The sequence below is a fragment of the Chiloscyllium punctatum genome, chromosome 24, assembly GCF_047496795.1.
Source record: "Chiloscyllium punctatum isolate Juve2018m chromosome 24, sChiPun1.3, whole genome shotgun sequence".
Classification (NCBI taxonomy): domain Eukaryota; kingdom Metazoa; phylum Chordata; class Chondrichthyes; order Orectolobiformes; family Hemiscylliidae; genus Chiloscyllium; species Chiloscyllium punctatum.
The window spans coordinates 64,035,074-64,107,162 of NC_092762.1; the positions used below are offsets into that span (position 1 = coordinate 64,035,074).

The window sequence follows — 72,089 nt, forward strand, 5'->3', positions numbered from 1 at the left end:
GGACTAGATTAGGTTGGGATATCTGGTCGGCATGGACGGGTTGGACCGAAGGGTCTGCTTCCATGCTGTACATCTCTATGACTCTATGACCAGATATCCAATATTATAGAAAGAAGCATCATTACTTTCTGGAAGAAAATCACAGCTGTTTGCAGGCCAGTTGAATTAATTTTAGGGTATTTCATATAAAATGATTCTTACTAGGACAGTCATTTTGATAACCATACTTTTATATTCAGGGGATCTTTTAATTGGGTTTATGATCATTAACTGAAGTTGATATGCCTGCTTTGTGTTGAAGCATCAGGTATTTCCTTGATCTCTATAATTGTAGACTTTGTAGTTTGCATTACTTCTTGATCACTTAAAATGAGGAAAATAAAATGTAATGCATACGTAGTTTGGCTCATTGATTCATGATCGTATTGTTTATTTCTAATGAGTGCATAGACACAGAAAAGAATTAATGCCTGAAAAAACAACCCATACAGGGACTGCTTTGGAGAATTGCAGAACCATGGAAATTAAACAGTGTCAGTGATTCAGCCCATCACCCCATTGTTAAGATTTGTTCTTTGGCCATTTTGTTTGAATCCATTCCTTTGCTTTTCCATTTTCCTTTTTGGATACTTATCTCATTCAATTTTAATCAATATTAAAGAGCCTGAGAACACACAGTGGATTCCAGTGATATGTTCAGTCACTGTAATGTCAGCTAGGACATTGATGTGCCAGGTCCTGGTCTTTAAGCAAAGGGAGTCATTTTCATCTTTATTGTTTTGGTTCGGACGTGACAGGCTGTGAGGTCTAACAATCCCATATTCTGTGAAAAACCGCTTAAGCATATCACATGTATCGAAGTACTGGAGAAGCTAAGCAAGTCTGACAGCTCCTGTGGAGAGAAAAACAGAGTTAATATTTCAAGTACAATATGACTCTTCTTTGGAAATGAAAGGGGCTGGTAAATAATATCTTCTGTGACATTGACAAAGTGGGAGGAGGAGCGAGTGGAACAGATGGTCAGTGTACCCAGAGCAAAAGACACAGGCAGTGATAATGGTGGTACAGGAGTGAAGGTACAGGTATGTGAAGTCGGTGTAATTGTTAAAAGGAGAAAATGAGTCTGGGGAAAGGAGACACTTAGTCCGCTCTGCTGACAGCAAAGCTATCAACAGACAAATGAGACATGGAAATTTTGGGGAATGTAAGAAAAATAGAGGACAGAGGTCATTCTTTCAAGTTGAGGAACTAACATTGAATATAAGGTGCCTAAACGGATTACGTGGCCATTATAATACCTGCCTCATCTCCATTATGCCCAGAGCTTCCTAATGGTCATATACTGACCCCTACAAGGTTTAATTTGGTCAAATTAGTTTCAATTATTTAGCCTAATTAGTTCTAATTTGATTGCTGAAATCACAATAGTTTCATGTAATGACTCTAGTTTCTTTCTTGGTTCATTAATGACAACACTGACCTCATAGAACAGAAGGCGAAATCGATTTATTTAATCCAAGAGTTGTAAAAATGATATTCGTGATCCAATTAAATAGGGCTCCATTTTTGGACTGAAAATTGAATTTATGAATCCAAGGTATAAAATGAAAGAGGTAGTCACATGGGCAGAGGATGTGGACCAGGAAGAAACTGAGACACACCCTTTCACTTACACGAGTATCTAATGACACATTACTCTCAAAGAACGCATGAAATGTGGGAGGATCATACCCGGTACCTCCTAATAATGCAACTAACTTTACATTTACATTGTAAGTTTAGGACTGGCCTGGAAATAGCATTGACATTGCATGGATGCTAAACTTAAGCATTGTAAATCAAAGGAGAACGCCCAAACTGTCCGCAGGTGTCAGCTGGTCTTTGCATTTATGGCCTCAAGACAATGCATTCCACATTCCAACAATCTCGCATGTGATGCTTTTTTTAGTTATCTTTTTAAACAGGTTAGCTTCAATGTGGTGCATACATATTAGCGCTAGAAACCTGGACATGGAATACCTGCTTTATCTGATGCTAGCATTGTAACCCGCCCATCTTCAACCCTGTTTTAGCACATAAGGCTGCCTCCTACTCCCTGCAGCTCACTGGAATGAAATGTAAGGCTCCTAAACCCATCATTCCAATGCAGGCACTGAATCCAGTATTTCCAACTGCATAGCTACAATTGAACTTCTAGGCCATTCCTTCACATGAGGTGAAGTTGCTATATCAGGTAGTTTCCATCAGGGATAAGCTTTGGGAATGTATTGTCATTAAAACTAATATTGCCATAAGATGAATGCTTTGAAATAAGCAATGTTATGAAACCCAGAAGAAAAATGCTAATGCAGGGTGTGCCATTTGCTCCAGTGAGAGAAACAAAGAGGCCTGCTGCAGCTGTAGTAGGAAGGGAGGGCCTCTTGGCATGCCTGAAGCACCAGTCGCCACCATACAATCTAGCAACAAATTCTTGTCCCCCCCTGTGGGAACCTGAATTTTTCATTTGGCCTCTCTTAATTGGTCTCAGTTCGTATTTAAAAGGCTGTGTCAGCTACCTGTTGTTTGAGAGCTGGTCCATCCATCCCACTTCTGCAAACATGGCCTCGGGACAGAGTGGACCCAGGAAATCTCTCTGCCAGTAAGTGGATCTGTTTTTCTAAGTGAGTCTGAGAATCAAAACTGTAGAGGCAGAAAGTTTGAACACTAGGACAAAGAAACAAATATTAGGTAAACAAATCAGAAAATCTTCCCATACAACATTAGGATCCAAATATTGCTAGGATAGGGGATGAGTCATTTGAAAATTGGAGGAGCCCTGAAGTGGCCATGGTTGAAAGGCAAGTCACAGACAAATAACACACCAGTGTGATTCAGCTTCTAGTTCAACCTCAGACAGGGACTAGGGACAGCAATAGAATCAATGTCTTGGGAACATAGTTTGTGGAGGGATTCAAAGATGTTGGGAAGAATTTTCCTGTTGGTTAATGCCTTTCTATTGTGCTCAGGTGAATGTCGCAAGCAGTTTGGCACAGGGAGTGAGGAAGTATTGGATGTTTTGACAGGATTAGTGAACAAATCCCCGGGTGTGGATGTGATACATGGAAACAGAGAAAAAAAGGAGCAGGAGTAGGTCATTTGGCCCTTTGAGCCTACTCCGTAAGTCGTTATGATCATGTCTGTTCATCCAACTCAGTCTCTTGTCCCTGCAGTTTTCCTCTGATTCCTCTAACCTCAAACTCCTTCCTGAAATCATACAATGTTTTGGCCTCAAATATTTTCTGTTGTAGTGAATTCCACAGGCTCACCACTCTCTCTGGGTGCACAAATTTATCCCAATCTCAGTCCTAAATGATTTCACCCTGTATCCATACACTGTGACCTCTGGTTGTGGACGTACCCACCAGCTGGAACATTCTTCCTGCATCTTGCTTGTCTGGTCCTGTTGGAATTTTATAGTTTTCTTCTGAACCACAATGAATATAATCTGAACCAAAACCTCATCTCCTCTTACACAGACCCACCATCCCTGGATTCAGTCTGGTAAACTTTTGCTGCACTCCCTTTTTAACAAGAACATCCTTCCTCAGGTAAGAAAACCAAAAATGCATACAATGTTCCAAATGTGGTGTCACCAAGGTGCTGTCCAATTGCAGCAAGAATCCCTGCTCTTGTACTTGAATCTTCATGCTGTGAAGGTCAACTTACAGTTTGCCTTCTTAACTGCCTGCTCCATGTGCGCACCTATCTTCAGCAAATGGTGTACGAGAACAACCAGATCTTGATGTACATTCTGCTCTCTCAATTTCTAGCCATTCAGATAATAATCTGCCTTCCTGTTTTTGCTACCAAGGTGGATAACCTCACATTTATCCACATTATAGTTCATCTGCCATGCATTTACCTATTCTCTCAGCTTAACCAAATCACACTGCCTTCTCCCCACAGTTAACCGTCCTACCCAGCTTTGTGTCAACTTCACATCTGGATATGTTACATTTTAGGTTCTCGTATCCAATTCATTCATATATCTTCTGAATGGCTGAGGTCCTAGCACTGATCCCTGCAGTACACCACTAGACCCTACTTGCTCCTTGTGAAGAGACCCACTTATTCCTACTCTTTGTTTTCTTTCTGCCAATCACATTTCTAGCCATCTCATACACTATGCCCAATCCTATGTGCTTTAATTTTACACACTAATCTCTTACGGGAAACTTTGTTGAAAGCCTTCTGTAAGTCCAAATAAACATATCGACTGGGTCCCCTTCATCAACTGTACCAGTTACATCCTCCAGGATTCTAACAGATTTGTCAAGCATAATTACCCTTTCATGAACCCAGGCTGACTCTGTTCAATTGAACCACTCTTTTCCAAATGGTGGCTATTAATTCTTTTATATGTTGCATTCCAGGCTGCTGTGGGAGAAAAGGGATGAACCAAACTTTTAATTCCTCTGGGGCCAAAGGGCCAGGAAGACAGTTCATGTGATTTTGAAAAAGAATGGTAAAGATAAAGCAAGGAATAACTGATCAGTCAGTCTCATATCAGTGGGAGAGAAACAATTTGAGAAAATTCTGAAGGAAGGAATGAATCTCCAGTTGGAGAAGCAAGGTTTGATCAGAGATAGTTTACATGGCTTTGTCAGAGGGAGGTCATGCCTAACAAATCTGACTGAATGTTTTGAGGAGGTGACCAGGTGAGTAGATGAGGGTAGTGCAATTGATATAGTTTATATGGATTTTACCAAAATGTTTGACAAGATTTCATAAGGGAGACTGTTAAATAAGTTAAAAGCACATGACATTCCAAGACAATTTGGTAAGCTGAATCCAAAATTGGCGTAGTGGTAGAGACAGAGCGGTAGTAAAAGGCTGTTGGCGTGACTGGAAGCTGGTGTCCAGTGGTGTACCACAGGGTTTAGTGCTGGGCCCCTTATTGATAAACAATATAAAAGAGATTATTTGGGTGATGATAAGTAAATTTACCGATGACACAAAGATTGACCAGACAATGAGGAAAAACATCTTGGGTTACACGATAGTATTGATGGATTGATCAAATGGGCAGATTAGTGGCAGATGGAATTCTAACACTCAAGTTTGAAGAAGAAGGAATAAGACAAGGGAGTAATGAACAGCAGGACACTGGCAAATTCAGAAGAAAATTGGGACCTCAGTGTGCTTGTCTACAAACCCCTGAAGGTGATATGATAGGTGAATAGGCTGGTTACAAAGGCATAAGGGTCATTGACCTTTCTCAGTCGTGGGAGAAAGTGAGGACTGCAGATGCTGGAGATCAGAGTTGAGAGTGTGGTTCTGGAAAAGCGCAGCAGGTCAGGCAGCATCTGAGGAGCAGGAGAATCAACGTTTTGGGCATAAGCCCTTCATCAGGAATGAGGCTTGTGGGTCGGGGCTGAGAGATAAATGGGAGGGGGTTGGTGTTGGGGAAGGTAGCTGGGAAAGTGCTAGGTGGATGAAGGTAAGGGAGAAGATGATAGGTCAGACGGGGCAGTGATGGACAGGTCCAGAGACATTGCCGAGTTGGAGGCTTGGGACTGGGATAATGTTGGTGGAGGGGAAATGAGGAAGCTGTTGAAGTCCACATTTATCTCGTGTGGTTGCAGGGTCCCAAGGCAGAATATGAGGCGTTCCTCCTCCAGGCATCGGGTGGTAATGGTTTAGTGGTGGAGGAGGCCCAGGACCTGCATGTCCTTGATGGGGCGGTGGGGTTTGTGGGTGCAGGTGTCCCAGAGATGTCTTCTGAAATGATCCACAAGAAGGCATCCTGTCCCCCGATGTAAATCACACCGGGTGCAATGGATGCAGTAGATGACATTGGTAGAGGTACAGGTAAATTTCTGATGGATGTGAAAGGATCCCTTGGAGCCTTGGACAAGGTGAGGGGAGTGGTGTGGGCACAGGCTTTACATATCTTGAGGTGGCAGGGGAAGTTGCCAGGAGTCGGGTGTGGGCTGGTAGGGGGTGTGGACCTGATGAGGGAGTCACAGAGGGAATGGCCTTTTCAGAATACTGATAGGGGTAGGGAGGGAAATATATCCCAGGTGGTGGGGTCCATTTGGTGAACTCCAGCCCCACTCCAGGTCCTAGCTCCCATCCCTGCCATGTCTTCATCATTCCCCCAGACCTCCCCTTCACTAAGAACAGATATTTAGTCCTCAGTAAAGGTCTCACCTTTATCCCTCTACAATCCCAGATTAATGAGTCCAACACACGCTGCAACCTTGAATGTTTCTTCCACCACCTCCGCCTCCCTGCCTACTTTTTTAACCAAGACTCCCGCCCACCCACTGAGGACCCCTCCTCCCACCTCCAACACACCCTGTCCACCTGGACACCCCGTGCTGGCCTGCTATCCACCCTTGATCTCTTCATTCCAAACTGCCGCTGTGAGATCGACCGCCTCAACCTGTCCAACTGCCTCACCCATTCCAATCTCCACCTTCACAATGCGCAGCCCTCCACTCCCACTGCTCCAACACCAACCTCACCATCAAACCCGCAGACAAAGGCGGGCACAGTAGTAGTGTGGCACACTGACCTCTACACCGCTGAAGCCAGGTGCTAACTCGCAGATACCTCCTCCTACTGCCCCCTTGATCACAACCTCACCTCCCAAAACCAAACCATCATCTCCCAGACCATTCACAATCTCATCACCTCTGGGGATCTCCCATCCACAGTGTTCAACCTCATTGTCCATGTACCCTGCACTGCTCGATTCTACCTCCTTCCTAAGATTCACAAACCTGACTGCACCCTGTGCCTGTCCCATCGAACTCTTCTCTTCCTACCTCAACACCGTCCTTCCTCATTTCCCCTTCCCCCACATTATCCCAGTCCCAAGCCTCCAACTCGGCACTGCCCTCCGGACACAGCCATCACTCCCCCCTCTGACCTATCACCTTCTCCCTCACCTTCATCCACCTATCACTTTCCCAGCTACCTTCCCCCAACCTCAACCCCTTCCATTCATCTCTCAGCCCTCAGCCCACAAGCAGCATTCCTGATGAAGTGTTTAAACCAAAAACGTTGATTCTCCTGTTCCTCAGATGCTGCCTGACCTGCTGTGCTTTTCCAGTGCCACACTCTTTCTCCCCACCCTCACCCTCCTCTAGCTTATCTCTCCATGCCCATGCTCACTGCCTTTATTCCTGATGAAGGGCTTTTGCCCGAAACGTCGATTTCGAAGCTACTTGGATGCTGCCTGAACTGCTGTGCTCTTCCAGCACCACTAATCCAGAATCTGGTTTCCAGCATCTGCAGTCATTGTTTTTACCTCATTAGAAATGGACACAAGCTGAGAATTTCAGATGTTTTCAACACAGAAGGAACTCTTTCAACTTATTATGCACTGAATGTGTATTCCATTTAGTTCTATTCCAATGCAATTTCTGAGAGGTTTTAAAATTTGTTCAATTTTAAAATATTAATTGCTAGTGTTTTCCTTTTCTCATCATCTTTCTGTTTTCTTATTATATTCCTAATGTTGGATAATAAGACTAAAGAAGAATGGATAGAAGATTGGGTGATTCTGAAAGGAGGCTGACAGCTTACCAAAATGTATCTGAATCTATTTTATTATTTTATGATTATTTCACATTCTGGAGTCACACTTTGGAATACACTTGGTCTTTAAAACAAAGAATTACAAAGGATTTAGAATCAACATAAGTTTGGAAAACAAATGGGATTGACTAATTAAATACATCTACATCCTATAATGGCCACACTCAATGAGCCAAGGATCGACCTTGGATACAGTGTACATATCGTATCACACTGAAAATGTTGAACCAATCACTAAGTTGCAATCTTAAATCTCTCACACATTGATCATTTGGAATCAATTGAATTTTGAGCCCAAGCAATGGCAATACTAGACACGTCAGATGCCAGAGTGAAATGTGATAATGAAGTTTGGTAATGTTACTTTTTGGAATCAGTTACTGTGGTGGTTAGTCACTGAAACATATTCATGTATTAATTTCTCACTTAGCCAACTCTGTCCAATTTTCCTTCCATGAGCGCTAAGAATGTTTTATGACTCCTTTTCAGTTCTGCTCGACTGAACTACATTTTAAGTCTGCTAGACAAAACCTCTTCCCAGTTCTGACCACTTGAACAGTTTTGTACTAACTCTCACAGCCTGGAGACTTTAGAAACTAAAACTGTTCTGTTAGGATATATGTTGCCCTGAATTGAATTCCTGATTCTTTTGCTAAGAGAATTGTGAACTTAACCCTTGATTCTTCTCAACTAAAAACTAAACTAATGGCTTCTGGTCTGTTTTCATAAAACTCAGCAATTTAAACAGTCCATCAATTGATATCATAGGTATGCTATTAGTCAGTGAACTGAATCATATATTTTCTTGGAAATTATAACTTTGGATCACTGAAGCAAATTACTTTCTGAACTTTTCAAAGTAAAGGTACCATCATAGAACTGTAATAAAAATCCACCTGCCTCTACCTGAAAAATCAAATTCCAAAAATCACACCGATATTCTTATTGAGACAACAGATTGAATCAAATAGAGCAACACAGTGGCTCAGTAGGTTGCACTGTTGTCTCACAGTGCCAGGGACCCAAGCCACTCCCCCTTGGCTGAGCTGGCCTGCAATCACAATTTTAGAAACAATTTCTCACAATTAGAATAGTATGAACACTTACCAGCGTTCACCAATCAGTTTCTTCCTCTTCTGAAGTAAGGACTAACTGCAGGAGGCAGTTCCCAATGCAGATTCCCACCCCGTGCTGTTTCCCGTCCCTCAAACCAGTCTGACCTCATGTTGTTTTCCAGCCTTGACTGCTACCCTCTCTACGTGATTCTGACTGCCTGTCAGAGGGTCCTCACCTTGCTCAGTCCTTAAAAACTAATTTCTAGAAAGAGTCATCTATTTGCCCCTTGAGCTGCTTTTCCATTTCATACAATCTCATCTCGGCCACAACTCCCCAACCCTGCCGACTGTCCAGAATCATTTACCTCATTACTAATTAAAAATCTGTCTCCTCCTTAAATCAATATCTCAGTGCACTCAGGGGAACTGAATTTCACAGATTCATGACCCTTTGAAAGAAGTAATCGCTCCTCATCCCTGTTTTAAATGTGCTACCCTTTATCCTCAAGTTATGACCTCTTGTTCTAGATTACCCCACATGTGGAAACACCCTTTCTACATCTGCTTTGTCAATCTTCTTTTGTATCTTACATAGCTCAATTAAATCTCCTCCCAGGCTTCTAAGCTCCAGTCAGTGTAGGCCTAAACTGCTCAATCTCCTCTCATAAGACAAATCCCTCACTTTTGCAATCACTCCGGAAACAAGAGGGAGGGAAAAGCGCTCCTGTGGATAGGAGCTAAGAAAGAAGACAGGAGAAGGTATAATAGTTATGTAGGTAGTTCAAAAAGGATGAGATAAGAGATTATATATTTCTCCTCCCCTCCTCTCCCCTTACTCTGCTTTCTGGCATGTCTAAGTGTAGATTCTGTGAGGATCAAGAATATAGGAAATCCTTTTTACAGCGTCATTGCCAAACCATTAGCTTTCATACAGCAGCAGTTCAAGAGGGTGGCTCACCACGATCTTCTCAGGAACATTTAAGGATGGGCAAGTAATGCTTGTGTTACACCCAAATCCTGTGAAAGAATAGAAAAATAAACTTGCTTCAGGTGTGTAATTGACTAGAGCCGAGAATGGGTGTAAGCTGGGAGCTAAAAATGGGTTGGGAGCAGTCAACCCCAAAAAAGGGCAGTGCTGGATCAGATTTTAGACTTTCGTGCATTTTTCCATTTAGTCTTATGAAACCAGCAATGGAAACAAGGGAGTGGTATAAATTCAAAACTCCTGCGCACATAATTAATTAATCAAATTATTTTACAGATGTTGCGGCTGTAGGCTGTAACCACAACATTGGTTAGGCCACTTTTGGAATATTGTGTGCAATTCTGATCTCCTTCCTATCGGAAAGATGTTGTGAAACTTGAAAGGGTTCAGAAAAGATTTACAAGGATATTGCCAGGGTTTGAGTATTTGAGCTGAAAGGCGTGGTTGAATAGGCTGGGGCTGTTTTCCCTGGAGCATCGGAGGCTGAGGGGTGACCTTATAGGGGTTTATAAAACCATAAGGGGCATGGATAGGATAAATAGGCAAAGTCTTGTCCCTGGGATGGGGGAGTCCAGAACTAGAGGGTATAGGTTTAGGGTGGGAGGGGAAAGATATAAAAGAGACAACTAAAAATATAAATATATATAAAGAAAAATATAAAAGGGGCAACTTTTTCACGCAGAGGGTGGTACGAGGATGGAATGAGCTGCGAGAGGAAGTGGTGGAAGCTGGTACAATTGCAACATTTAAAAGGCATCTGGATGGGTATATGAATATGAAGGGTTTGGAAGGATATGGGTCAGTCCTGGCAGGTGGGACTAGATTGGGTTCGGATATCTGTCGGCATGGACGGGTTGGACCGAAGGGTCTGTTTCCATGCTGTACATCTCTATGACTCAATGACTCTATGCTCTGCAGTGGTCTGTAACAATATAGACAACAAAAGCACTTATTACTTCGAGTTACTAACTTAACTTTTCTTACTTCCCATATTGTTTCCTTAATGTTATATCTCACAATGTACACCACCATGCTTTTAAGTACAGACCATCCAATTTCAGGACAGCTCCAAAACCTTTGTGTACGTAACTAGACTTTTAGCACCATCTAGAGGCACAAGACTGGTGGAACATTTTAACACATTCGACCTTTATGTAAAAGAATGTAAATACATTTTGCAGTATATGGTAGGCCTGTTGTATAAAGTTAATGTGGTTAAAAACCAAAAGAACTGCAGATGCTGTAAATCAGACAAAAATAGAAATTGCTGGAAAAGCTCACAGAGAAATCAGAGTTAATGTTTCGGGTTAGGTGACCCTTCCTCAGAACTGATGGCAGCTAGAAAAATGTTTGGAGAAGGGGAAGAATCACTTGAGCCGAAACATTAACTCTGATTTCTCTCCAAAGATGCTTCCAGATTTGCTGAGCTTTTCCAGCTATTTCTATATTAAATGTGGGTGTTATTTTCATAGAATCATTCATTTTAGAAACGAGCCCTTTGGCCCTCCAACTTACACCAGTACTATTTACCTGCACTTGTCTATAGCCTATGCACTGGCATTTTCCAGAATGTTCTTAAATATTGTAAGAGTACCCGCCTCCACCATCTTCTCAGGCAGCATGCTCCATATTTTACCATCATCTGGATGAAAACAAACTCCCTCAGATCTCCTCCAAACCACTCTAAATCCTAAGTGCTCTCTGAAGAGAAGCAAGAAAATATATTCAGAATTAAAACTTCAATGAACCACTTGGATTTCTTTCAAAATGTACAAGTTGCTAAGCAGTAGAAACATCTAAGTCCAACACTGGTACATCACATCTGAGAAAGTAGACCGTTTTCCAACTTTCTTTAACTCAGTTATTTTGATGCATGCTAATAAGCAACTTGAAGAGGCAAACTATCTGAAGATATAAAATATTTTATATAAAAGATGAAACATACCAATAGCCAAGATGGTGGTGCATCTGATAAACATTTCCTTGCCAGTGCAGGCCATTTGATATATTTCTGAATTCTGCTCGATCTCTGACTGATGTCACATACTCAATTCTACTGTTTATTGTAAACAAGATTCTGGTGGAAACTTTGACTGATCCATTTCTGTTCATTAAACACAAGGATGTTATATGCTTTATTTTTACTTGTTAAGACACAAACTTACCCCACGGTCCATCTATGTGTTAATACTTCATGGATTCATGTGAAGTTCCTCTCTCTTGCTTTAGCTCACACCTGTGAATTTGAAAGAGGTCTTGATGTTCACTTAAGAAGTTAGGAGAGGATTACATAGATATCTGATAAACATTCAATATAGCAGCACCTCCTTCTTCAATTCTGTGCCCAAATGCAGGGCTTCAGCCATTATTTGCTGGCTGATGGCAAAGGTTTACCACAGTTAAGCCCGAATCTACCGCAGCCAAGTTGGGATCGAAACCTGTCTGCTGATGGTAATCTGATCTACACAATTGATGCGTACTCAATTGCGCTAACCATACCACAACGTGAGCATCCTGACAGCATAATTTCAGGGACATAGTCTAAAGGAAAATTTAGTGTTAGAATAAACATACACCAATGCCAAGGAATGAAGACAATTCTGATGTACAATCATAAGAGGATTTCTGGGAGCAACATCATGACTAGGACCCCAAATACGAATGATTTTGTTGCCTTGCATGCATTTTGCTGGTTGTGCAATTGGGACAGGCTCAGTGGAGGCAGCTTTTGCCAAAGCAAAGTCCCTCAAATAGGAGGCGTGTGTTGCCAGATCCACTCCTATGGCCCCAGAGTTCAAGCGGAACGATTTCCCCTCCAATCCAAGGGCCCTCTGTCATAGTTATGCCTACACCTCTCTGCCTCCATTTTGAGATTTCACTGCCATCGTTATTAAGACAACAAGCATGGAGGAGACTAATTAGGAAATCTTTTCAGGTTTAATGGCATGAAGAGGTGTGCTTCTGCGAACGTGGCTCTGAACCTACAGTACAGGTCATTCTGCTACAACGTGCACTTTGTTAACACAAAATTTGTGTAACATGATTGACGAATTGGGGGCACTGTTTCTAAAGTATGAAGTTTTAAAGCGTGTATTACTTATAACACAGTTCTGGCCCCATTAGTTTAAATGGTGCTGCTATTACACGATTTTCTTTTAAGACAGGACTGCACGAGAATGGATCTACTGCATTCTAGCAGAATTGACTGTAAATGCTGTCCCATATTTCATGACTATTAAGTTCAGAATCTGTTTAATGAAGATAAAACAATAAAATACAACAGAATAATCCTTTGACAGTGAAACAACTGATAGATTTTCAAATAATTACTACATTTTTAAATTTATTCACTCATAGGACGTGGGTGTCACTGCTTTGCCAACACTTATTGCCTATCCTTAGTAATACTTGCAATGTCTTGACTTTTGATATAATTATCGTACTTAGCACAAAACATTACCATACCTTGTGGAAAGTCCAGACCACTATGTTCAATTTCTTCCATCTATCCTCCTACAACTTGTCACCAACTTTTGTAATATGGGTTTTTTGCATATGAACAATGTATTTTTCGTATAACTAACAAAGTATATCTGAAATCAGCTTTATAAATTTCCGGGATTAGTGGTACTTTTTCCTTATTTCAAAACCTGCCCAGAAAAGGGATGAAAATGTGTAACAGTCACAGAGTCATAGAGGTCTACAGTACAGACAGAAGCCATTCAGCCCATTACATCCATGCTGGTCAAAGACAACTACCTAACTATTCTAATCTCATTTTCCAGACTTGGCCCACTTTTGGGACTGCATCTACATTTAGTCTCAAGAAAAAGAAAATTTCAACCCTGGGGTATCAGTGTTTGGAAGGACTCAATTACTCTTGAAATCCTGCAGACATGGAAATACTTAAAGAGGATTTCATAACATGCTGGATATCCACCTGTGGCTTTGTATCACAAAGCAGGAGAGACAACAAATAAGCTGTTCAGGGGAAACAAAATTAATATTTATTATTGTGTTCAGAATTATTTTGCAGCTTTCAGAGTTTATTTTGAAAAAAGTACCCTGAAAGGTTGTTCGAGAAATGGTCACAAGATGAAAGAGGATAAACAGAGGGTGAAAATTTAGCATCGTGGTCTGGAGTTTCCACAAGGTGTTTCCTGTTCAATTCACTCAAAATGGCTTAACCCACTACAAAAGATTGACTCTCCCCTTGTGCACAGTACATGCAATGCAAACTGAGTCCTTTGTGATCTTTTATACTTCTTTCAGAAACAGTTTTGCTGGGAGCTATCCTGTGCGCAAAGGTAACTATGCCCCAAAACTGAATTAGTGATTGATGCCAATTCTCCACTAAATGCTGTTCTGAGGAGCTGTTCTGAGGAAGGACCACTGGACCCCAGAGGGTAACTCTGATTTCTTTCCACAGGTGTTGCCAGGCCTAATGAGTTTTTCCAGCAATTTCTGATTTTGTTTCTGATTACCAGCATGAGCAGTTCTTTCGGTTTTTTGTTTCCTCCACTAAAGGTATTGTTTGCAGCTGTTTGAGGGGACTTTTATGGTGAAACTTTTCTATAGTACATAGACATCAATTGTCATACATCAAAGGTTTTAAATACATTTTAACTTACTAAACAAGCCAACTACTATGCAACAGTGGTTCTTTATTTTATTTTAAAGCTATTTTTAGCTTTTCAAAACAGTTTTCTTCACAATTAGAGGATTAGGCGCCATTTTAATATGTTGAATTTTTGATTAACCTATTTTCAATTTTATTATCAAAAGCATAAGCTTATCAAGGAAAATGTTTAATACTAAAATTTGTTTTAAAATACTGGCTGTGATCCATGAGGAGTTTTACTTTCTATAAAATACAAACGAATTTGAGGGGAAACTTAAATGATAGCTTTATGTTGGACAATGATGCAATTTTGAACCCCATTTGGATCCAGATTTCTGATTGTGCCCAAGTTGGAAATTTTTTTACAGTATCTGTAAATTTTATGAGATGGATATGGATATGAGGAAAGCTTCCTCTGAACGCCACAGCATTGTTTATATTAATTCCTTTATTGAAAACAAATATAATTTACAAAAAGACTGCTATTATTCAATTAACGTGGTCCCAAAGTCATGATTTTTCCTATATTGCCTTCAATCTCATCGTCCATAGCAACTTCATCAAATTTCTGATGGATTGGTTCATTTTTTAGAAATTGCAGTATTATCATCATTTGCATTACTGTGAAAAAACAACAAATTATTGATGATGTTGCTAAGAAAAGCTTTTGGAAAATTAAAGATTTTATGGACTTCCTTAAAATACTTCATGTGTTTTAATTTACTGCAATTCAGAAAACACTTCCATGTTCCTTCACATCTATCCTACAGCATAATATTTTGAATTGCCTACTGTCACCTACTGGGGAACAATTCCTCTCCATATATAGCACCCTTACAGGCATTTAACACACTGTGAGCCAATGTTGCTACAGTGCAAGAACAATAATTGTAAAATATGTATGATTTTAACTATTTTCAAACCTACATGTTTGTCCAGAGTTAAAATCAAGACCCGAGATTTCTCAAATCTTGCATCATTAGAACATAGAACATAGAACATAGAACAATACAGCACAGAACAGGCCCTTCGGCCCACAATGTTGTGCCGAACTTGCCGATTAAGCACCCATCCATGTACCTATCCAAATGCCGCTTAAAGGTCGCCAATGATTCTGACTCTACCACTCCCACGGGCAGCGCATTCCATGCCCCCACCACTCTCTGGGTAAAGAACCCACCCCTGACATCTCCCCTATACCTTCCACCCTTCACCTTAAATTTATGTCCCCTTGTAACACTCTGTTGTACCCGGGGAAAAAGTTTCTGACTGTCTACTCTATCTATTCCTCTGATCATCTTATAAACCTCTATCAAGTCACCCCTCATCCTTCGCCGTTCCAACGAGAAAAGGCCGAGAACTCTCAACCTATCCTCGTACGACCTACTCTCCATTCCAGGCAACATCCTGGTAAATCTTCTCTGCACCCTCTCCAAAGCTTCCACATCTTTCCTAAAGTGAGGCGACCAGAACTGCACACAGTACTCCAACTGTGGCCTAACCAAAGTCCTGTACAGCTGCAACATCACTTCACGACTCTTGAATTCAATCCCTCTGCTAATGAACGATAATACTCCATAGGCCTTCTTACAAACTGTATCCACCTGAGTGGCAACTTTCAAAGATCTATGTACATAGACCCCAAGGTCCCTCTGTTCCTCCACCTGACTAAGAACCCTACCATTAACCCTGTATTCCGCATTCTTATTTGTTCTTCCAAAATGGACAACCTCACACTTGGCAGGGTTGAACTCCATCTGCCACTCCTCAGCCCAGCTCTGCATCATATCTAAGTCCCTTTGCAAATGACAAATGCCCTCCTCACTGTCCACAACTCCATCTATCTTCGTATCATCTGCAAATTTACTGACCCACCCTTCGACTCCCTCATCTAAGTCATTAATAAAAAATTACAAACAGTAGAGGACCCAGAACTGATCCCTGCGGAACTCCACTTGTAACTGGGCTCCAGACTGAATATTTACCATCTACCACCACTCTCTGCCTTCGACCGGTTAGCCAGTTTTCTATCCAATTGGCCAAATTTCCCTCTATCCCATGCCTCCTGACTTTCCGCATAAGCCTACCATGGGGAACCTTATCAAATGCCTTACTAAAATCCATGTACACTACATCCACTGCTCTACCCTGATCCACATGCTTGGTCACCTCCTCGAAGAATTCAATAAGACTTGTAAGGCAAGACCTACCCTTCACAAATCCGTGCTGGCTGTCCCTAATCAAGCAGTGTCTTTCCAGATACTCATAAATCCTATCCCTCAGTACCCTTTCCATTACTTTGCCTACCACAGAAGTAAGACTAACTGGCCTGTAATTCCTGGGGTTATCCCTATTCCCTTTTTTGAACAGGGGCACAACATTCGCTACTCTCCAGTCCCCTGATACCACCCCCGTTGCCAGTGAAGACGAGAAGATCATTGCCAACGGTACTGCAATTTCCTCTCTTGCTTCCCACATAATCCTAGGATATATCCCGTCAGTCCCGGGGGACTTGTCTATCCTCAAGTTGTTCAAAATGTCCAACACATCTTTCTTCCTAACAGGTATCTCTTCTAGCTTAACAGTCCGTTTCACACTCTCCTCTTCAACAATACGGTCCCTCTTGTTCGTAAATACTGAAGAGAAGTACTTGTTCAAGACCTCTCCTATCTCTTCTGACTCAATACACAGTCTCCCACTACTGTCCTTGATCGGACCTACCCTCGTTCTTGTCATTCTCAGGTTTCTCACATCCGCATAAAATGCCTTGGGGTTATCCTTGATCCTATCCGCCAAGGATTTTTCATGCCCTCTCTTAGCTCTCCTAATCCCTTTCTTCAGGTCCCTTCTGGCTATCCTGTATCCCTCCACTGCTCTGTCTGAACCCTGTTTCCTCAACCTTATATAAGCCTCCTTCTTCCTCTTTACTAGACATTCAACCTCCCTCGTCAACCAAGGCTCCCTCACACGACCATTTCTTTCCTGCCTGATAGGGACATACATATCAAGGACACGTCGTATCTGCTCTTTGAAAAAGTTCCACATTTCCACCACATCCTTCCCTGACAGCCTATGCTCCCAACGTATGCTCCTCAAATCCTGTCTTACAGCATCGTAATTTCCCTTCCCCCAATTGTAAAATCTACCTTGTTGTGCGCACCTATCTCTCTCCATAACCAAGGTGAAAGTCACAGAATTGTGGTCACCATCACCAAAATGTTCACCCACTAACAAGCCCACCACTTGTCCCGGTTCATTACCGAGTACCAAATCCAATATGGCCTCCCCTCTGGTTGGACAATCTACATACTGCGTTAGAAAAGCTTCCTGGAGATACTGCACAAACACTGCCCCGTCTAATCTACTTGATCTAAAGAGCTTCCAATCAATATTTGGGAAGTTGAAGTCGCCCATGACTACGACCCTGTGGCTTCTGCACCTTTCCAAAATCTGTTTCCCAATCTGTTTCTCCACGTCTCTGCTGCTATTGGGGGGCCTATAGTAAACACCCAACAAGGTGACTGCACCTTTCCTATTTCTGACTTCAGCCCATACTACCTCCAGAGGCAGATCCCCCTCAAACTGCCTTTCTGCAGCCATTATACCATTTCTAATTAGCAATGCCACCCCCCTCCTTTCTTACCACCCTCCCTAATCTTACTGAAACATCTGTAACCAGGAACCTTCAACAACCATTCCTGTCCCTCATCTATCCACGTTTCCGTGATGGCCACAACATCGTAGTCCCAGGTACCGATCCATGCCTTAAGTTCACCCACCTTATTTCTGATACTCTTTGCGTTGAAGTATATGCACTTGAGCCCATCTCTGTGTCCGCAAGTAGTCCCTGTCAGTGCTACCTTCTCCACAGCCTCCCTACAGTCTTGGGCATCCTGACACACAGCTAGCTTACTTGCTGGACTACAAGTCCGGATCCCATCCCCCTGCCAAATTAGTTTAAACCCCCCCGAAGAGTCAATTTGAACATTATTAAAAACAACAATTCTTATTTGAAGGACAGTATTTTACAATTCGAGAATGTTGGTAAGGAAGTGAAACTGTACTCGTCCTGGTTCCAAAATGTTGGAGCAGGTGTCAATTTGTTAGAACAAAAATTGATAATTAACTTGTTCAGATGCACCTCTGGGCTGATGAGACTTGAACCCAGACTGAGGGACTCTACCACTGCATCACAGGACCCTCAGTTGCTCATTTATGGACTGATAGAAGTAACTGTCGGTTGCCCTATATGGTGACAGTCACACAGGAAAATCAGCAGTATGCAGCTACAGAAATCAAATTTTTGAAGTATTGCTTACAAGAGCACTGCAGTTCACCATATCTCTCATGGACATATTAGGATGTAGCTTGAGAGTGCTGAGTTTTTTTCATTCAACAGGCTTATCCAGCATCCAGGAGTTAATACTGTGCAATTGTGTGAACCATGCGAACCTTTCAACTCTCTTTATGAACCATGAACAGCAAGTGCAATTTGTCTGTAAGGAACCTCTCAGCCCACTTCATATTTTAATTCCAGTCACTGAAGCATGTGGAGCTGGAGAGACTTATGGATTGTACAGGCACGCTTAGTTCAATGCAAGCCTAAGGCTCCCACGTAAATCCAGATGGCACACATACAGAACAAGCTTTTCATTAATCAGTTATTGGGTACACAGCGACTGACTCTCAGACACTCAAGATTTAAAATCATAATTTGGTTTTGAATATGGTTGTTGATGGAATTGTACATTTCCCTCCAGCTCTCCTTTCTCAGAGTGAAATACAGAAAAAAGGGGAAGTTTACGTTTTAACAGAGTAGTTGATCCTGCCAATAATCCAGGAGGTACCCTGATTCAGGTTTGATATGTGTTTATGCTTCTGTCATGCAGAAAGAGTCATCCTTCGTTCGAAAACAATGCCTTCACAGAGGACTGAATTTTTTTTTGGCTTAACCCGAGATGTGTCAGATTTTTCTTGCATTATCTTATCAAATACACCTTATTACACCATGGGCGACACAGTAGCTTAGAGGTTAGCACTGCTACCTCACAGCACGAGGGACCCAAGTTAGATTCCAGCCTTGGGTAACTATCTGCCCATTCTCTCCGTGTCTGTGTGGGTCCCCCCCCCACCCCAGGTACTCTGGTTTCCTCCCACAGCACTAAAGAAGTGCAGGCTAGGTGAATTGACCAAGCTAAATTGCCCATAGTTTTCGGAGTGTGTAGGTTAGGTGCGTTAGTAAGGGGGAAATGTAGAGTATCAGTCCCAGGAAATGGGTCTGGGTGGGTTACTCTTTGGAGGGTCAGTGTGGAATTGTTGTGCTAAAGGACCTCTTTCCACACTGTCGGGATTCTATGATCTAATTGTCTAGCCCACCCCTAGAGTATGTGTCATTCCAATTTCCACAACACCTTATGACACACTGTTCCTGGGAATAATTCACCACTGAGTCTGCTGACAGGCTGACATCCCTTGTGCCCATCTCACCTTTAACAGCTTATTAAGCACCAGGGTGAGAACTGGCATTCTGATGTTGATCTGCCCTTTGACAAATTGAAGGGGAAGGCGGCACCACCATTCTCTGGAGTTTCTGATCCAGAGAAGTGTCTTTCTTCCTGTGGAAATTATTTTGTGGATTAGTGGTGCTGGAAAAGGACAGCAGTTCAGGCAGCATCCGAGGAGAGTAAAATCGATGTTTCGGGCAAAAGCCCTTCATCAGGAATAAAGGCAGAGTGCCTAAAGGGTGGAGAGATAAATGAGAGGGGGGTGGGGGTGAGGGGAAAGTAGCATAGAGAATAATAGGTGAGTGGGGGAAGGGGGTGAAGGTGATAGGTCAGGGAGGAGGGTGGAGTGGATAGATGGAAAAGAAGATAGGCAGGTAGGACAAGTCATGGGGACAGTGCTGAGCTGGAAGTTTGGAACTGGGGTGAGGTGGAGGAAGGGGAAATGAGGAAACTGTTGAAGCCCACATTGATGCCCTGAGGTTGAAGTGTTCCGAGGCGGAAGATGAGGCATTCTTCCTCCAGGCGTCGGGTGGTGAGGGAGCAGCAGTGAAGGAGGCCCAGGACCTCCATGTCCTCGGCAGAGTGGGAGGGGGAGTTGAAATATTCAGCGACAGGGCGGTGTGGTTGATTGATGCGGGTGTCCCGGAGATGTTCCCTAAAGCATTCTGCTAGGAGGCATCTAGTCTCCCCAATGTAGAGGAGACCACATCGGGAGCAACGGATACAATAAATGATATTGGTGGATGCGCAGGTAAAACTTTGCAGAATCTGGTTTCCAGCATCTGCAGTCATTGTTTTTACCTAGATATAATTTTGTGGCCCTGGAAGCCATTTTTAGGCTTTAAACTTAGCTTGGCGAAAATAATTATTACTAAGAGAAATTTATAACTAACATTGTGACAATAATTATGTGTCACTGTTTGACCCGACCTTGTAAAGGAAGAGATTAAGTTATCCATATCGAAAGAAAACATTATGGAAATTAATAATAATTATCTCTGTTCTGTGCTCCTTCAGCAATGTACCAGAGAACTGACTGTCTGCACTATTAGTTATCAGCTTGCAATTTGTAAATTATTCTAAACGCCTGTTAATTTCTGACTCCTAGGATAAAAAGAGGGCTGAATAAAGCATTATGGTCCAACCCTGATTAGCCCCTGTTTTCTTTATTTTTATGTGCTGCTGTGTTTGGATTTAATGTTTCACCATGATAACACAAACATACTTTCTGTATAACTCATGATAAAACTTTGCTTGTGGAATGTTATTAAATCAGTAATGCAAAACAAAGTGTGGTTCTTGAATATACATTTTTGGCAAAACCTCACTTTATCCAAAGAAAGCGCAAGTAGGCCATCTTGTGGCTATTTTGTAGTATTGTGAGAGCTGTCAGCTGAAATACGACAGGTAAACCCTTGGAGCTGATTGCATTTCAAAGCAGTTCATTGCTTCCCATGATATATCATGAGATCAACAAAGTTGGTCAATACTGAAGGTCTGTTTCTGAAATTTTCTACTATACTTCCCAAGGACTGGCAGAGGAAGCTGTGTCATCAGATACTGCTTTATTGGTATCATGCTGTCATTTGGGTCAGTGCCATTTCCATGGTGCAGAGGAACAGCCTGTTTTGCAGTAAGAAGGTCAATGATTTTCTCCACTATTGTCCAATGCTTTGGACACTTTGACCAGTTTATGTATTAGTCAGTGAGGTGGATAGAGGGACACAGAATTCAATTTGTGGTTTAACTCGATTTTATTAGCAAAATATTCCTGATTAAAAATACCATTTGAGCATTTCCCAAATTCCCACAAAATTTACTCTCTATCTAGCACTATCTGTCTGAGATTACCTGCAGTAATCCATGTGTTTGAGCTGAGCTGTTGGAATCTCCTTCCTCTCCTATGTAGGACTGCCTCACTTTCACAAAGGGGATCTTGCAGGTCAGAGCGGATTTTTTAATCTCTCTCTCTATCTCCGCTCCCTCTCCGCTGCTGGGCCAGGTCAAAGAGGTGGCATCCACATGTGTGCTTATAACCCCTGCCTCAGCCTGACCTTCCTGAATGTTCAGAGGCCTTTGGCCAATGGGGTCACAAGATGGATTCAAAGCATCCAGTGGGGTCATGTGAATACTCTTCACTGCCGCCATGCCTGGAAGGTGTAACATACACATCTAGAGGTCCTGGCTGGACGTTAGGGTGCCACTAGGTCTGATTGAAACTTCTCCAATACACAACCACTCGACTGGTTGTAAATGGCTCCCTCTGACCTTTGCGATCTCTTTGATCTCGGTTTCCACTAACATCTGTAGCCAGTAGCTGTTGGCTGCTGTTTCATTTAGTTTAGCAGGAGGCTGGGAAAACACAGCCTCACAAAGCTAGTCCCTTTTTTGTCCCTAAAAGCTGTTCCTTGGCTCAAGGAGACACTGTCTTTAATTTATTTTCAGAGGGGCAATAAACCGGGCAGGGCTCCAATCAGTCTGGTTTGGTACAGTGCTGAAAAGGATTTTGAGGGGCCTTTTGTTTATATGTAGACAGATGAAACTTCAGGCCAAAGTGGTCATGTTTTAGAAATGTCCTGTATAAAGAGAGGGGAGTGGTCAGTTCTCTAGCTGAGCTGAGCAGTTTTAGTTCAGTCTTCAATTAGTTGGAAATTCAGCAGGGAGCTGTGTGGAAACTCTCTGTCTCTCTCTCTTTCTGCCCTTCAACCTGTAAGCATGACTTCCATTTATACTGGTTTTTAAAGGGAGTTTGCTTATTGGACTGTTGTGGATATTCAGAAAAGCATAATTAAATCTAGTTGGATAGATTGAGTTCTGTAGGGTTCTTTATTCTATTCTTTGTGTTTCATTGTGTAATTTTGTGAATAAATTTTTGTCTGTTTTAAAACTTGGTAGTCAATCTAGCTATCTTACTCTGGGTAATTTTCACTGTACACTTACTGAAAGAAATTGCAAAGCTATGGTCTGGGGCTGCCTGCTTAAGAATGTTTTGAGTGGTCTGGCCTAGTCCACAACAGATTGGGATCCCACTCTTTGCGGGATTTTAACCAGCGAGTGGTAGGTGCTAGTGTCTTTATTTCGGGTGTTAGTTTGGTTGAGTAGACAAAGCTTGGGATAGTAATGGCTCTTTCAGTCACCAAAGGTTTTCTAGATGTGGATGCAGTGACTTTTGAAGTTTTGCAAAAAGTGAATGAGACCAAGTTGCAAAAATTAGCAGAGAAACTGGAATTGGAACTATCTGCTTCTGTGCAGAAAGGAGAGATAATTACAACAGTAACTCAGCATTTAAACTTGCTGGAGAAACCATCAGAACCTATAGAGATGGCAAGAATTCAATTACAAATGAAGCAGCTTGGGTTAGAGGCGAGAACTAACGAAAGGGCAGCAGAAATGAGACAGTTTGAGTTACGATTAAAAGCAGAACAGAGGGAAAAAGGGAGAGTAGAGAAAGAAAAAGAGAGAGCTTTTGAACTTCTAAAACTGATACTTAAAAAAGGAAAATCAGCTTAAACAGCTGGAGATAAAGGCTGAAGATAACCTTTGCGAGGAATTCAAAAATTCACTGCCTGAAGTAATGCAAGCTCATGTGGAAGAGCAGAGAGTTAAAACAGCAAGGTTAGCAGCTGAAGTGGCTGATGATTATGAATTGGTCCATAAAACCTGGTTTGGCTTCCAGAATCAATTTCAGTCCATGAGGGATAGAAATTGGGGCAAAGAGAAATTCTCATTTGGAAAGGAAAAGGTAGATCTCAGTGAAGATCATAAGGATAACTTAGCACAGGGTAAAAAAGAAACCCTTGAGGGGAACAAAGCAGTTAAAAAGCTCCAGTGTTTTCATTGTAATAAAGTGGCCCACATAAAATCACAATGTTAGTGGACTAGGAGAAAGCCAGATGTAGGAAAACCAGACAAGTCTGGAAGTTTTGTTGAACTAGCAACAAAAAGCACAAGGGAAGTTCGACAACTGCCTCAAAGTGTACAAGATGATCAGAGTTTGATTGAGGTGCAAGTGCCAAATCTACTTAAAAAATATGCATGCAAGGGTAAAGTTTATTCACATAGGCCAGGACTAGTAGGTAAGGAGGTTACAATATTAAGGGACACAGGGTCCTCCCAGAATGTAATGCTGAAGGATGAGGACATATGCAATCCTGAGGGTCTTTTGCCAGAGAAGGTACTGGTAACAGAAATTCAAGGTGAGACAAAAAGTGCTCAGTTATGTGAAGTGAGGCTAGAGAGTCTAGAGAAGAATAGAGCATTTGTGCTAGGCATACTGGACAAATTCTCAGCTCCAGGAGTACAATTTGTCCTTGAAAATGATGTGGCAGACTCACCAGTAGGTGTGCTGCCTACTCTAGTTGAAAAACCAGTGGAGACGCAGGCAACTGAAGATGTGGAGAATGTTTATCCAGGAATTTTCCCTGATTATGTGATCACAAGATCACAGAGGCACCAGTTGAAGCAGGAGAGATCAAAAGGCACAGATAAGGAAGCTGACATAGTGTTATCCAAAACATTCTTCGATCAGCCAAGTGAAGCAGAGAAGGAGCAAACAGGTAAACATGCAAGTAATTTTAGCTCTGCTAAGCTGATTGAATTACAGCAGAAAGATAAGTTAAGACAGTTATATCAAAAGGCATTTACTGAGAAAGAAAGTTATTACTTAACAAATGGTGTTTTAATGAGGAGCTGGAGACCGTCACACATTCAAGCAGATGAGAAATGGACAGAGATTCATCAAATTGTTTTGTCAGTAGAGTATAGAAAGGAGGTGCTGCAAGTAGTGCATGACCTACCACTTAGGTCATTTAGGGGTGAGGAAAACACAGGCTAAAATACAAAGACATTTTTACTGGCCTGGATTACGCAAAGATGTAGTTGAATTTTGTCAGATGTGTCATACATGTCAGCTAATCAGAAAACCACAGGCAGTAATAAAATCTGCACCTTTAATACCTATTCCAGCATTTGGGGAACCTTTCACAAGAGTCTTGATTGATTGCATCAATTCGCTATTTCAAACAAAAAGTGGAAATAAGTATTTATTATAAATAATGGATGTGTCGTCAAGATTTCCAGAGGCAATCCAATTATGCAACATCACATCTAATAGGTTTGTAGAAGAATGATTGAAATTTTTTACTGGTACGGACTACCAATAGAGATCCAGTCAGATCAAGGATCAAACTTCACATCCAAACTATTCAAGGAGGTTATGGATAACTTGAAAATAAAGCAATTAAAATCTACTGCATACCATCCGGAATCGTAGGGAGCACCAGAGAGGTCAAACACTGAAGACCATGTTGAGGGTTTATGGTCAGGAGTATCCAGATGATTGGGACAAGGGAGTTCCATTTCTACTTTTTGAGATCAGAGATGCACTGAATGAATCGACCAAATTCAGTCCATTTGAACAAATTTTTGGGCATGCAGTAAGAGGACTGTTAAAATTGATTAAGGAGACATTAATAAGTCAGAATTCAGAGACCACCCATTTGGACTATGTGTCAAATTTTAGTGAATGATTAAATAGAGCTGGGGAGTTGGCTTGAGAGCATGTAAAAGTATTGCATCATACAATGAAACAGGAAGCAGATAAGAAATCACAAATTCGCAATTTTGTAATTGGGGATAAGGTATTAGTGTTATTTCCAGTAACAGGTGAGCCTTTAAGAGCAATGTTTAGGGGACCTTATCAAATCGAGAAGAAATTGAGTGAGGTGAACTACTTGATAAGGACTCCAGACTGGAAGAAATCTCTCAGAGTGTGTCATGTGAATATGCTCAAAAGGAAAGCAAGAAGAGAATGTGTTTATGATTACAGCACAGAGGGAAGAATCAAGTTCAGAGGATTCTGAATTGGACATTCCTCAAATCAAAATCGGCAATGAGGATGTTGTCAAAAATTGGGATAAATTATTGAGTTACCTTCCACAAGAAAATCAAACTGACCTGAAGGAGTTATTACTATCACATGGTGAGGTATGCAGAAATAAACTGGGAAGTACTAACCTAATTGTGCATGATATAGATATAGGAGATGCTGTTCCAATTTAGCAACATCCTTATTGGCATAACCCTCTAAAGTTGGCACAGGTTCAAAAGCAGATGAAGTGTATGCTCCAAGATGGCATAATTGAAGTGAGTTACAGTGACAGGAGCTCACCCATAGTCATTGTGCCAAAGCCAGATGGTACCCAACGGTTATGTGTGGACTATTGCAAAGTCAACGCCGTTACAAAGACTGATGCATACGGTTGGAGGACTGTATTGAAAAAGTGGGACAAGCAGCTTACATTTCTAAGTTGGACTTGCTCAGAGGCTACTGGCAAGTACCTCTGTCAGAGAGATCAAAGGCAATTCCAGCTTTCACAACGCCAAATGGACTATATCAGTTCAAAGTCATGCCATTTGGTATGAAAAATGCTCCAGCCACATTTCAGAGACTGACTAATAAGGTACTTGCTGGATTACCCAACTGTGTGGTGTACCTTGATGACCTGGTGATTTTAGTCACTCATAGAAGGAACATTTACAGCATTTATCAGACTTGTTTGACCCACTTCAGAAGGCAGGCTTGATGGTAAACCTAGCTAAAAGTGAATTTGGCAAAGCCCAAGTCACCTTCCTAGGCCATGTTATTGGACATGGACAAATAGCCCCACGAGATGCGAAAACGAAACTAATTGGGGAATTTCCCACACCGTTGACGAGAAAAACAGTACTACAGTTCCTGTGGTTGAGTGAATTTTATCGAAAGCTTGTGCTGAACGTTAGCAGTGTGGCTGCTCCACTCACCAAATTGTTAAAAAAGGGCAAGAAGTTTCAGTGGACAGAAGATGTCAAAAGGCATTTCACAACTGTGGGCGGCACGGTGGCACAGTGGTTAGCACTGCTGCCTCACAGCGCCAGAGACCCGGGTTCAATTCCCGCCTCAGGCGACTGACTGTGTGGAGTTTGCACGTTCTCCCCGTGTCTGTGTGGGTTTCCTCCGGGTGCTCCGGTTTCCTCCCACAGTCCAAAGATGTGCAGGTCAGGTGAATTGGCCATGCTAAATTGCCCGTAGTGTTAGGTAAGGGGTAGATGTAGGGGTATGGGTGGGTTGCGCTTCGGCGGGGCAGTGTGGACTTGTTGGGCCGAAGGGCCTGTTTCCGCACTGTAAGTAATCTAATCTAATCTAACCTAAAAACTGTGCTAGCCACTGCCCCAGTATTAAATACAATGGATAACACGATGCCTTTCAAGGTAGCTATCGATGCCAATGATGTAGGTGTCAGTGCGGTGCTCCTGCAGGAGGATGATAAAGGAATAGAAAGACCCATTGGATATTTTTCCAGGAAGTTGAACGTTCATCAACAGAAATACTCAACAGTGGAAAAAGAGACTTTAAGCTTGGTGTTGGCATGACAACATATCAGTGTTTATATTAGCAGCAATGCATCTGAGATAATCATATACACTGATCACAACCCATTGACATTTGTGGAAAAATGTAAGGACAAAAATGCCAGACTGTTTAGATGGAGCCTGTTGTTGCAGCCATTCAGTTTGACAATTGAGATGAAAAGGATTTTGAGAGGCCTTTTGTTTATATGTAAACAGATGATAATTTAGGCCAAAGTGGTCATGTTTTAGAAATGTCCTGTATAAAGAGAAGGGAGTGGTCAGCTCTCTAGCTAGCTGAGCTGAGCAGTTTTAGTTCAGTATTTGAACTGGTTGGAAATTCAACAGGGAGCTCTATAGAAACTCTCTCTTTTTCTGCCCTTCAACTTCAACCTGTAAGCATGCCTTCCATGTATACTGGTTTTTAAAGGGAGTTTGCTTATTGGGACTCTTGTGGATATCTGGAACAGCACAATTAAGTATAGTTGGATCGGCTGAATTCTCTAGGGGTTCTTTAGTCTGTTCTTTGTGTTTCATTGTGTAATTTTGTGAATAAATATTTGTCTGTTTTAAAATCTGGTAGTCAACCTAGCTATCTTATTCCGGGTAACTTTCACTGTACACTTACCGAAACAAATTGCAAAGTTATGGTCTGGGGCTGCCTGCTTAAGAATGTTTTGAGTGGTCTGGCCACTCACAACAGCAAGCCTGGCAGCATCAGGAGGTGGAAAAGTTGACAGTTTGGGTGTAAGCCTTTTTCACTTTCATTTAATTTGGCCTGTTTTCAGTCGGGCCTGATCTCTCCGGCTGTCAGCCAATTTAGAATGTCCCATTTTGGGCTGGTGGTTGACCACACCACTCTGCTACAGTAAGTGCTTCTCTCTGTCCCTGATACTCACTCTCTCTGTACCCACCTCCTACCAAAGTTCATGCTCTGCAATTCTTACTATTGCACACAAGACCTTCCTCAGCTCAGTTTCCCCCCGTAAAAGAATCATACCAGTAACCCCACATGCCCTCTGTGCCACCTGCTTAGACTCATCACCTTTGCCCCAGAGGCAGCAACACGAAGAGCCATCCTAGCCACTGCAATCACATTGATCCCCAGCTTTTGTTCATTACAGGAGAAGGCAGCCCGCAACAGGGTGAAAAGAACCATTATAGATGTAGAGGTTTCCAAACATCCCTGTCTTCAACCCTGATGCAGAGAGAATTCTGCCCCTCACAGGAGAAGATTGGAACTGCTCCTGCAGGGGCGCAGAAACATCCATATCATACAGAGTCACATAGCGTCATACAGCTTGGAAACAGACCCTTTGGTCCAAATCATCCATGCCGACCAAACATCCCAATCTAATCTAGTCCCATTTGCCCATTTTACCCTCTGAACCCTTCCTATTCATACACCCATCCAATATCCAGTGAAACTAGTAGGTAGCAATTTTCATTCCAAAGTAACTCTCCCATTAACGTTGCTGCCACTCTTAAACATTGCACACCATTTCTAACCATTGGCCACAGCATCTTCTCTTTCGTTTTATCTTGCAGTTTCTGCTTGGCATCCCTCAATGTCTGTGGAGAAATGTCCAGCAGCAACAAATGCCTCATCTATGACCTCTGAAGACAAGGGTATGGACACCTCAGAGGAAGCATTGTTAAGGTTTTCTCCTGCATTCCTTCTAGCGGAGACCCTGATAATGTGGGGGGAACCACAGATCAATAAAAGTGTGGCTACACAATCTGCTGAACTCTTCAGACAGAGCTGAGAAGAGTTTTTTTCTCTCTCACAAGATTGTGCAAATTTGGAACTCTCTGCTTCAGGAAGCTGGGGGCTGGGTAGTTATTAAATATTTTTAAGGCAGAGGTACATAAATTCTTGCTGGGCAAGGGAATAAAGGGATTGTTGAGAATGTGGAATTAGAAACACAAAGATATCATGTGTGAACTTATCAAACAAGGACAAATGGTCACCTTCTGCTCATGTTTCATATGTTCACCGATGATGGGTTCGGAGACAGGAATGGAGGGATGGTGGTGTACCTTAATTCTGCCACCTTGCCACCTCTGCTAGAATAATGTTTTAGGTGGGATGGGGTGTTCCTGCCTCACAGGCATTTAAGAACCATTGATAGTACTTCATCCCACCACCACTGGGATTTACCCAGTTGCCAGTGGGTATTTTGCTAAGTGGTATGTGCAATGATTGGCTGGCAACACTTGCTTGCTAGAATTCTGGCCCTTGTGATCTTATTGACTGAGAAAGACTTGATGGTGGCCTTGTCAATGGCTGATTGCTTCAGTGGGACCTTCTGAAAAGTCACAATATGGGTCTTTAACTGGGAGGCCACACTGTAGACCCCAGAACAAAATTCTGTCCCTGTCAGACAGCACAGTACTCCCTCAGTGGGCACTGGAGCATCAATCTAAATGTCTGTGTTGCAGTTTCTGGATACAAACAAATCATCTCCTGACCCAATGATGTTGGTGTAGTGGTAATGTCAGTAGATTAGTAATACAGAACCGCAGGCTAATGTTTTGGGTGTGAGGGTTCAAATCCCACTACAGCAGATGGTGAAATTTGAATTAAGTAAATACCTTGATTAAAAACACAGCTTTCTTAATGACAATCATGTAACCAGTGTCAATTGGGTTCACTAATGTTGTTTAAAGAATGGAATCTGCATCATTACCCAGTGTAGCCTACATGTGAAGTCTCCAGGCCTACAACAATCTGGTTGCTTCTGAATAACTACAGTTGGGACAATAATCACTGACCTAACCAGTGTATGCCATCAACCAGTATAAGAGTGAGAGCTATCAACTGAGCTAGAACTGAGAGAAGCTGTTACAACTATCTTATCACACCATATACAACGATCTGTTTCGTGCTAGCCCTTTAAGAGTGTTTCAGTGGGTTTGGCGGTTCACGTGTTTCCTTGTTGGCTTAAACCCGCTGTGGCTAGTCTCTCCGCCTTAGTATTTTACTTCAAAGACTCGGCTGTTACGGTTCTGTTTGTTCACTATGGTCTTACAGGAAGATATTATTGGTGGTAGTGAGGAACATAAAGATGTTCAGGTTTGGAAATATGCGTGGTTTAATGGGATTATCGAATACTATCTGTTTGCGTTGTTGTTAATTTGGGTTATTTGTATTTAGGAAAAATGCTCAACGACTGCAAAAGGTCCCTTGCTCGCCTTCTTGAGTAGGATGTCTGGATTTGGACCGCTAAAATACCTGGTATGTGGATACCTGCTCTGCACCAGCTACTGTCCTGTCCTGGTCTAATACTGCTAAGTACAAGTTCAGGAGTTACCTATCCCACTGTGGAACCTTCATCCTCGGCAATGAACTCACGGTCTGGTTATTGCTGGAATTAAATTGTTCTTGTTTGTAACACGATGGAACTGGGGGATGATGTGGCGTGCTATACCTTTTTTGTTTTATATACTGCAAGGAGTCTCACAATTTACTTCACTTTTTTTTTGTTCATTCTAAATGAGAGTTTTGTAATTACCTTTCGTATTACTGATACTCTATAGTCACGATGGTATTTTGGAGCAGCTGAAAGCATTAAAAAGTCTCAGGTTTTAGGGCTATCATTTAGCAAAGTTAAAATGTATTGTCTTGAATTGACTATCCAGTGGTCTTTGACGAATAACAATGCCATTACGGTAATTCGGTTTAATCTGTAATACTTTCCCGTAGTTGGTAATCATACACTGACACGTGGGAGGTACTCTCTTTGCATTGATCAGATGTTTTGTAACATTTTGATTAGTACCACTCTCCTCATGGTGGGCTAGGACAATCGCTCCTGGTTACTGAGTGAGAGATTTTGAGATTGGGAGGGAACACATGCTGTGAGGCAAATAGAACTGAATACCCTCCTTCCCATTCCTGTCAAGGGTGTTCTTTTTGTATGGAAAATGCAGACTTAAAGCTTTTTGATTTAACTGAACCAAACCTATTAACACTGAATTTGGAGTAATCTTTATTTGATGCAGCTGACCAGTTTCTTTACTAGTCAACATTTTGAATTATTTAAACCTAGATATGTTTTGTTTCCATCTAGTCTTTTTTTCTAGTCTACCTGTTTTAGAGATGTTTGGGTTAGAATTGATAGTCACATTGTCAAATGTGGTTTAGTTAAGGGGATACCACATGGATGCCGGAAGGGAAAATTATGCACAACTGATTTGTCAGAGTTTTTTGAAGTATAAGAAGAGGACAGGTTTAGAGGGATATAGGCCAAATGCTGGCAAATGGGACTAGGTCACATTAAGACGTCTAGTTGACGTGGACAAGTTGGACCAAAAGGTCTGTTTCTGTGCTGTGACTCTGCAGTGTGATGTAGAACATTGCTGTACTGTTCTACAGTCCACCTCAGGAATGGGCCCTTCAGCTCTCTGGTGTGCTGAACATGATGCTAAATTTAAGCTAATCCTTTCTGCCTGCCCTTGGTCTATATCCCTCCATTCCTTGCATAATAATTTTTTATCTAAAAGTCCCTTAAATGCCTTTATGTATCTGCCACCTCCACTACCCCACCAATGTGTTTTAGACTCTTACCACACTTTTTTTTTTAAGAAAACTTGTTCTCTCATCTCTTCTTGAACTTCCCTTTCTTGCCTTAAATGCATGCCCCCAGTATTAGACATTTCTCCTCTGGGGGAGGAGGAGATTCTAACTGTCAACTCTATCTATGCATCTCATAATCTTAGACATCTATCAGGTCTCCCCTCAGCCTCCGCTCCAGAGAAACAACCTGAGTTTTTCTAGCCTCTTTATAGCGCATACCCTCTAATCCAGGCAGTATCTTGGTATAACCTCTCTACTGCATCATCTTCAAAGCCTCCACATCCTTGCTGAAGTGTGGTGACCGGAATAGTGTGGCCTAACCAAAGACTTATAATGCTGCAACATGACGTCCTATCTCTCGTGCTCTGTTCCCTGACCGATAATGATAAGCATGCTGTATGCTGCCTTGACCACCCTATCTACTTGTGTGGCCACTTTCAGGGAGTTATGAACTGAACCCCAAGATCCCTCTGTACATCCATGCTGTTCAGGGTCCTGCCATTAACTGTATACTTTACCTTAATGCATGGTATGGTGGCTCAGTGGTTAGCACTGCTGCCTCATAGTGCCAGGGACCCAGGTTTGATTCCATCCTTGAACGACTCCGTGTGGAGTTTGCATGTACCCCCGTGTCTCTGTGGGTTTCTTTCAGATGTTCACATTTCCTCCCACAGTCCAAAGATGTGCAGGTTAGGTGGATTGGCCATGCTAAATGTGGGTATGTTGGTCAGGGTGGATGCTCTTCAGAGGGGCAGTGTAGGCTCAATTATCGAAATGGCCTGCTCCCACACTGGAGGGACTCTCTGATTTCATCTCCCAAAGTGCACCTCATACTTACCTGGATTAAACTCTGCCATTTCTGCCCATGTCTGCAACTGATCTACATCCTTTCACAACTTTCTACACTATCCACAACTCCACCCATCTTTGTATCATGTGCAAACGTACTTACCTACCCATCGATGTTTTCATCAAGGTCATAGAGATACATAGCACGGAAACAGATTGTTCGGTCCAACCATAATACTAAGCTAGTCCCAGCTGCCTGCTGTTGGCCCATTTCTTATTAATGTACGTATCCAAATGTTTTTAAAAATATTGTAACTGCATTTGCCACTTCCTCTGGAAGGGCATTCCCCACATGAACCACTCTGTATAAAAATGTTGCATCTCCTATTTTAAAAAATTTTCTTTTTCCTCACCTTAAAATTATGCACTCAGCCCAGTCTTGCAATCCACCACCCTAGTGAGAAGACACCTGCCATTCACCTTGTCTATACCCTCCATGATTTTATAAACCTCTATAAGGTCACTCTTCCATTTCCTATGCTCCAGTGGAAAAAATCCTAGCCGATTTAGCCCCTCCTTATAATTCAAGCCCTCCATTCCTGGCAATGTTCTGGTCAATTTCTTATGAATTGTTTCCAGCTTAATAATATCCTTCCTATAACAGGCCAATCGGAACTGGACACAGTACTCCAGAAGAGGCCTCACCAATGTCCTGTACAACTTCGGCATGACATTCCAACTCCTACATTCTGAGGTCTCGGCAATGAAGACAAGCATGCTAAACACGTTCTTAAACACCTTTTCTACTTGTGACACAAAACTTGACTTGAACCTAGGCTTCTCTGTCCAGGAGTAAGGGCACGGCTGCTGTGTTATTATTTGCTGTAACTAAAAGCAGTGCTGGCAAAACTCCGCGGATCTAGTAGCTTCTGTGGAGAGCGAAGAAGAGTTAACATTGAATCCGATGGGATTTTTTTGGACTCAACATGATCTGTTTCTGTCAATAGTTCTGGCAGTAATTGCAGAGAGTTTCTTTAGCACCTTAGTTCATTTCAATCTCCAATAACTGCAGTATTTTGTCTATGTGTCTCCACCTTTTAATATTGTCGTCCTCCTTCACTTTGTCTTGTTTTCTCAAAGCTATCTGAGGTAAATCGATGTGGTGCGTGTGTGTTTATTGCTACATTTACAAATGTAGCTAAATTGCAATGCGAACAATTTTCTATGTTTTGAATAAAATTAGCAAATCAATTGGCCATCCTTTCCATGCTTTAATGTAATGCTCTTTCATTTCTCAGCCTCTAATTGGAAATCCTAATGTCAGTGTCATTTGCAAGAAAATAGTTTTATTCCTCTCCAAGTTCTTTCTTAATTCATTCACAGGATGATGGCATTGCTGGTTAGATCAGCATTTATTGCCCATCACTAACTAAGAGTTAACAATGTTGCTGTAAATTGAGTCATGTAGGCCAGACCAGGTAATGATCACAGATTCCTTTCCCTCAAGGTAATTTTAATAAAGTAGATGAGTTTTTTGCAACAATTGACGGGGGTTACTTAGACAACATTAGGCCAGCCTTTAATTCCAAAATTCTAATTCTGCCATCTGCCATGGTGGGGTTTGAATCTATTCTCCCAGAATGTTTAACCCGGTCTTCAGAATTACTCATCCAGTAACATATCAGAATACCACTTGTGCATGTGTATCTTAACTATAGTCTATAAGCAAACAATTAGAAACTATATGTCTTCATCTCATTTACCAGGTTACCACAGATGCTGGCTGTGCAATAACTAATTGAGATTTCATTTATTTGTATTATTGCAAATGTAGGGGAATGGATGGGTTGCACTTCGGCGGGTCGGTGTGGACTTGTTGGGCCGAAGGGCCTGTTTCCACACTAAGTAATCTAATCTAAAAGTAATGTAACCGTGGCACTATACGTAGGACTGCTTTTAAGGTCAATTGGATAGTGTGTTTGCTGAAAATGTGTTGCTGGAAAAGCGCAGCAGGTCAGGCAGCATCTAAGGAGCAGGAGAATCGACGTTTTGGGCATAAGCCATTCCTGAAGAAGGGCTTATGCCCGAAACATCGATTCTCCTGTTCCTTGAATGCTGCCTGACCTGCTGCGCTTTTCCATCAACACATTTTCAGCTCTGATCTCCAGCATCTGCAGTCCTCTCTTTCTCCTGGATAGTATGTTAGACCACTTCTGTCCATTTACTAAATTACCATTGTTACAATATACATATTTAAATGATATAGTGAATAGTGCTACAATTTGCTTACTCTGCAGTTTTGGAATAGGTATGGTGAATAACCTAGATCTACATTGGCAGCAAGAGAAAAAAAATGTGGATTAGAGTGGAAAAAACCCTTGAAGTTGCTTGAATGATGTGTTTTAAGGTTAGTTAATTTAATAGATTTCTGAAGTGATTTGGTGCATTAGGTCGCTACTCATTCTGAATTTGGTCAAAGCACCCAAAGGTTTTAGGTTTGGTTCTTGATCTGCGGTGAAGAGACTGTAAAATAGCTTATTGGGATATTGAAAGTCAGTGTTTCTTGACCTGTAGTATGTTTAGTCTAACTCAGATGTGGCAGCATCTGTGGAGAAAGAAACAGAGTTGATGTTTTGAGTCCGATGTATAGCACAGAAATAGACCCTTTGGTCCAACTCTACCTTGCCGACCAGATATCTCAGCCTAACCCAGTGCTATTTGCCAGCACTTGGCCCATATCCCTCTAAACCCTTCCTATTCATGTACTCATCCAGATGTCTTTTAAATGCTATAATTGTACCAGTCTCCTCCACTTCCTCTGGCAGCTCATTCCATACACACAGCACCCTCTGTGAAAAATGTTGCCCCTTTAGTCTCTCTTATATCTTTTCCCTCTCACCCTAAGCTTGTGCCCTGTAGCACCCCACAATCCCCAGAGGAAAGACCTTGGCTATTTATCCTACCCATGTCCCTCATGATTTTGTAAACCTCTATAAAGTCACTCCTCAGCCTCTGGCGCTCCAGGGAAAACAGCCCCAGCCTGTTCAGTCTCTCTATAGCTCAAATCCTCCAACCCTGGCAACATCCTTGTAAATCTTTTGAGCTCTTTCAAGTGTCACAACACCATTCCAGTAGGAAGGAGACCAGATTTGCACACAGTATTCTAAAAGTGGCCTAACCAAAGTGCTGTACAACTTCAACATGAGCTCCCAACTGATAGTAAATTCAAAAGTGAGTTTCTTTCTCTCCAGAATCCATCAGACTTGTTGAATTTCTCCAACATTTTCTCTTCTTCAGATTTCCAACAGCTGCAATATTTTAATTTTATCTATGCCACGTCAATATAAGTCTTAACTCCTACAGAACTGGCCTTAGAATTTTTAAAAGCACTGTTTCACTAGTCATTTAAGTTATCTCTTCGAGCATTCTGTTTCTATGCTCAGTGGCACATTACACCGGGGATGATCAAGAAGTGTGTACCTTCTAGAGACCCTTCTTGCCAGTTGGTTTCCTACTCCTTCGAAGCCTGGTTGTAGGATCTTGTTGCACTTTCTGCCTGTGCTGAATACTGACTGGCCCTCATGATGTGCCCTGTGTTCACTTGGAGTCATAGAGATGTACGGCATGGAAACAGACTCTTCAGTCCAACCCGTCCACGCCGACCAGATATCCCAACCCAATCGGGACAGCACGGTGGCTCAATGGCTAGCACTGCTTCCTCACAGTCCCAGGTTCGATTCTAGCCTCGGGCGACTGATTATGTGGAGTTTGCACATTCTCCCCGTGTCTGCGTGGGTTTCCTCCGAGTGCTCCGGTTTCCTCCCACAGTCCAAAGATGTGCAGGTCAGGTGAATTGGCCATGCTAAATTGCCCATAGTGTTAGATGCATTAGTCAGAGGGAAATGGGCCTGGGTGGGTTACTCTTTTGGAGGGTCAGTGTGGACTGGTTGGGCCAAAGGGCCTGTTTCCTCACTGTAGGGAATCTAATCAATCTAGTCCCACCTGCCATCACCTGGCCCATATTCCTCCCAACCCTTCCTATTCATGTACCCATCCAAATGCCTCTTAAATGTTGCAATTGTACCAGCCGCCTCCACTTCCTCTGGCAGCTCATTCCATACACATACACTCTCTGTGGAAAAAGTTGTCCCTCCGGTCTCTTTTATATCTTTTTTCCCCTCACCCTAAACTTATGCCCTCTAGTTGTGGACTCCCCAACCCCAGGGAAAAGACTGTCTATTTATCCTATCCATGCCCCTCATAATTTTGTAAACCTCTATAAGGTCACCCCTCAGCCTCTGACGCTCCAGGGAAAACAGCCCCAGCCTGTTCAGCCTCTCCCTGTAGCTCAGATCCTCTAACCCTGGCAACATCCTTGTAAATCTTTTCTGAACCCTTTCAAGTTTCACAACATCTCTCCGATAGGAAGGAGACCAGAATTGCACGCAATATTCCAACAGTGGCCTAACCAATGTCCTGTACAGTTGCAACATGACCTCCCAACTCCTGTAGTCAATACTCTGACCCAACTCCTCCTTCACTATCCTATCTACCTGCAACTCGATTTTCAAGGAACTATGAACTTGCACACCAAGGTCTCTTTGTTCAGCAACACTCCCTAGGACCTTACCATTAAGTTTGTAAATCCTGCTAAGATTTGATTTCCCAAAATGCAGCATCTTGCATTTATCTGAATTAAACTCTATCTGCCACTTCTCAGCCCATTGGTCCACCTGATCAAGACCCTGTTGTAATCTGAGGTAACCCTCTTCGCTATCCACGACATCTCCAATTTTGGTGTCAACTGCAAACTTACTAACTGTTCCTCTTGTGTTCAATTCCAAATAATTTATGTAAATGACCAAAAGTAGAGGGCCCAGCACCTATCCTTGTGGCACTCCACTGGTCACAGGCCTCTAGTCTGAAAAACAACCCTCCATTTTGTCTTCACCTTTGAGCCAGTTCTATATCCAAATGGCTAGTTCTCCCTGTACTCCATGAGATCTAACCTTGCAAATCAGTCTCCCATGGGGAACCTTGTCAAACGCCTTACTGAAATCCATATAGATCACATTTACCGCTTTGCCCTCGTCAATCCTCTTTGTTACTTCCTCAAAAACTCAACCAAGTTTGAGACATGATTTCCCATGCACAAAGCCATGTTGACTATCCCGAATCAGTCCTTGCCTTTCCAAATACATGTAAATCCTGTTCCTCAAGATTCCCTCCAACTTGCTCACCAACGACATCAGGCTCACTAGTCTATAGTTTCCTGGCTTGTCCTTACCGCCCTTCTTAAACAGTGGCACCATGTTAACCAACCTCCAGTCTTCCGGTGCCTCACCTGTGACTATTGATGATACAAATGCCTCAGCAAGGGCCCCAGCAATCACTTCTCTCGCTTCCCACAGAGTTCTAGGGTATACCTGATCAGGTCCTGGGGATTTATCCACCTTTATGCATTTCAAGACATCCAGAACTTCCTCCTCTGTAATATGGGCATTTTGCAAGATATCACCATTTATTTCCCTACAGTCTATATCTTCCATATCCTTTTCGACAGTGAATACTGATGCAAAATACTCATTTAGTATCTCTCCCACTTTCTGCGGCTCCACACAAAGGACCCATTGCAGATCTTTAAGCGGCCCTATTCTCCCCCTAGTTACCCTTTTGCCCTTAATGTAATTGTAAAATCCCTTTGGTTTCTCCTTAATTCTTTTGCCAAATCTATCTCATGTCCCCTTTTTGCCCTCCTGATTTCCCTCTTAAGTATACTCCTACTGTCTTTATACTCTTCTAAGGATTCACTTGATCTATCCTGTCCATACCTTTCAAACGCTTCCTTCTTTTTCTTAACCGAACCCTCAATTTCTTTAGTCATCCAGTATTCCCTATACCTACCAGCCTTTCCTTTCACCCTAACAGGAATTTACTTTGTCTGGATTCTTGTTATCTCATCTCCTTGTGGGCTGCCTTAGAGCGCCAGAGACCTGAGTTCAATTCCCGCCTCAGGTGACTGTTTGCACATTCTCCCCGTGTCTGTGTGGGTTTCCTCCAGTTTCCTCCCACAGTCCAAAGATGTGCAGGTCAGGTGAATTGGCCATGCTAAATTGCCCGTAGTGTTAGGTGAATGTAGGGGTATGGGTGGGTTGTGCTTTGGGTCAGTGTGGACTTGTTAGGCCAAAGGGCCTGTTTCCACACTGTAATGTAAAGTAATCTCATTTCTGAAGGCTTCCCATTTTCCAGCCATCCCTTTACCTGCAAACATTTGGCTCCAATCAGCTTTTGAAAGTTCATGCCTAATACCGTCAAAATTGGCCTTTCTCCAATTTAGAACTTCAACTTTTAGATCTGATCTGTCCTTTGCCATCACTATTTTTAATCTAATAGAATTATGGTTGCTGGCCCCAAAGTGCTCCCCCACTGACACCTCAGTCACCTGCCCTGCCTTATTTCCCAAGGGTAAGTCAAGTTTTGCACCTTCTCTAGTAGGTATATCCACATACTGAATCGGAATAGTGCCTTGTATGCTCTTAACAAATTCTTCTCCATCTAAACCCTTAACACTATCGCAGTCCCAGTCTATGTTTGTAAAGTTAAAATCCCCTACCATAACCGCCCTATTTTTCTTCCATATAGCTGAGATCTCCTTACAAGTTTGTTTCTCGATTTCCCTCTGACTGTTGGGGGATCTATAATACAATCCCAATAAGGTGATCATCCCTTTCTTATTTCTCAGTTCCACCCAAATAACTTCCCTGGATGTATTTCCGGGAATGTCCTCCCTTAGCACAGCTGGAATGCTATTCCTTATCAAAAATGCCCCCCCCCACTTCTCTTGCCTCCCTTTCTATCCTTCCTGTACATCATGCACTTGGCATCAGGGAGGCAACATACCATTTTGGATTCCATCTTGTCGCTGCAGAGCTTCAAGATCCCTTGACACTGTCACTTTCTCAGTCGTCTTCTGTCCCTCTCCATAGATGAACCAGATCTAGTGCCCTTAACTTGGCTCAGGTTGTACTTCCTAATGAAGCCAATATGAATGATTGGAGAAATCAGAGCAGGTCTTATGCACTTAATAGTAAGATCCTGAGGAGTGTTGCAGAACAAAGAGACCTTGCAATGCAGGACTGTAGCTCCTTGAAAGTAGAGGCACAGGTCGATAGGATAGTGAAGAAGGCATTTGGTATGCTTTCCTTTATTGGTCCGAGCATTGAGTATAGGAGTTGGGAGGTCGTGTTGTGGCTGTACAGGACATTGGTTAGACCAGTTTTAGAATACTGCATGTAATTCTGGTTGTCTTCCTATCGGAAGGATGTTGTTAAACTTGGAAGGGTTCAGAAAAGATTTACAAGGATGTTGCCAGGGTTGGAGAATTTGAGCTATAGGGAGTGGCTGAACAGGCTGGGGCTGTTTTCCCTGGAGTGTCAGAGGCTGAGAGGTGACCTTAGAGGTTTATAAAATCATGATCATGGATAGGATAAGTAGACTGTTCCCTGAGGTGGGAGAGTCCAGAAGTGGAGGGCATGGGTTTACGGTGAGAGGAAAGATATAAAAGAGACCCAAGGGGGATCTTTTTCACACAGTGGTAAGTGTATGGCATGAGCTGGCAGAGGAAGTGGTGGAGGCTGGTAGAATTACTTTTTTAAAAGGCATCTGGATGGGTACATGAATAGGAAGGGTTTAGAGGGATGTGGGCCAAGTGCTAGCAGATGGGACTAGATTAGGTTGGGATATCTGGTCGGCATGAGCGAGTTGGACTGAATGGTCTGTTTCTATGCTGTACCTCTAAGACTTAAAGTCGCACTCAAAAGGTCCCATCACTTTTGGCCTAGTCTTGCTTGAATGCCTTGTAGTCATTCATGCTGTTTATGATGAGCTGTAGTGCAGCCGCATGCAGAATCATGTTACCATGTAGTTCCCACCTGCAACCGGATTGTGATGTCCTACCATGGTAGGACATCTCGATCCGGTTGCAGGTGGGGACTATATGGTAACCTACTTTTTCGACTATTAACTGACTTAACAGAAGTAAGCTCGTCATTTACCAACAGCCCACCAATCGAATGCTGCCCTTATAAGATGGTTACTTTAAAAGACTGAGTTCAATATCACAAATTCAAACCATAACCCATTAAATGATGAGGGCTTTAATTTAATCCTTCTGCCCTTCTACCTTTGACCGGTGAGCCTCTTTCACACTTTTTCTGCATTTATGGGGTTTGTTTATTTGGGAATTGTGTATTTTCGGAGCAGCATAATAAAGTTTGGATAGAAAGGAGTTTTGTGGGTATTCTGTATTCAGTTCTTTGTGTTTCATTCCGAGACTGAATAAATTTCTCTGTTTTAAAATCTGGTAGTCAACTTGGCTAATTTACTCCAGGTAATGTTCACTGTATGCTTACCAAAACAAATAGCAAAGGTACGGTCTGGGCTGCCTGCTTAAGAATGTTTTGAGTGGTCTGGCCGAGTCCATAACATCAATGATCTCACTAACTGGCACAACAGGATGAAGAAATAAAATGGTTTTGTCACTAAATTGGTCACCTATAACTATAATCGGATGATACAATGTATGGACCTATAAAGTATAAATTTAAAGGAAAGCATTTCTGCACATTTAATGGCTGAGCTGCAGATTACTACACCTGATTTTTGAGGTGGCATTTTACAAATGTTCTGATGATATCTAAACTATTTGTTTTCTTTTTCGTCTAAACGTTTCTGTTTCTCTAGTTCATCGTGATTCGGAGGTTGTCAACTTGGGCCACTTTCTCGGCGCCAGTGGAGGAAATAAAAGCTACTGACACTAATGCACTGATGGAAAGGCGCTGGGTTACAGGGAAGAAACGCCTGAGCAGATTAGCTCGATTTGTGTTTACTATGGCACCCTACAGACTGCAACAGATGCTTGGCTTCCCTGTGCCCAGCAGTTTAGGTCAAGGTGAAATTTCAGATGGTAAGCATTGTTTTGTGAAGTGACTTCTTATATGAAACAAAAATTGGCTACTTGTTATAAGTGATTGGAACTGTTTCAAGTATGCAGTTAGGATTTTATAACCATTTGTTTGGATATTTGCAAGTGTTGTACGTAGAAAGCTAAATGGACAGCTATGTTGCATTCTTCAGTTTCCACAATTAGGAAGCATGTTAGCCAATTACAGCTCCTATTGGTCCTCAGTGGCACACTCCCATTCTGAGAGCTTGCATTGACTTACCAAAATCACAACAATGTGCAGTAGTCAGTAATATTGAATAAATAGTAAATGCTTCTGGTAGTCCTTTATGACTACAACTGGTCTGTGTTTAATAGCCAGATATTTTACGAATGATGATAAAATCAGGAATGTTTTCAGCTGAAAGATGTGCCAGGTAGCCAAATTCCATTTTCCAGCATTTAATTGGTTTCTCTGCAGGTTGAAACTTGAATGTGCATTTCCAGGCACTCTTTGCTCTAAAAATGAGTTGAAAGTTTCTGCTTCTACATTGCTAGCTGGAAACTAGATGTAGACCTTCTAGTTAGGAAGTTTTCCTATCTCCTCCTAACCTTTCCACCAATCACTCTTGTCAATTCTTTGTCCACTAGGCACTGACCTCAATACTAAAGATAGATAAACATTTCCAATCCATTTTTTCCAGGTCCTTTGCATATGTGTTTTGACTTCCTCCATTCCAAGGACAATTCCAGCTTATTCTATCTGTTCCTGTGAATGTGTACTTTTCCTAGATATGACACCAATCCCCTCAATCTTTCTGGTCCAATTAAATCTTTTTCTGGCATAAGGTGACCATAAACCATGCACAGTACTGAAGTTATGGCTTAATGAACAATTCATGCAATTCCAGCATAACCTCCCTGTTCTAGTAGGGTATACCTCCACTAATAAAGGAAGGGATTCCATATATGCTGCCTTAGCCATCTTTTGTTGACCTGTTTTCCTACCTAGATATTTACTGGAGATCACTCACTCCCGAGAATCTTGGTGTTCTCTCAATTGTGTATTCCTTTGACTTGTTTGACCTCCCCAAATGCATCACCTCTCACTTGTGTTAAATGCAATTTGTCTCCCCACTTGGCCATTTCAGGATCACATGCCTTCCATTGGTCAGTCATTGGTTGCTTGACAAACTTACCCAGCAATGTCCTCCTTCTACTTGCAGTTCTGAATGTACCCTTGAGCCTCCATTTTCCCCCTAAACAATCACTTCCTCATGAACAGATTTGGCACAATAGTTTTGCAGGAGATTTGGAAGGAAGTGCATCTGAGAAGCAGATGCTTCAGTATTCAAGTTGTACATAAATTGCATCTTTTTTATAGTGCTTGTTTTGGCCCATAGAAGGTAAGGTAAATAAGTATTCTCCAGTCGGGCAGCAACCAATACTGTGTAACTGGCTCTTCCTTTCTCTGGCTTCTCACTCATGCTAAAGTTTCCTGAGATGCCAATTCCTTGTCCTGACACACAGATGCTACCAAAGTATGAACTTGCTGTCAAGGGACCATTTTGTCACTGTGTTGGCAAACTAGAAGTGTGTTACTGTTGTGATGTGATTTGAGGTTCTTGAAACAGCACGTGGTGTAGGGAAAAATAACAAATGAAAGTGATGTTCAAACTTTGGGGACAAAATAGCTCCCTTTCTTTATTCATTTCATTCTATCTGTTCCCCTCCAACAGTTTTATTAGAAAGAATGTACTTGCTAATTTCGAACAGACTCCGCTATAAGCAGTGGGGTCATAAACTCAACACACTAATAAAGCTAACATGTTGGAAGAACTAAGTTATTATACATAGAATGATTTATGATTTGACTTCCACATGTCTACACTTGCAGTTCATCACAGCATGAATAGAATGGAGTAGGGTAGGATAGCTTGGTTGAATTAGTCCATTGAAATGTAAAAAGGATGTATAGATTGTGTAGCTGGATGACTCCACTAACCTCAGGTTGAATTGATGGCCAGTGACTTTTTTTTGTCCTGTTGCATCTGATTCAAAGATCCTGCTGGGTGAATTGACTCTCCTTCTGGAGATAGTGCTGGTTAAATTCTCTGGGCTGTGCCTGCAACAAGTGTCTCTATCTCTGGGCTCAGAGAATTTAGTTTTAGATTAGATTACCTACAGTGTGGAAACAGGCCCTTCAGCCCAACGTTTCCACGCCAACCCTCCGAAGAGCAACCCACCCGGACCCCCTTCCCTCTGACTAATGCACCTAATACTATGGGGCAATTTACCATGGCCAATTCACCTGATCAGCACATCTTTGGACTGTGGAGGAAACCCAGGCAGACACTAGGAGAATGTGCAAACTCCACACGGGCAGTCGCCCAAGGCTGGAATTGAACCTGGGTCCCTGGTGCTGTGAGGCAGCAGTGCTAACCACTGAGCCACCGTGCTGCCCCTTTTGCAAGCTATTTACAACTTTTAAGATTACCTCACAGTTTGAAGATGAGAGAACTGTTCATTGATGCTACTTTTTAAGTTTTTTTTTGCTTCCTATTTATTATGGGGTAGAGTTCCATTCTTCTGGAATATATAAAAATGGAAAAACAGGTTTGTTTCTTCCATTATATTTGAAATGGTGTGCATGCTGGAATGGTTTTACGTTTCAGCCTGGAATGCAGGTTTGGTAGTACAGATATCTGCTTGACACTAAGATGCTTGTTACATGGAATATAGTGTTTTGAGCTTGAGCATACTCCCTTTTATCCTCTATTCCCAAACACCATTTATGTGCTTTTATAAATGTTGCTGCACCTAGCAAAATGAGTGCAGTTTATTTCTGAAGGTATCAACTTGGCTGTCTTCATAAATGCTATATTTATTTTCCCCATGGCACAAGCAAATGTTGAAACAGTGCTTTGAGTGATTTCATTTCATAATTGTAGAAATGTTTTGTTACTTCAGTGTAACAACACAAATCTTAATTTGAAGACATGAAAATGGAAATCTGATTGCATTATATAGATTATGAACTCGGGCCTTTGTAGAAAAAAAAGATAAATTGTGTTCCTTCTAAGTCCAAATTTTGCATAATTTGCATTTTGCTTCCTTTTGAAGGATGTTGTGAAATTTGAAAGGGTTTGCGCTATAGGGGGAGGCTGAATAGGCTGGGGCTGTTTTTCCCTGGAGTGTTGGATGCTGAGGGGTGACAGTATAGAGGTTTATAAAATCATGAGGGGCATGCATAGGGTAAATTGACAGTCTTTTCCATGGGGTGGGGGAGTCCAGAACTAGAGGGTGTAGTTTTAAGGTGAGGGGAAAGGTATAAAAGAGACTTTTATAGCGCAGCCTTTTCACGTCGAGGGTGGTGTGTGTGGAATGGGCTACCAGAGGAAGTGGGTGCGGCTAGGACAATTACAACATTTAAAAGGCATCTGGACGGGTACATGAATAAGAAGGGTTTGGAGGAATATGGGCAAAGTGCTGGCAAATGGGACTAGAGTCGGCATGGATGAGTTGGACTGAAGGGTCTATTTCTGTGCTGTACATCTGTGACTCTGACTTGCCTATATCAGCTGCAGAGTATATTTGTCTGAATTTCACTAATTTTCATTGTAAATGCATATCAATACTGATTTCACATTTCAGAACTACGGTCATCGCCTAATAAACCATATGGCAAAGGAAGCAAAAGGAAGCAAGATGATCTAGCTGATGAAGAGCTCTGCTGGTTTGAATCTTTGTCCTGTGATCTGCCAGAAGATGATTCAGTGGAGGATCCTACTTATGAGGTGTTGATTTAGAATTGTCACAACTAATGTTGTAGAATTTTTATCAAGTTGCTTGTGTTTGGTTTCTCCTGACTGTGGCTCTTTATTTTGGTTTTTCTTTTGAAGTATAATGCCATGGAACCTGAACAAGCCAAAATGCAAATTGGGAATTGCATGTCTCTGACTACACTCGCCCTGTTAGTTCATTATGCTCCTGACTTTCGTTCCCAGGATTCCAGAGACAGGCATTTGTAAGCAATCAACTGGAACAAGTTCATTTTTTTTTTGTTAGAGGGAGCAGCTGAGCTTTTGGCTAAAAGGAAAATTTTGCTCCAATTTTTTCTCACCTGCACCAAGCAAATATTAAGTGGGCTTCTTTCTAAAGACATTGTGAACTGCAATGAACACTCAGCATCCGTAACCTTTTTTTTCAATCTCCATATGGCTCCTGTCAGCTTTCTTTTCAAGCTGGGCTCCACGATGCAAATGTCCTACTTTTTGAGAGGGGTCAATTTCTGCCTGATCTCTGTAGTTACAGTGGAGAAACAACGATAGAGGATGTGCAGCTTGTTACACTGTTTCACAACTTTTAGGACACCCAGGGCATCTTGGTAACTGGAGTTCTCAGCCTCTATAGCAATGCCATACAGAAGCACTTTCAGAAGTCTCTCTTACCATCTACTAAAGCAAAGGCAAGTTAGCCTTTCTCACCATAAGGAACACGGAATTTGTAGTACCTCTGTTCTCATTGCTGTTGAGTTAAGCGACTTTAACTTGGACCAATGTGGAAATAGACTATGAAGATCTTTGAGAATCTCAAAGGGGGATTAGCATAATGTTAAAAAAAAAGTACATCTGGCTTCAGTATCTTTTCAATTTTGGTCCATTATTTCATGATTTTATTTGGTTTTTGTGTTCCACTGGTTTAAACAAGTTTTTTTTATTAGTATCAACCCACCTTCTTAAGATCAGAATTTGGTGTTTCTGCATACAAGAGTCTAATCATTGGGATATTGATCTGTCAAAAGAGCTATTGACTTCTGTGGCTGACTAGTAACTCTGTCTGACAAGTGAAAATGCATATTTTGCAAGTGGGGAATTTTTTTTTGGTCCCTGGTTTTATGCCCACAACAAGGGTTTGTATTCGCAAAGGCTGGGGCTTCTTAATAACTCTGAATTACGTGTAAAATCTTTTTGGGTTTGTTATTCTCCTGGGATTTGGGTGTCACTGGCATTTTTTGTTTTGTCTATCTCTAGTTGCAATGGAACTACTTGAATTGCCTGATAGAACCAGAGGCCAGTTCAGAGTAAACCACATTGCTGTGAATGTAGTAGGCCAGACGAAGTAAATATGATAGCTTTCCTTTCCTGCCAGGCATGTTAATGAACCAGATGAGCATTTATAACAATCAACAATGGTTGTCATTAGCCTAGCTTTTACTAGCATTTATTGATTCAAATTTCACCAACTGTCATTGAGATTTGAACACATTAGTCTGGATCTCAGGATTATTAGTCCCAGCTTAGTGACATTTACAAGCTACATGAATGCCTCCTCAAAATACACACTACAGTGAACTATGAAGACACTAATCTTGATCTTGTGTTATTGAAAGCTGTGTCAATGAACTTCACTGCCTAATGCTATTAGTTTATTGCACATTCTTTTTCACATGTATTTCTGATGACTTCATATTCTCACTTTGTAACACCACCCATGCTGCAATTTATGCCTAGTGAGGAATAACTGTGATGTCTTTGCGAAATTGCTACAGGGTCCTGAAGTCCTTTTCCCAACACTGACCTTGCCTTTAAACAAAAAGCTGGAAAATGTTTTTAACCCTCATCTTAAAAGAAAAAAATGGCAATTTTTTTTAAATCTTCCTTTCTTCAAACACCCTTCTGTCTGATTTGAAACAAAGACTAAAAATTACTAGAAATAAAAATGAAGATATGTTTTGGGTTGATCTGGAACTTTATAGACTATTTTAGCTCAACCCCTCCGTCAACTACAATAAATATGCTCTCTATTTGGATAGAAATATTCAGCTGCCAACTGCAGGTAGAAAGCCGATAGAATTCAGTTTGGGAAACAGCAAAGTAGGTTTCTATGGGGCATATCTGCTTTAGCATTTTTTTAAATGTAAAGTTTTTTTTTCTAAATTTTAAAAGGCCATTTTAATGACTTAATGACTTTTAGAATTGGAATGGTTATGCTATTTTGTCTGTCTTAGTTAAGACTACAGTCTTCTACCATTTTAATGGCTTTTATTTTCAAATTGACATTCAACATTTGCAACTCCATTTAGCCCAGCAAATGCTGCACGGACTCTGAGGAAGTCAGTGAGGAGCACAGGGAATGTAATGATACAGAGACTGACCTGGAGGTAGAGGAGACTGGAGACTCTGACTTTTTGAGGCTGAAAGAGACCCCACATCATGAGGTAAGAACTGGATGTTTAACCAATGTTTATTGGTAATAACCCACATTGAGAAATTTGGTTTTATTTTGCATGACACGGAGTAATTGTAGTTTTTCCTGAATAATTTTGAACATTTCGTTCTTTGACGTTTGAGACTCCTGTGCGTTTTCCAAATATTGAAGTACATCTGTTTTGACACTTGTCCAAAGCTCTGCTGACCTGTCACAATCCTAAATTTTCTAAAATTATCTGAAACTGCTGTCTTCAACAATGTTCATAAATAATTTGGGACCTAAACTGTCAATTATGATACAACACCACATTCTTGATAAATGGTGTACAAATGCTTTGTTCTCATTTGTTTGAGTAAAAGTTTTATGTGGCTACATATTTAATATTCCAATAACGTTTTCTTTTATTAAAAATATATACTGCATTGAATATTATGGCAATTCAATAGTTTATTCTAACTTCTAAGTGTTGTTTCAGCCACTTGCATAATATTTTTAGCTGCTGGATTTGAATCTTACGACTTCTACCTGTCAACTTGATTTGATTTATTGTGTACTTTTTAACATGTATTTGTAGGAAGTACAGTGAAGTGTTACATGATGTCACCACTCTCCAGCACCATCTTGAAATAAAAATTATAACCGTGATGTGTAGCATTACTGATTTTATAGTAGGATTTTTTTTTTGAAACCAAAGAGCTCATTTTAAATACTGCCTTGTTATTTCTCTCACTGTCTCTTCAAAAAAAATTGAGGAGAAAAATGCTGTGAAACTTTCTCTGCTGAATACCTGAATTTTCTTACAACTTCCTCCTTGAGGACTGGTGAATGCCTTTTTTGCCATTTACCTGATCTTTGACTATGTCCTTTTGTTTTGAAATTCCATTGTTCTGTTTTTATACTACGCTTGATTTTAAGTTGCAAAGTTTGGATATTCAGTAGCCTGAGAAGCATGCAGTGGAGCCTTCAATTAGACTTGATGAAAATGTACAGACTTGCAATACTGGCTGTTTTTCTGTCCAGAAAGTTTTGACCGGCAGCATTTCACTATGCCTTGTTGAAATGTCAAACATGCTTGCTAGAGTAGAATTGTTAAAAGTGACTTCAATTGAGCCATGCATTTCAGTTTAATTTTTGTCTCAAACGCTAAATTTTCCCCTAACTGATCCAAGACTGGAAGCTTTATAAAACCTTCATTCTACTATGCTGAATGTGGGTTTAGGAGTGGTTGTGGCATTGTGATACCTCAGACCAAAGAGCCATTTTTTTACTACATTAGCCCTAGCTAGGAGTATAAAAAATCGAAGTTTAATCTGGGCTGATTTTGGATTTTGTGGTGACTGACTGGTTAGAGGAGGAGGGAGTGGGAAGCTATCATTGTTCCTGAATTTCAAGTTCTTACATTGTGTATTCTAAATTTAAACTTTATTTCCACATTTATATAGCGGAGTGAAAATGATGCACCTTGCATTGATTCTGACAAGCATATCAATTCTTAAGGTAAGATTTTAGCTTCTAGGCATCAATAAGCTACCAATAGCATGTAATCTTTTACCCTAAAAAGTCAAAAGTAATCATCTCTTGTGTTAAGAGTTGATACTTTTAATTGTGACTATCTGTTTTAAGATAGAAAATGAAGAGCTAAATGATTTTCTTTTATTTAAATTAATGCCTGCAACCTGGAATTTGTCATCAGGTCCCCTTATGGTTTTAAACAATGTTTTGTTCACTGCAAACATTTTTATAGGGTTAAAGAACTCGCTGCTTCACACATTAATCCTATTCTCCTTTGTAACCGTCAATCCCTTTCAATACCTATAGCCATGTCATTCTTGTACCTAGCTGGCTGTTTATTTTTGCATCTAAACTTTGCTTCAGAGTCCTAAAACTAGATAAATTGTCTGGGTAGCAACAAATCTAAGTGGTATCTCACGATCAGATGCACTGTTTTTGATCTTTCAGAATTCCTTCAGTTCTCGGGTATTTTTCAAATCCTTAAAAGTGATGATCAGAACCACTCCTTAAGGAAAAGAGGGTGCAATAAGAGGCTAGATACCAGAGTTGATTAAGGATATTTCCTGTTTGGTATGATTAAGTAGCGTTAATGTTGATTTTATAAATGGGAAATGATTGGGAAAATCTTGAGGATGGAAAAAGGGGTACTAGTGATGTAGCATAACTTGGATTTTCAACAACTAAGAACAGGCTGTTACACAATTGGGCATCTTAATGGCATGGATTAATGGTTGGCAAACAGGATATTTACAGATTGTCAACTTGTAACTAGCAGCATATAGCAAGGATCATACTTTGGCCTCAGCTGTGTACAATCAATATTAAAGATGGGGTTGAGGTAATTTTTCTAAGCTTGCTGGAAGTAAATTTGGAATGGCAAGTAATCTCTGAAGGCTGAACTGCAGAAAAATATATTGACCAATTGGGTCTGTATGGAAGAGTGTGTTTGATGGAATATAATATTCTGCACCTTAATGGAAAAATAAAAGCAAAATTTTTTTTTGAAAGCGAAGCCTGGGAATATTTACATCCTGATAAGTGGATCACAAGATTAGCATGCACATTTTACATTTCTTGCGACAATGTTCATTTCAGATTAGAGTATTCCATTTTTATATTGTTTCCAAGAAGATCTTGTTATATCAGATATTTAAGGTTTCTTGATTAAAAGGGTTTATAAAATAAAACTGCTAAAGCTTTAATTTATTCAATTCAGCAAAAGTATCGGATGGCTTTTTCTCTATCTAACCAATGCTTCACCTATTACCCCTCTGTTTTTATTTTCCCTATTCTCTCACCACAGTCCTGAATTTATTTTTAAATGTTAAATGTTTTTAACAATGCTGTATATTCTTAATACATGAGATGGTGTGTATACTGCTTTCCTCTTAAAATTTCCCCTCATCGATTTCCAACCCCTCCCTGGAGTGATAACATTAAAATGATAACCAATCACTGAATAACTTTTAGTACCTCCTTGGTCTTTGCACCTGCTAAAATGGTTTTTCGTTTCCTGTTAGCTCTACATCTAGAAATTTCTGCTTAACTTTCTTTTGTATCTTGAGTTTAGCTATTGTTTTCAAAGCTTGATTTGATCCTGGTAACCTAATGCTATAGGTCTCTGGTTTTCATATCCTTCATTACTCGCTAGTGGCACACCAAAATATTCATGTGAGATTATCCATTTCCTGTGATTTGTGCTACTTTTTATGGAAGCTCTAAGCTATTTTCTTTACAATACACTTACACCTATACTTAGAACATTTGAGGTTCTCCTTATATTAAAATGGGTACTTTAACTTCTCCAGATTTTTGTATCTCCTTTCTGTTCTGTTAAACACTTTTTTTTTTGTCCTTCAAAAGTATTTTCAGTTCCACTGTGTGTAGTTGTATTATTTCTTCAACAGACCAGGCTAAATGCAACTGTTTTGTGAGCTTGAATGCTTTTGTTTTCTCAATTTCCTTTTAAGTATTAGATTGAATGAAGTGTTTAACTGGGTGTCTGTTCATTTCCGCTGTATTATTGGAGGGAAAGAAAAATTATTCTGCATGAAACTTCTTTTATAATTGCAAGTTTATCTAAGCTTGATAGAGGTGGTCCTGAGATGTAGGGGCAGAGGTCAGCCTTTACACCCACTGCTGTTCAATGAGATCATGGTTGCTCTGATAACCCCTAACTCCCCTTTTCTGCCTTTTATCTCCCTAATCCTTGATTCTCTTCACTTCCTGATTTCAAAATCTATCCATCTGTGTCAAATATACTTTAATGATCCAGCATTGTCAGCCCTTTCCAGTAAAGAATTTCAGATTCACTATTCTCAACTTCTCCCCCGTGTCTTAAATGTACTCTCTGACTATGCTGTCTCATCCTGAACTCTCCCACAAAGAGATATAACTTCTTCACATCTACCCTGTCAAATCCCCTGAGAATCTTTCATAATTGAGACTTTACATACTTTTTTTTGTTCAAATGGCACCCTCTATGACCCTCAAGGCATGTACAAAGTGAAGCGTATTCACTATTGCATTGTGTGATGGGCAATCAAATTGCATATGGTGCACTTGCTGAACTTGCAGTACAATAACTACCAGATCATCTTGCTGATTTGAGGGGTAAACAAAACTGAAGGTAACTCCCATGCTTTTTCACCCAACTGTATGGTGGACCAAGCCTCCACTAAATTTGTATTTAAAAGATGGCATCTTTGTATGCACAGCACACTTTTTTGTTTCTTCATTATTGAACTGTCTGAAAATATTTGATAGATGTAAAGATGTTTCTCATGGAACACCAAGAAGAGTCAGAATTAACTGAGCCCTTTGAATCTGGTCTGGCAGCACCTGTATAGGGAGCGACAGAATTAATGTTTCAAGTCCAGTGACCCATGTCATTTGGTGCAAATGTTTTATAATTATCTTGGAAAAAATCTTTTTAATCAACACGATCAGAAATGTTATTGCACATCTCTGGAGCAGGTGGGCCTCCAGGTCTTGAGGTAGGGATACTATCGCTGCCACCGATCTCTTATGATTTGGAGATGTCTGTGTTGGACTGGGTGGGCAAAATTAAAAATCGCACAACACCAGGTTATAGTCCAACAGGTTTAATTGGAAGCACTAGCTTTCGGAGCACCGCTCCTTCAGGTGGTTGTGGAATATACAATTGTAAGACACAGAATTTATAGCAAAAGTTTACAGTGTTATGTAACTGAAATTATACATTGAGAAGTTCCTTGACTGTTTATATGTCTCATCTGTTCGAATGACTATGATAGTTTCACTCCTTTCATATGTAGATCACAAAACGTTTTTTAAAAAATTTACATTCTCAGGTTGACTTTTTTAAAAAAAGGCTTTGTGATCTACATATGAAAGAAGTGAAACTATCATAGTCATTCGAGCAGATGAGAGACATAACAGTCAGGGTATCTTTCAATGTATAATTTCAGTTACATCACACTGTAAACTTTTGCTATAAATTCTGTGTCTTACAATTGTATACTCCATGACCACCTGATGAAGGAGCGGCACTTCGAAAGTGTGCTTCCAATTAAACCTGTTGGACTATAACCTGGTGTTGTGATTTTTAACTTTGTACAGATCTTTTAATGTAGTTTAGTATAGTCTTAGGCCTGGCTCAAATGTATTGTAAAACATTTTGCCTCTGGTAAACTTTGTTTTTTTTTGTTTGCAGATTGAGAAGCTGAGTATCACTGACTTTTCTCCATAAATATTTGTGAACTTTTGTAATTTGAATCAACTGTACTTTTTGTACATTCAATTTTGTGTATTGAGATTTAATAAAAATCATTCAGTTCAATATACACTTAGTCCATTTTTTGACTTTCAATAGGACTCATTCTTATGGGAATAAGAGCCTATTTGCCACTCTTGCTACCCTTGCACCCTTCATAAACCTCAGTTCATCCAAAGTGATGTTCTCACAGCCAGCTCTATTCAAGTTATCTCTGTGCTTGTTGCCTTACTTCAAATCTAGGTCCAGCTACAACTTGATTGTAATTCTTTCAATACAAATAAATTGTTCTCAAATCCGTGGCCTCAACCCCTCCCAGTCGTTAACCATTTTCTGCCCTACAAGCCTCTACATCTGTCTATTGTGCAACTGCAACTTCTATTCCTTCGCTATTGGCTATGCCTCCTTGCTCTTGAGTCAGAGGCTCTGGAATATCCCCCTTTTAGAATTTTTTTTTCAGCTCTCCATGGACTTTTGTTTTAAAGATGCTTTTTAAAACCTACCTTTCCTGCTGAGTTTTTGGCGACTGCTGTTTTTTTTTATATAGGCCCAACATCAAGTTTTAATTTTTCTCCAGCACTTTGAGGATTTTTTGATCACTTTTTTTACAAAAAGTGCCATTTATAAATAAGTTATTGTTTTGATTGTGAAATAATTGATTATAGGTGGTTAGTGTAGGATAAACAATGAGGTCTAAATCTCATTGTAAGTAATTGGTCTTTTAAATTGGCTCCCTTTTGTTTCTGATAAATAGGTAACTGCATCTTTAATTGGCATGGAATATAACTGCTTGTTCTCTGTTGCACTGCAAGATCCAGTTTTTAACGTAAGGTTTAACAGTTATGTTTGACTGTGAAGATAGCAGACATTTCTGCTGATGTGCTAACTTGCCAAACAATTGCACATGTGAATGCTGCTTATGTGTTAATTTAGTCTTTAAATTTCAATTTGCACTTGGGCAGGGGAGTTTTAAAATATTACACTACTTTGTATCACTTGCAGTTTTCTTTTGATGGCTAATTGCTGTGATTCACAAATATCTGGCAAAACACTTAGCTGCAACATTACAAATAACAATACTTAATGAGTATTAAAAAAATTCTAGTTCACATCTAGTTGACTTTTTTTGGAAAGGTTATTACCTTAAACTCCCTGTTGTACCTATTGTGTGCAATGTAATGACACATTGCCCTCAGTCATGTATAAGCTATTTGTCCGTGATCTGAGGTGTTGGGTTATCACTTCAAATAAGTGAATCCAACGGTCTCCCCTTGACATTCAATTGTATTACCATACCTAAAATCCTACACTGAGTTACTACTATGGTCCATTTTTGACTTGTTACCCGATTTTATTACCTGGGACTAAAATGGTTTTGAAAAAGACAACTTAAATGGTTGTAAAGATCACCTGACTGGCGCTCTGATGTTTAGCTCAGCTTCCAGTGTGGAGTAAACAAAACCATCTGGAATTGATGCTTTCAGACTGAAACCAGTGGGGCATAAAGAAACTTGCGTTGAAATTCTCACTGTAGTTGTCAAGCTTGGAAACCATTACATTGTACATGAATAAGCTGCACGTCAAGCAGTGCTTTAGCAGAGCAGGAATTTTAACTGGAATTGGAGAATTCTTTTCGTCCTTGCTTCCCTGCTTGTCAAAAAAAAAGCTATTGTTACTCACCAGCATGAGGTATCAGTCACACAGGGCACTATATTATTTGCAATGTTCATGAATGACATTCAGCTGTGTCCTTTTTCAGTCATTAATATCTAACATCTTTAGGTTAGCTTAATGTACTGAAGCAATGTTGGCATTTTGTTTTGTTCTGGAGACTCTCAAATGGAACAAATTTATTTTTAAAGTGTATCTTAAGTTTTGTAAGTAATTGGTCTTTTAAATTGGCTCCCTTTTTGTTTCTGATAAATGGGTAACTGCATCTTTAATTGGCATGGAATATAACTGCTTACATTTTTAAAGCAATGTGGCAGAAACGCGCGTAAGCGAGCTAGTAATATGCAAGATAGCAAGAGTTTCTAATACCTTACAAAGTAAGGCAAGAGTGGATGGGAACCACTGGAAAGAGGCTGAGGAAGCAATAATTAGAAACTGTCGGACCAACTGAATAGGAACTTAAGTTTTCAGTTGAAAATGCCAGGAGCTTTTCAGAACTTTGAGAGTCTGGGGGCAGAAGTGAGTGTAGTAGCCTTCATTAAGGTGGTGATGCTCCATATCTTATGGTCTTTTAGTGACCAAGGATATTGTAAAAGAGAACTTGCTGTAAAATGAGCTTGTTTAGCCATGTGAATAGTGACGATAGAAAGTCAGAAGTTAGGTCTGAGATGCAATACTAGTGTCTCTCCAAAGCTGTCCACCACCCACAAGACAAGTCTGTGTGCTGGAATGTTCTCCACTTGCTCGGAAAAGGCTATTATGTATATTTACTCCCTTCGCTTGTTATGTTTATTGGCTTAACAATAACTATTGAAATACTTCAAGTCATAAACTGCACATTAACTATTCCAACATAGTAACATCCCATAAGTAAACCCCTTGGTAAAGGCAAAGTCAATAAAATTGCTCCTGCGAAAATCTAGGGGCCTCTTCCTTTTGCTAGAATTGTACATGAGACAGCTGGAGCAGCTTTCACAACCCCACCAGCTACTGAAAGCTAAAACTAAAAAAACCTGGTTCTCTGGGTGCTTAATCCCACCTGTTCAAGCTGCTACTGTTGTTCCAACATTTTTTTTTATATATAAAGCTGTCCTCTGAAGCGATTCACTTTTTGGCTTTGTGTAGACTACTCTACTCCTGTCTCAGCCTCTCTTCATTTCAGAAAAAAAGATTCAAACTTATTCTGAAAATGTTCCAGGACAGCACTGAATTAATACTGGCAGTGAAACTGTGTGCCTACATTTTACAGCAGTCAGTGCTGTTTTCTAGGCATTATAGATCCAAAGTCCCTCTGATAAGGAGAGAGGTTAAATATTTCACATGTGAGTGAGTGACAGGCTAGGGTGGTAAGTGGCTAGGTTTGGACATGTAAGAGTAGGGTGGCAGTTAAGTGGGTCAGGATAGGGTGACCCAGTAACTCTGAAGTGGTCAAGCCAACTAGGTGTCGGGTCAGATTGGGAGGTGTGATCAGGTGTTTTTGTTTTGGAAAGTGAGTGACCAGGATGGTTTTGGGGGTGTGGGTGGAATGGATGGAAGGATTAGTGTGGCAGATCGTACCAAGTGAATGAAGGGAAAATGGGTTTAGAGGGGTTGATGTGGATGGGTGTCAGAGAATCTGACGTCATGGGCACAGGATTTGGATTTCTTAAAAGGGTCAGTTTATAGTTGGCCTTTTTGAATTGCATTCTGGTTGATTGCCACTCCCAGTACGATGTGGTCTGACTGCGAGCGTGTATGTACTTGTAACATACCTCAAAGATCAGGATCTTGTTGAGACCAGTATTTAGTAGTTTATTTGCAACATTAGAGCACTGGAGCATCACAGGCAAATATTTAGTCTGGATTCTGACTCCACTGAACTGACCATGACTGAAATTAAGGTGAATTCCTTTATTCTGGAATGTCACAGTCATAAAGTCCCATTGCTGTCTTAAAGGTATATTGCCAATTGGCCTAGAATCCATACAATTACAACAGAACTACCTGTTGCTTACGTGGACCTGATCAAAGCCATTTGTTTTTGGATTGGTCTGTTTAAAATGAAGTCACTTCCGATCATGAAGTATTTTCAGGGTGAAATGAATGGAAGAACTATTAATGGCTGAAATCTGATTTGTTCCTGAAATAAAGCAGGGTTGTGTTCTTGCTATCATGCTGTTTTTGGCATCTTTTGCCTCTTCTGCATGCATTATGGGATTGTGATTTCTGAGAAATCAATTGACTAAATTGGATTGTATTCCCACCTGAAGTCTCTTACTCAACATTGTGTGAGAGTCATTAGTAACAATGCAACTATGGAACTATTTTGGTTGTACATTCTATGTTACTTCTTTAAAAACTGAGTTTTAACTGGCTGCAATGCCTGCACAGGTCACAAGGGAGCAGTAGAAAATCATTCATTTATAATCTTGTACCCCACTGCAATTGCATTAGATTTTTGTTAATGTTAACTTTTGGATTTTGTTTTAAGAATTAGTGTTGCTTTGCCTTATTTTGTATTGCCAAATGAATCATTTCAGCTTTTTAAGTAATTATTTTGCAAACAAATCAATGAATTATCAATATTGTTAATGTAAGGAAATATACAACAATCTTTTGCATGTTGAAATTAAATTAATGAATGATTCAAATTGGGTAACATGAAAATAAAATAAGCGTAGTGTTAAGTGATTCTGAAACTCAAGTATTGACTTGAAAGCAAAAGAAATGTGCAAAAGGTAATTTTTTTTGCACACAGAAAATACACTCCCCACAACATTTATCGATATTAATCTTGGGCTCATCAAAAATCTGTACTGTAAAATGAAATGTCCAGACAGATAATGCAAAATAAACATTCAACAACAATAGTCTCTTTGATTGCAAAGGTGCCATATCACTAACCATTATTTGCTAAACAAAAGAATCTGATCGATCACCACTTGTTTATTTCTAATCTATCAAAAGCCCAGAAGGACCTACAACACCAGGTAAATTATATTAAAAAAAACTATCAAACTCTTTTAAGGTGTTAGTTTTCAACACCCCATTATTTGTCCCAAAAATAAACTTTCATAATCAAATTAATATTTTACAAATAAACATAGTCATAAACCTTGCCAACAAAATTGTCCTCTTTTAAAAATACTGGTTAAGTGCAAGTTGTCATTTTTATTCTTGGAGAGTTTCTCTTCACAAGGTCCATGGACATTTCTTGGCATAACTTTGTCAAACTCTCTCCTCATTAACTATCTAACCTGCCGCTATTGACATCCCTCAAATCAGACTGCGGTCCCATTGTACCACACACCATGCCAGGAGCAAATCACCTCTCACTGGATATCCTGAAAGATTGCCATCCCTGGCACCTGTATTATATTTAAAAGGTCTGTCTGCACCCCGATGAGCACTGCCATTCCAAAGCTCTCCCTGCCCCCACTTATTGGAAAGGTTGTGATTGTTAGAGAAGGGGCTGATGGTTCCTGAATTCTCCAGCAGGGACCTTTAGGATCTCCAGTGGGAGGAATTGGTGCAAAGAACATCACTTCCTGGAGGACTAACAGAGGCGGCCATGCTATTGGTATCGCCTCGCCTCTTCCCACATTGCCACCCAAGTTGGTGCTGTCTCATTGTTGTGGAGGAATGGCCAATTGTCAAACAAAGGTCACTGACCACCTCCACTCCACCAGGGGAGTGTCCCACATCTTATATCTGCTACTGCACCCCACTCGTTTGAGTCATGAGTTAGTCCATATGTAACTCTCCCAAATCATGCCACATCCCTGTATGGACGTGTTACAGCCTCTCTGAGAGGCTGTGCAGCATGCATGAACAAGGTGCCATTGTCCCTCATCCCAAAATATCCTTTTCTTTTAAACTTTATCTGAGTCCAAGAGTGTAGGTGTGAATAAGGTGGTTAATGATGTCTGGGGAAGGGGCCACAGGGAGCCAATGCATTAACCTGGCCAGGTGTTGTGTATAGTGCATGGGCCTGTGCGAAAGGTGGTTATCCTTTATAAAAAGGGCCTCTCAATGGTGAGTCCTGCAACTCCTTCCCTCATGTCAGGCACTTGCCCTGCCTACTCAGGATTTGTTATTTTCTTTCCCATTGCTTTTGATTTACAGCACCGTGGAAAGACAGTGAATACTGTTTGAGCAGTGGCTTTCAGTCTCTACCTAGACTTGTCAGTAAGCCTCTGAAGGTCTAGAACTTGAAGCCAGGGTGCTCTTGAAGGGACAAATCCATTCCCATCCATGCTTCACTGTATCACCTTCTCACAAATACTGTTAGCCCTTTTCAGAATTGTCCCACCTCACCCTGAAACTCCCAAACACAGAATAGGTGCCAGAATCTGTGGCAGCAAATCCCATTCCCCATCTTCTTATTCCCCTTGGCTTGTGTTGATGGACTTGCTTGAGTGTGGCTCACCTCCTTTGAGTGACATAACCAGTGACCCTAGATGAGCATTGTCTATGCACCTGACTGATGCCTGTGCATCTCTCTGACCATGTTACTGCCCTCTTTCCCCCTGCCCCCACCCCATCACCAGCTGACCACAGTGGAACCAGAGGATTAACCATGACCTGATCCCCAGATGGAGATCACCCCAATCAAATGCCTGACAGTGGGCAACACCTAGACTGATATCTAAGGCTGCCCTTGACTTGCTGTGCCAGGAACTGTTGTCTGATGAATGCTTCAATGAGGGCTATTCCCCTCAGTTTTGGAGACATGGCTGCTTGTTTGCTGTACATGCAGTATGTTTGACATGTCGGCTCCTGGTACAGGATTCAGTTATGAGATTGACATGGCACACTGCAGTCAAGTAAGATGTTCTTCCACTGAAAGAACACTTTGCCAATAAGGCAAGCTGCCCTGCCATGGGACTCTGCTAACAGGCAAGACAAGGATGCTGTGGGCATCTATGTGACCGAGCATTAAGGAGAAAACAGTAGCCCTGAGGTGAAACCTGGTTCAGTTCATGAGCTGGGTGCCAGTCCCTATTCAGTGTGTCTTTGCAGGAGTCTTTCAGTGCTGGCTGCTGATGTCCTCTGCAATATCAAACTGTTTCCTCAGCAGCTTGCCAATGGATTGGAATGGTTCTCCTATGATGGTCATGAGAGATCAGCAAATGTTGGTTGGCAAAGTCCATGGATGAGGGTGCATGCGGCTGGTGCCCATCAATCGGGGCTTGACATGCTGGTTGGTGCTGAGGCTCCTCTCAGCCAGCAGCAAGCCAAAGTTGCTGGGTACCTGCTTGGCCTTCTGTTTTGGAAATTCCTTACGTCCGAATTGTTTATTGTATTTGGGAAGCTGAACATTGAGTTAAGTTGTGATGTTTAACAAGCTACTGCCTAGTGAGAAACTCATCTTGCTGATTGGTCAGTGCATGAAAGATGCTGTGAATTGCTGCCAACATTGAGATGGAAGTCACTGGACTGCTTCCCCCAATTCTGTATAAATCCCGCCATCACTCAGATCCTTTTATAAGTTTCTATTCCCTGTCTCTGAAAGGGTGTATGCTGAGTGCCCATTCTCACAATGGTGATCCCCATCACTTGGTTTGTACTGTGTGAGTTGGTCTGTGGGTTCTAATATTGGGTGAACTCCTGTCCATGTACCCCTTACTCTCTGGTTCTGCACCATGTTTGGCCTGGGTGAAACTATTGTGAGCAGCTCCTGAAGGTCTTCAAGGAGAAGGAAGGGGAACCTCTGTTCTCCATCTTGTCGGCGGTCCTGTTGTGTGTGCTTCCTGCGCAGAGGAGTTGGGTTGTTACAATCCATGTGTACAATCCTCATGTCCCAGCAGCGGATGTCCTGACCTTCCTGAGAAGATACGTCCAGGTTGAGGGAGAAAGCACCGATGTGGTCGATCCTTTGGGGATCTGGACCAGCAAGCGGCAGGTCAGGGTAACCCTGAGAGTCGATGCCAGTGGGAACATCCTCCACCCACCCTCCAGCTTTGCCATCGGAGGAAGTAGAGGTTACCTGACAGACGCAGGGCAGCCGAAAGTGTGCCAAACCTGCGGGAGGTCAGTCCACGTGGCAGCGGATTGTAAGGTGACCATCTGCCGAAGCTGCAAGCAGGATGGCCACCTGACCAAGGAATGTAAAGAGGCCAAGAACTATAATCTGTGTGGAGAGACGGGCCACATGTACAAGGCCTGCCCAAGACGAGGGGTGGCCACCTATGCACAGATGGCCGGAGGTGGCAACACTAGCTGTGGACTGCATAAGACCAGCAAGGTACCACAAAGCAGCACGGGAATGGTGTCTGGAGGCACCCAGAAGGAAGGGCAGGCTGTAGTGGAGTAGACGGCAGACAGTGGGGAGATGCAGCAGCCGATCCAAGGCCTTCAAGACAGACGGAGGAAATGGAAGAGGAGGGATCAAAGGAGGCAGAGGATTGGATTACTGTCAAGCAGGAAGAGGAAACCTCGCCAGGCCCCCACAGCCACCCAGCAAAGGGGGAAATGACACCTACACAACGAGGGTACAGGCAGCTCTTCCGATGGTAAGGACGGGCGCAAGGAGGATCATCACCAGAGGATGAGACAGAGCGCTGTGGGGAGAAAGGAGGGCAACACCGCCCAAACAGCAAAAGACCTCCCCCCATCTGGTGAGAACTGCGAGGTACCCACTGCACCCCAGCCCCAGGTAACTGGGAGCAGCGGTCCTGTGACAGCCCCGCTGTTGGACAGAGAACTGGACTGTGCGGACCCTGGGCCCGATCTGAAGACACCAGAGTGGGAAATGGCTCCAGCGTGGAGCCGGACAGCTATCTCAGCCCTGGGAGGGTCCAGCAGTTTGCCGTCACCACGGGCATGCAGACAGCTACCTCAGAGGCAAGACCAGCAGCAAATGGACACTGGTAACCTCGTAAACTGTTAAAATGGGGTTAAAAGTTGCCAGCATCAATGTGCGTAGCATCAAATCGGCTACGCGATGTGTTTCTATGATGACCTTCCTGGCCAATATTAAAGCCGACGTCCTGTTTCTGCAGGAGTGTGGGATACCGCACCTCAGCAGCTACAGGAGATGGTCGAGCTTGTGGGCCTATGGGCCATCAGTTTGGTTGGGGGGCAACGATAGTCACGCGTCCGGCCTGGGTATCCTGTTGCGAGGAGGCAACTTCACCATCTCAGAGGTTAAGGAGGTGGTGGGCGGGCGCCTCCTCGTCACCGACATCATGTACAGGAATGGTCCCCGAGACTGATTAATGTGTACGCCCCAATGGGTAAGAGTGAACGGTTGGCCATCCTGCAGCAGCTTCCACTGTTGCTGGCTACATCCAGGCTGGTCATTCTGGTCGGAGACTTCAACTGTATCATTGCAGATGAACGATCCAGCGGGGGGGACAGTAAACTGGACGCCACATCCAGAGCCCTGATGGACACGGTAAAAGATGCCAAGCTGCACGATGTCTTCAGCACCCCTGCAGACGGAGCGCAGCGTAGATACACCTGGTCATGGGCAGACGGGTCTATCCGCTCAAGGATAGATTACCTGTTTGTGTCCTGAACACTCTCGGTCAGATTCACCGATGTCAAGCCGGTGTTCTTCTCTAACCACTGCCTCTTGCTGGCCAACTGTCACCTACAGGACGAGCAGTGGGCTCGTAAGGGAACGTGGAAGCTGAACACAAAGCTGTTGACCCCGGGAAACATTGAGGAGCTCAAGAGGGACTACGCAGGTTGGAGAACCGTGAAGCCCCTCTTTGAGTTCCCAGTGGACTGGTGGGAAACAGTAAAAGGGAACATCATGAGGTTCTTCATCCTCAAAGGTGTTCAGAAGGTGAGAGAGAGGCGGGGAAAACTGTCCCAGCTCCAATAAAGTATGCAGAACCTGCTCCTGCTCCAGACGATGGGGGTCGATGTCACAGAGGACCTCAAGGAGGTGAAGGGCCAGCAAGCCTCGCTTTTTGCCTCCAAGATAATCTTCCGGTCCAGGGTCTGCTCGGTGGAGCAAGACGAGACGTGCTCACGTTCCTTCTTCCAGAAGGTGCACAAAGAGAGCTCTGTGTTCAGCAGCCTGAAGGAAGAAGATGGCCCGCTAACGTCATCTCAGGTTGACGTCATGAGGATCAGCAAATCCTTCAATGCCAGTCTGTATGACGCGAAGCCAACCGACAGCGCGGCCTCCCAGACGTTCCTGTCCTCTATCACAGAGGTCTTAGACGACAGAACACGTGAGAGGCTAGACCAGCCGCTATCTCTGGATGAGCTGACCAAGACACTCAAGTCCTTCGAAAAGAATAAAACTCCCGGAAGCGACGGTCGAGCTCTATTCCGCTCTGTGGGACTTGATTGGCCAGGACCCGTTGGAGGTATATGTCAGTATGCTTCGGGCAGGTACCATGAGTGAATCCATGAGGAAAGGCCTCATCACCTTCATCTGCAAGTGGAAGGTGGAGAGGGAGGAACTCAAAAATTGGAGACCAATCTCACTATTGAATGCGGATTACAAAATTCTGTCAAAGGTTATCGCCAACTGGGTCAGGTCTGCTCTGGGGTCGGTGATTCACCCTGACCAAACCTGTGCTGTACCGGGCAGGAAGATCGCTGAGAGTCTCGCACTCCTCAGGGATATGATCGCCTACATGCAGGACAGGGGGGTGGACACCTGCCTGATCAGCCTGGACCAGGAGAAAGCCTTTGACAAGATATCACATATGTATATGAGAGATGTTCTCTCCAAAATGGGCTTGGGGGGGGGGGGGGGGGGATATCTGAAATTGGATCAGACTGCTCTACACCAACATTGTCAGTGCAGTCTCAATGAATGGGTGGGAATCAGATAACTTCCCAGTCAGATCTGGAGTCAGGCAGGGCTGCCCTCTCTCTCCTGCCTTGTTTGTGTGCTGCATAGAGCCATTTGCTGAGTCCATCAGGAAGGATACGAGCCTGAGAGGGGTGACTAGTCCTGGCAGCGGGGCCTGCAGGTTAAGGCCTCCCTGTACATGGATGATGTCACTGTTTTCTGCTCTGATCCGCTGTCCGTGCACAGACTCATGTGGCTATGTGACCAGTTCGAACGGGCCTCGGGGCCTAGGTAAACAGAGGCAAGAGCGAGGCCATGCCGTTTGGGAACTGGGCCGACCAATCCTCGATCCCCTTCACTGTCAGGACCGACCACCTGAAGGTACTGGGTATTTGGTTCGGGAGGGCTGGGGCGTGCGCCAAGTCTTGGGAGGACCGTATCGGCAAAGTGAGGCAGAAACTGGGCAGATGGAAGCTACGGTTGCTGTCCATCACGGGTCAAAACCTGGTCATCAGGTGTGAGGCACTGTCATTGCTGTTATACGTGCACAGGTCTGGCCTATTTCCAGAACCTGTGCCACTACAGTCACCTGGGCTATTCTCCAATTTGTATGGAGATCAAAGATGGACCAGGTCCGAAGGGACTCAATGTATAAAGATTTGGGCAACGGGAGAAAAAATACACCCAATGCCACCCTCACGCTGACGGCCACCTTTGTGTGTGGCTGCATCAAGCTGTGCATGGATCCCCGGTACTAAAACACCAAGTGTCACTACGTACTGAGGTTCTACCTGTCCCCGGTGTTGCGAAGGATGGGCCTGGCTCAGAGTAGTTGGACTGTTCTGTATCATCTGTCCTTCATGGAGAAGTTTATGAAGAAAAACACCTTTGACCACAAGTCCATCAGGAAGTGGTCAGCACGTAGTGTCCTTGAGACCCTTCGGGAAGAGGGCGGATTCTATCGAGCGGTTCCCTGAGCAGACTGTCAAAGTCATTTTGCAGAATACCTCATCGCCAGAACTTTCCAACAAGCACCAAGACATGGCTTGGCTGGTGGTGAGAAGGGCTCTGCCGCCCGTGAGATCCTTTATTCACGCCCGGACTCTCAGCCGCACCGCACGCTGCCCTCGAAGCAGCTGCAAGGGGTACGAGTCTGTCACACACCACCTTCTGGAATGTGCCTACGCAGAAGAAGTCTGGAGAGGAATGCAGTGGTGTTTGTCGAGGTTCGTCCCGAGCAACGCCGTGACGCGGGACTCTGTGCTCTACAGTCTGTTCCCCGGGACGCACACCGAGATGAACATCAACTGTGCCTGGAGGATCATCAACTCTGTGAAGGACGCTCTCTGGGCGGTCTGAAACCTGTTGATCTTCCAGCTGAAGGAGTTGACCCCGACTGAGTTTTGTAGATCGGCACATTCCAAGGTCCAGGACTACATGTAGAGGGACGCGCTGAAGCTTGGGGCAGCTGCCGCCAAGGCGTGGTGGAGTAGGAGCACTGTGTAACATCTGCCTACCTAAGAAGAACAGGGGGCCCACGCAGTCATTTGGGCTCTGCTTACGTCTAAGCTAAATATGTGGATATATAATAAATTTACAGACCTGTGCATACAAATGATAAATTCTGATCTCTGTATGCAAAGAAGTGGAATATGTACTTATGTATGGCATGACCAACTGTACAGACCATCAAAATATTTTATGAATAAAGTATATTTTTGAAATAAAAAGAAACTAGTAAATCTGGGAACTGGTGCCATAATGTATACTGGCTTGAGCTGTCAGTTCACTGGTTAACTGTGAAAATGATTTGAAATAGACTACGTGAGTGATTTGCTGCAAACGTACTTCTCCCGTCCCTATTGAAGATGCTCTTGTGTTTACAGAGCTTTGGTGATTCATTGTTCTGTGCTGTGGCTTCCCACAGTCTCTCCCAGCATGTCATCACATGGCATGCTGCTTCTCAGCTGCTTTGCTTCCGCTGTTAAGTGTCTAACTCTTCTGCTCGCTATAGTTGATTTCTTGGGAAAGAGAGAAGCCCCATCTGAATGAGCCTGTTATTCAATTTCTCTCCCTAATTTAGTCACCTTCGAGCCTGTTTGTGTCTATTCTGAGAAATGATGTGGAGGTACCTGTGTTGGACTGGTGTGATTTTTAAACTTTGTCCACATGATGCCAGATTATCCGAGAGGTTGGGCTATAACCTGGTGTTGTGTGATTTTTAACTTTTTCTGAGAAAGGCGGACTGAACAAAATTGGTCTGAGCTGCCTGACCAATCCCTCTACCTGCTTGCCCATTGTAGCCATATGGCACGGTGCAGTTGCTCATGATCGACATTCCAAAGCTACCCACTTCTGGTACATTTTTGTCTCTAGGAATGTGTTTCACAAATTGGGTTTTGTGGCATTATGTCCCTTTCCAACTTTAGCAGTGAGTTACAAATAACTAAACGTATTTATTAGCAAGCGTGAATAGAGATTTAAAGTCTAGTTGTTCCAGACCTACATATGATGGAAGTGTTGGGTTGAAGTTTCCTGTGGCACTGTAGTCAAGGTTACATGGTGATTTACTACAATTGCCATGTCCATTTTACCAATGGTGATTTTCAAAAAGATTTCCTGTGTGCTTAATTTGACCACCAAAACCTAAAGATCAGCAATTTGACTTTGAAGTCTAATTACAAGTGTGTAAAGTGTGTAATATTTGTAATAAAGGAATGTTTGAATAATTGCTTCAAGATACTTATACTATTTACTGTATCTGACCATACTTCATACTGAAACTGAGAACTGAGGAGAAATAGTTGGGAGATGGGGTGAGGGGTGTATTTGCTTTTTTTTTGTTATAAAATTGGTAAATGGTATAAAATGGGTGAAACATCTGTTCAAGGTGAAGTTTGGAAGGCTTGGGTTGCACTCAGATACAGACTACTTTTGAAGGTAAGTCACAATGTAAGTTGGGGAATTGATGACCTAGTGGTATTATTACTAGACTATTAATTCAGAAACCATGTCCTGGGCACCCAGGTTTGAATCTTGCCAAAGATGGTGGAATCCAATCCCAATTTTAAAAAATGGGGATTAAGAGTCTAGCAATAATCATGAAACGATTGCTGATTGTTGCATCTGGTTCACTAATGTCCTTTAGGGAAGGAAATTTGCAATTCTTGCCTTGGCTAGCCGACAGTTGACTGAAGATCCACAGTTGGTTGACTCTCAACTGCCCTATGGTCAATTAGGGATAGGCAATAAATACAACCATGTCCATGTCCCATGAATGAATTGATTAAAAATCATGTCATGCTCTGGCCCTCCCTGGTTACAGGAAGTTGATTCGCTTACATGTTAAACTGGCTGCAAGTCACGTTTTATGAACGCAACCAATCCTGAAAGGCCAGTAGTAAGCACATGGCTCAGTGGGATTCCTTCCTGCCTAATTATCGCATAAACATTTCTTGAGAAGTGCATGCGATGATATAATATGTTAATTTGTTTATCCAGCTGAAGATTGAAAATGCACAGATCTTTTTTAAATTACCAAAACTGGTTTTAGTTAGCAACAAAAACTACAGACACAATGCTTTGACAGCCATATGAATCCACTGGTTCATATGTTCAGGTTTCCACTCCATTATGATGGATGTTTAGCTTTGTCCTGGCAGTTTTTAAATTGTAGTCCATAGTTGTCCCTTCAAAATCTGGAAAAGCTCTTTTTGTGAGAAACCAACCAGTTGAGAATGAGGTTAGACATCACAGTCAAAATAAACCAGATTGTTTGTTTGATCTCTTAATTAAGATAAAGAACAGATGCAGCATGGCCTCTGGAATCTAGCAGTTCTAAGCTTTAGGTAGGACATCCTGACACGATGTATAAACATTAGGCTGGAATTTTCTGTAGTTGTAATTTGAGTTGCATTTAGATTTATACCTTTTGTTAGCTTATGTCAATGACAAAAAATTATACTTCAATTTCCTGTGTGCTTAAGTTGGATCAACCTTCTACATTCAAGGGAATGCATTTTAAGATGATAAACTACCCGTCAGATTTTAAGAAGTAACATTTGCCGCGCAGTGTTTTGTGTGTACTTCAGGGCCGAGCAAATGACTCTCCTTAACAAGAGAGTCTAATCAGCTCCTCTTGACATTTAAAGGCATTGCCTTCAGTAATTTCCTCCATCCTCAATATTGTGGGGATCACTATTAAACATAATTGGACCAGCCACTTAAGTACTGTGGTTAGAAGAGCAAGTCAGAGTGTGGAACGTCAAACTGCTACACCAAAACTGACTCTCCAAAACCTTTCAAGCCTCTACAAGGCATGAATGCTCTTTTTACAAGTTAAATCTAGGTCTAACTCAATCTTTTAACATCTGTCAAAAAGCAGCCCATTTGATGATAATTTAACTCTTGATCACTTTCCCCACCAACTCTGACCCAATGGCGCCTGTTCATCAATGACTAAACCCCCCCCTCCCCACCATTCCCACTTCAGTTAGACCCACCTTCTTTTTTGGATGGCTATGAAGGCTGCCTCTTGTGTTTGTAATCCTCATGCACCTCGTCTGCCACAGACATCGTATGCCATCCATGCACCCACTTCAAAATCCAACCATGACCCTCTACAAACTGTCTTTGAATATTTTAGTTGTTACTGGAATAGGCAGTTTCTCAGGACTATCCTCTCTCAGGGAAGGGATTCTGGATTAGTGGTGCTGGAAGAGCACAGCAGTTCAGGCAGCATCCAAGGAGCTTCGACATCGACGTTTTGGGCAAAAGCCCTTCATCAGGAACTTTTGCCCGAAACGTCGATTTCGAAGCTCCTTGGATGCTACCTGAACTGCTGTGCTCTTCCAGCACCACTAATCCAGAATCTGGTTTCCAGCATCTGCAGTCATTGTTTTTTAACCTCTCTCAGGGAATGGCAATGAGCAGTTTGCATTCTGGTCACACCTGTATTTTCATTCTCCATTGCCATCATTTCTGTCGTGCAGCAGGACCTCAGAAATTAGCCTATCATTTCCTTGCAGCAGAAGATATGGCTATTTAATCCATTGTGTTGATGTCAGCTGTCTGTTGAGCAACTCAGTCTGTCTCGTCACTCTACCTTTGTAAACATTTACATTTGTTTTCCTCATTTATGCATCCATCTATTAGTGTTTTGAAATCATTTATTGTCTCTGCTTCTATCACCTTCCAAGGCAGTGAGGTCCACCTCATGACAGCATAAAAGTTTCCTCCTTAATCTTCTGTCTTGAGCAGAACCTTTAATGAATGTACCACTCGTCCTTATACAGACAGTTAATGCAATTGCTTTTTTTCTGACGAAGCATCGAAAGCTAGTGCTTCCAAACAAACCTGTTGGACTATAACCTGGTGTTGTGATTTTTAACTTTGTAATATTCTTGTATGTCATAATCAGAGATTTTGTAGATTTAATATTCCTTTCCTGCTTCAATGCTTCCATTCATGAAGTCCAGGTTCTCTTATATTTTACAAAGTTCTCTCCTAAAATGGTCTGCTACTTTAAAAGATCTGTGTGCAAGTACCATCATGTCGCCCATTGTTCTTTTAGAATTGTGTTGTTATGTTTGTCTTACCCCTCACTCTCAATCATCTCCTCCTTTTCCTCTCCTGTTTTACTTCATTACTGTAATGATGATTATTCATCACATTTTCCATTTCCTGACCTCAATCACACATTCTTCTTCCACTGCAGCACATGATCATATAAATACAGTCACTCTTGACCACTTCTTAATGCTTCTAGAGTCTTCACAGATTCTTCAGTCCTGATGTGCTAAGTCCTACTGTTTTTTCTCATTACTCTGACATCCATCTTAATGTCCACATCTCGTTCAAATGATTTGATTTGATTTATTGTAGTTGCATGTACCTAAGTAAAATGAAAAGCCTTATTTCGCAGCAGAGGCAGATCATAGGGTGCATAGACAGAGTGAGGCATACAAGGTTATGACTGCACCAGAGGTGCGCAAAACAAGATCAACGTTATTTGAAGTTAGAGAGGTTCATTCAGCAGGAGGAGAAAGTGAGGACTGCAGATGCTGGAGATCAGAGCTGAAAATGTGTTGCTGGAAAAGCGCAGCAGGTCAGGCAGCATCCAAGGAACAGGAGAATCGACGTTTCGGGCATAAGCCCTTCTTCAGGAATGAGAAAAGTGTGTCCAGCAGGCTAAGGTAAAAGGTAGAGAGGAGGGACTTGGGGGAGGGGCATTGGGAATACGATAGGTGGAGGGAGGTCAAGGTGAGGGTGATAGGCCGGAGTGGGGTGGGGGCGGAGAGGTCAGGAAGAAGACCCCACCACCAGGGACATATTTCTCTCCCCTCCCCTATCAGCGTTCCGAAAAGACCACTCCCTCCGTGACTCCTTCGTCAGGTCCACACCCCCCACCAACCCAACCTTCACTCCCGGCACCTTCCCCTGCAACCGCAAGAAATGCAAACCTTGCGCCCACACCTCCCCCCTTACTTCCCTCCAAGGCCCCAAGGGACACTTCCATATCCGCCACAAATTCACCTGCACCTCCACACACACACCATCTATTGCACCCGATGTGGCCTCTTCTATATTGGGGAGACAGGCCGCCTACTTGCGGTATGTTTCAGAGAACACCTCTGGGACACCCGGACCAATCAACCCAACCACCCCGTAGCTCAACACTTCAACTCCCCCTCCCACTCCACCAAGGACATGCAGGTCCTTGGACTCCTCCATTACCAGACCATGGCAACACGAGAGTTGGAGGAAGAGCACCTCATCTTCCGCCTGGGAATCCTCCAACCACAGGGGATGAACTCAGATTTCTCCAGTTTCCTCATTTCCCCTCCCCCCACCTTGTCTCAGTCAAATCCCTCGAACTCAGCACCACCTTCCTAACCTGCAATCTTCTTCCTGACCTCTCCGGCCTATCACCCTCACCTTGACCTCCCTCCAACTATCGCATTCCCAACGCCCCTCCCCCAAGTCCCTCCTCCCTACCTTTTATCTTAGCCTGCTGAACACACTTTCCTCATTCCTGAAGAAGGGCTTATGCCCGAAACGTCAATTCTCCTGTTCCTTGGATGCTGCCTGACCTGCTGCACTTTTCCAGCAACACATTTTCAGGTTCATTCAGCAGTCTAATAATGCATTCATTGTTCCTCTCTTTACATTTCTCAAATTTCTCCATGATGTAGAAATATTGGCCTAACTGGTATCTTTTGGGTTCTTCATTTTTGTTTCAGCAGTCTGATCTTTTCCCTTTTGACAGAAAAGACCAGAATGCATCAGTTTGTATCACCTCCCACTTGTCTGTATAAGGTTCCACCTGTTGCTTGCCTACTCATTTTGTTAGCCAATGTCCAGTTGTAGTTGATTACTGGTATCTTGCTACTTGTTACACCTGCAAATTTGGAATTAATGTCAAATGTCAACTTAAAAGTATTAAACACAGTAAGCACTAAATACTGTCTTGGGTAACTGTCTATACTCTGGAACCCAAAATTAGTGTAATGATTTAGTAATTAGTGTAATAGAATTAAATATAAACAGCCATAACATAGAGGGTGATTCTTATGTGGAATTAACTGCCAGAGGAAGTGGTAGATGCAGGTACAGTTACAACCTTTAAAAGACCTTTGGATAGGTGCATGAATAGGAAAGGTCGAGGGGGATGTGGGACTAATTTAGTTTGGCAAAATTGGTTAGCAGGGATGAGTTGTATTGAAGGGTCCATGCTGTTTGACTTATGACTCTATAACTTCCCTGTTTAATTCGAACTATAAGTTATACGTTAATTGACAGAAACAGTTAAGAATTGGCTTGGTATGGGATCTACTCAGTGCATATAAAGTCCCTGAAGAAAAATTTTAGCTTCTAAGATTTGACCTGATCCCCAACTGAGGGTAATGCATTAAACCTGAGTTTCATGAGCAAGGTTTTCACCAACTATGGCACATGTCAACAGGACCTCCTCAACTCTGTTGATCTGGATGTCATAGGTCGACCAGTGTTATCTTCAAGTAATGACTGCCAGGAGCTATATATTTACTTTTCTTCAGCTTCTGAATCTATTGTTGATCTTCAGGCTGCCTGTACTGTGCTATATTACTGGGATCATCATCTAATAGCACAGCCTTTGTTATGGTTTCAACCAGTTTCGGTCTCCTCGGAAGTTTGTATTTGTACTTTCCATTTGAGTGTTAGTTTCCTTGGAAACTGAAAGGGCTGGTTTCATTTTTAATTGGGGTTGGTCTCAAAAGGAACAATGTCTGAAAGGCACAGATTCTATCTTGGCACATATTAACAGAAGTGCATGTAAATGTAAAAGTGGTTTCCCTAATACTAACCCTTGGACCCTAGCACTGTCTGAAAAAGAACCATCTATTACAACTCTGTTTTCCATCCTGTGCCATTTTATTTTTGAGGTGATGCTGACTTATCTATGATCCTCAATTTTCTTATCCAGCATTGCTCAAAGCTTTCTTAAAATCCAGAGAGACAACAATCATGCATTTCCTTCTTTAAAAATTCAATTAGAGTAGTCAAGTCTGATCTGTCTTTTATCTTGAACTGTTCCTTAACCCTTGATGCCCTTAAGTTCAAATCTTAGTCTAACTGAGCCTTGAATATATTCAAAGACTTGGCCTCCACATTTCTTTGGAATAGAGAGATTGAAAGATTCACAACCCTTTTGAGAGAGGAAAGTCACCCTCCTATCCATCAAATTATATATTCTAGAATATATTTCCCTGAA

At 42.1% G+C, this 72,089-nt stretch overlaps 1 protein-coding gene across 1 annotated transcript; it reads left to right on the forward strand.

The window, feature by feature from the left end:
- Positions 1–1,068: 1,068 nt before the first annotated feature.
- Positions 1,069–52,914, forward strand: org (oogenesis-related gene). Its single transcript, XM_072593587.1, has 8 exons — positions 1,069–1,082; positions 3,516–3,587; positions 30,296–30,376; positions 41,249–41,471; positions 45,102–45,244; positions 47,533–47,667; positions 49,103–49,157; positions 52,867–52,914. Exons 3-7 carry the CDS (start codon positions 30,347–30,349, stop codon positions 49,154–49,156), a joined length of 585 nt encoding a protein of 194 aa, XP_072449688.1. The 5' UTR covers positions 1,069–1,082; positions 3,516–3,587; positions 30,296–30,346; the 3' UTR covers position 49,157; positions 52,867–52,914.
- The last annotated feature ends 19,175 nt before the right edge of the window (positions 52,915–72,089 follow it).

Excerpts from the sequence above, each read along its gene's own strand:
- org (XM_072593587.1), top strand. The coding sequence starts at position 30,347 with ATGTCTGGATTTGGACCGCTAAAATACCTG. Across the intron at positions 45,245-47,532 it reads TGGAGGATCCTACTTATGAG|CCCAGCAAATGCTGCACGGA; the intron begins GTGTTGATTTAG and ends AACTCCATTTAG. Across the intron at positions 47,668-49,102 it reads AAGAGACCCCACATCATGAG|CGGAGTGAAAATGATGCACC; the intron begins GTAAGAACTGGA and ends ACATTTATATAG.